We start from the raw sequence: 55946 nt of genomic DNA, 5'->3' as shown, positions 1-55946 counted from the left end.
TTTATGTCGTAGCCGTGCTCAAATTCCTGGTTTCTTAAGTTTCTCCAGTAGGCGGGCAACGCGGCTGCCTGAAATGAGACGAAGATCATCCCCCATCACCGCCTCGGGCTCGCCGTTCTCAGCTGGCAGTTAACCTCTCTAGCGTCAACATATAAAGTCGTGGAGAAGCTGGCACTACCAAGTGAAAGAGGACGACCCGGGCCATCAGACGAGTGCTTGGTCGTATTTATCGCGTCATACCCAAGGCCCATTTGCCGAACGTCTGGGATGAGGCGCCCGGGTTTATGTCGTAGCCGTGCTCAAATTCCTGGTTTCTTAAGTTTCTCCAGTAGGCGGGCAACGCGGCTGCCTGAAATGAGACGAAGATCATCCCCCATCACCGCCTCGGGCTCGCCGTTCTCAGCTGGCAGTTAACCTCTCTAGCGTCAACATATAAAGTCGTGGACAAGCTGGCAAGTCGAACAAAACAACCGATCCGTCTGACTGCCAACATCTAGCTATAATTGCAATGCCTGGCAACCACCACACACTTTCCATTGGTGACGGCAATACAACGTTGCGGTTAATCGCAAGAGGCCCATGTATCCCGTCAGCAAAAACGTCATAGCCACGGAGGAGGGTGCTTGCGTTCCGTGTTGTGGGGGCCACCAAGCAGAAGACGATTACGTTGGACCACAAAGTACGGCTCACATGTCATGTCTGCCAGCGCAAGTGTAGGAAACGATTCACACATAGAAAGCTGTTCATCGTTGCGGGTTATCCGAAGGCCTGCAACGTAGAGAAAGGTAATGCTTCGGCCTTCAGGCACGACTAGACACCTTGTGGCGTTGTGGGTGCGACTGGCAGGCGCCATCGCGCTCACAGCTGGCGATAGTTATGGTGACCATTGCCTGGCATTGCACAACACCGCTGACGTAGCGGGGGCCAGCAGCACAGCCCGCATAGTTGCTCCATCCTCTGGAGAATGCGCCTGGGACCACGTGTATGAACGCGCGTTTCTGGAGCGATTGTGGAGCGAACGTGGAGCGATTTGCCTCGCAAGATATTAGTTTCTCGGCACGAAGAGAGTTTCCAGAAAAAAAAATATATATAGGAGTTCTACAAATTTCATAGACCCTTTAAGAAAACGCTAAAAGACGGCACAGAAGAAAACGCGGGCAAGAGGCTTTGGAGTCTCTTTCCGTCCACCTCGCATACTATCTGCACGTGCCAAGCCAGGTCGGTTTACATTGTCTGAGATTTCTTGGGGATTTTTTTTTTTTTCATACATATGTAACCTTTCTTCGACAAGCACTTTTACCCACCCATATACTGCATTAGAACAAGTATTGCCAGCATTTTCTCGAAGTGTTGATAAGGCTCTTCACTGTAGGATTTCAACACTTCTTCACAAACATACTATTTTGTGTGATTTTCAGCATAGTTTCGGCAGCGGCCAGCCCCTGAGGCTGCATTGCTACAGCAGGAAGTCGCTGATGATGACAGTCCGAACACCTAGTACTCTCGTCATACGGACAGTCTTAAATGATAATTGACAACGACCACTGAACATGTGCCCGTATGCCTGCCAGGGACCATTGGATCTAATGCACTTGAAGGAGTTGACACATCACGCGCTCGGTGTCACTACGTACATTCTCAATTGTCATTGGTTCCAGTGATCTTGTGATATAGATAGCAGCGGAGCAGAGTAAAATAATGCAGCGCAGAAAAAGTAAGCTTACATTTCAGAATGTATCCCATTCCCTGCTTACCGTACGAAGTTCCGGTGGCGCACAAAGACGTGACGGACGAAAATCGAAAAAAAAAAAAAACTGAGTTAACGAAACTCCGGAGGATGAAAAGTTACCAACGCAAACTTTATTTTCCGTGCGTCCCGAATTGCCTACAGAGAAGGCAACATGGTGGCAGGTCACAGTTCCGTCCAGCTACCGCTAGATGTGCCAACTGGCACAATCTGTTGGACGCAGAGTGAACTTATAGGGCCTCCTTCGTTCGAGAGTGTTCGGTTAGAACGCTCTTGAAATATCGCAGTGGTTTCGCTTGCTTCTTGCCGTCCGTCTAGCTGTTTCTTTGGGTGTTTGTCCGCCAGATCGAGAAGAGTGAGAATTTCTGTCCATGATCGAGAAAGACGGCATCCCGTTTCCGTTCTTGATGTTCGCGTGGACAGTATTTTTTTAGCATGCTCTCATCCCAGAACTTCTCACAAAACGCAGCCCGGGAACCCTGGGGAATTCTATCTCGTACAAAAAGTATAGAAATGGCTACTGTGTCGTAGACAGTATCAGGGAGCTGAAGATCCGTCTAAGGAGGCTCCAGTTGTGAAGTGCAAAATGAATGTATATATTGTAACTTGTATTGCATACAGTGCAACAAACATTTCCCCCAGATGCGGTTCTCATAACTGAGTCATTTTTATTACTTTTTTTCATAATAAGGTCACTTCATAGATTACATTATGATAATACGATAATACATGTACAGTTGTTTAATACCTTCCCTGTGTCGTGTTAGGCCTCATTTAAGGCATTTGGAAATTACTAAGGTAGCAGCATACATAAAATATCTATCAAGCAATGTCCACCATGCTGATTGGAAAGGCCCGATCAAGAATGTGAAATTCTTTCACACGTCGGATCACACCTTCAACATGGACTCTTTCACTGGCAATTTCTCTTGTACTCTGAACACTTCTCTTGGATATCGGGGCTTCTCCTCTCACCCTCAATGGTGGATTGTACACTTCAGTTCCTTGGGGACACATGGAACATTGGAGCCCTTATCTACCATTAATCCATCACCCTCTTCGAGGCGATCTAACAATATCTCTAACTCTGCACCATGTCCACATCAGATACGGACCAACCCAAAAGCCGGGAAACAAACCTGATGTAACCGCCCGGCGTGCAGACTACAACTGCCTTCTAGGTGTTGTAATGTTTATAATGCGAAAAAGTTTGTCTCTGTGCATTTAGTGAGGGTGGCCTCCGGATTCTGACTTGAGTCGCATCGAGTACTAATCTTGTGTTGGGAAGCTTGCGAAAAGCTTTGGGCAAATTCGTTTGTGTTTCCTGGACGGTTAGAAATGTTGTCATGTCTCGCAATTCTTCTTGTCTTTTCACAGGCCAAAGCCACCGAACCCGTTTTTGAGGATATAACATATCACATGGAAACCTGAAAAAAGAAAAACGTAACTTCTTGCCCTGCACATAATAATTCGTACAGCCATAAGAGACGCATTTCACAGGCATGGCTTGCAGCAGCGGCGAGATGGCGTGTTTTTCAGCCAGTTCGAAACCCGGCGGGAAGCACTAGGGAGAGTGGGATGTGCGCCTGCGCCGTTTTTTTTTTTTCGCAAGTGGCGGATTAACATTGACCATGTGAGTTCATTTTATTTGAGATCCTCAGAGTAGCGAGTTGCAGACTAAACACAATTTTGTAAACGGTAATGATTGGTGCCACTAATATAATAAGCGATAATTATACTTGATTACCATTCTCGTGTAGAAAGATATTCTCTAGAGAGACGACAATGAGTGGGGATGACGATGTACAGAGTGCGGCTCGTACTCGGGAAGGTATTCGCACTAGGCCCTGTGTGGCTGGTGGCCACTGTTCCTAGTGGTGGAAGAAGAAGAAGGTAATTTGCACTAGTCACTGACAGCATCGCCTTAGTAAATCTATTGAATGTATAGTCAAGTACCGTTACACGGACATTACCTATATATGCACCCCTCCTGCTACCATGAGCCACCATCCGAATCAAGATATAACACACATTTCCTCGTAACTGCGTTCTTGTAATTCGATTGAACAGTTACTCACCTGAAAGTGAAATGCCGAACCACCGTATCACCATAGAAGATGAGAAGTAGATACCGTTTTGTGTTTCGCATACCCCGATTTATCCCTTTACCTTGTCTGGCTGGAATCCCTGCTCGACGATGAAGCGTCTCTTCTCTCTGCCATCATCTTCGGGCGCCTGCCAACGCCCGACGCAGTGCCAATCTTGTTATTGGTACTGCACTACCGGCGCATCTTGTCGCGCCTCCCGGGGCCTTTAACAGCCTCCAGAAAGAACTGGTGACCTGCCACCGCGTTCACGAATACCTGACGGGGGCCATAAACCTCGTCTGCGATGTCCTGCAGGGCGAAGACCTCGACTTTGTGAGGTTTCTCGTCAGCCACTACCACAGGCACATGACGACTGGCGACGCCACATGCCTTATCCGCACCATCACCCTCGTCCTCCACACGCCCACCAATTCTTCCGTCGCCCAAAGATCTCGTGGTGTGCGTGAAATGCCACATATTCTCCTGGTGATGATGAGGAGGAAGGAAGCTTTCCAGCAATAAATGTATGTCATGGTGTCTCGTATTGCAACAGCATTCAGACACTCTTTCGAATGACAGATCCATAGATGTGAGAATCATCATTTACCATGATGCTGATGACACATCCTTAGTTACATAAGAACTTTGTGACCGTACTATGCCCATATTCTATTCAACCTCCACTCACTGCTCTACAGTTAGGGCTAGAGTGCGAGTCAAGGCAGAGGAGAGCTGGTGTGAAATGAGAGTACCTGTTCTGCGTAGGTACAGGACATGTCACAAAGAAAAAAAAAAAACGTGGATGCTTAGCATGCATCTGAGCGTGTGTAAGGAGCCGTGGTAAGGAGAACAAGTTGTAATACAATTGAAAGTGCACTGAAGTACTATGCTTATGTATATTAGAAGTGGTGACTCGTTTGGTTTACTACCATTTTTGAACTCAGCTATTCAGAAGACGTTCAAGACAGGCACAACACAGCCGAAGTAGAGGCATTCTGGCATTCGCCATAAATAGGGGCATAATTGCAATGTGGATGCAGGTGGATATGATAAATCATGTGGCATGACTCCACAGGGGTGTGTTTTTCCATTCTTAAGGTTTACCGATACAGCATATGAAGCCATACAATAAAGAGTGCAGAGATCACATCAGTGTAAAGCTGCAGTGTCGTCGAGTAATTTTTAACACTCCTACTCACAAAAGGATGCAGAACAGCATGCATACATTTTTGTTTGAAAGAAAAGCCTTGAGCTTCAGGAGACACAAAAAGGACACTTTTTTGTTGTTGTTTAGCGCTATATTCACACTGAACACATGAGCACATGAACAAACTCTGTGGCCATATGACAGCTATCAACAAACACGCTATCAGCTATCAACGGGTGCTTGTTTAGCTAGTTTACTACTGTTGTCTATATCCACACTAAATAAATGAGCACAGAAAAGCAATGCAGTCACACGGCAGCTGTCAATAACGCAAAAGCACGATAGCTACTGCTAACATATGGGTGCATGTTCTTCCACGTGCTTGTGTGCTCAGTGCACTGTAAACAGTGCACTGTAAAATATGTGCATCGCTACCGATAATCGAGCACGTGTCTACAATACTGTTCAACAATGTTGAGACATTGCAAGACTGAATTTTTGGAAAACACGCAACATTTGAGTAAAGAAAATTAGTGCGAAACCGTGCTCCATTATGATCTTACCAAAATTACACCGAAAAAGGTATACGCACTGCACGTTATTACACCTTTCAAGACATGAAAACAGTTACAGTGTGTATATAAACTGCTGCACTGTCTGGACAAATCCGTACTCATGTTAACGTAAGTTGACTTTCTTTTAAGTAGTTGACATGGTCATGTGGCCATGTACAATTTGTTCACGAGCTCATGCTACAGTATGGCAGAACCACACTTCCGTTTTGATGTTGCATGCACCAGCTGACTTCTATTATATTCAGGGTGTCGAACCGAACCCGAACCGAAAACCGTACCCGAACCGTTCTTTTTGCCGGAACCGAACCCGAACCGCAATTTTCGTGACACTGTTGAACCCGAACCGGAGCAGAACCGGAAAAAATAATAGAGGTAACCGGTTCGCAACAAAACGGTTCGGACATAAAATAAATCAGCATAAGTGTTCAAGTGCCTCTCAATCCCTGAACGAGGACACATTGGTGTCCTCGTTGGACATTGGGACGAATCATGGATTTAGCAAATTTTCAGCTAGCAGTCAAACGAGGACGTATATTAAGTATGCTTTCAGAGTCGTTTTTAACACGTTGAAACGCAGTTGTCCCTGTGAGCGCCGCGGCTAGCGCCCCACGCACGCGCTGTGGCGTCGGCTCTTCACAGAGGAGGCGCCACGCGGACGAATGAAGCATGAATGGAGTAGGCCAGTTGTGTAGCTCTATAGGACGAATATGTGATTAAGCAAGCGCCCAACATTTCCCTTTACACGTGAGCACCAAAAATTAAACAAGTCAGAAACATGAGAAGTGGAGAAGGAGCGTACGCAGAACGGTGCCTGTTTGATTGGTCGTGGTTTGAACAGTAAATGTGGTTCTGCTTACTGGTAGTGCAGTCGTGTCGTGACACATTGCGTTTGCGTTGTGGATTAACTGGTACACGGCTGTGAGCTCGGACAGAGCAAGGCTGGCAGACTTATTTTCCACATGCTTCAGTACGGTTTCAGATCGATTCACGCTGCGAATGCAGTGTGCCGGCAGGTACCGTCGTCTATGTAAAATGCTGCCAGGGATGGGCAGTATTTAAATACATTGTAATTAAAATACTATTTAAAATATAAATACATGTATTTATATTTTGTATTTAAATACACACTAGAAAAATGTATTTATAATTATATTTAAATGCCAAGTTTTGGGTACTTATTCTTGTAAATAATTTATAAATACTCCTATATACAGAATGTACTGACTCATATCCAAAAATTGCCCTGCATTTGACCTTTCAGGAAGACGGGCGAGTTTCGGGCGCAGTTATGCCGTGTTTGCGCCAGCATGCGCATGCGACAACCATTCTAGATGACGAGTTTTTCACTGCTGTTGCGGATAACGGTCGCGACTACCCAATTACCTTGTTGTACGAAGCATCCTCGTCAAATTTAGTACAAGCCTTTGTTCATCGGCACCTGTGGAGATGCTGTTCTCCATTGCGAATCTGATTGTCCGGCCGAACAGAGACGCCTAAAAGATGCAGTCTTCGAGAAATTTATAATGTTAAAATCGCCATGATAATCTAACAAATAAATGTTATTGTTACTTGCTGATTTGTTGTTATAATCATCATTATTTCTGTAATTCCAGATGCCATCCAGACGCCATCTTACAGCATTTATGGTACTAGTAGTTACAGTATTTAAATACTGTATTAATATTTTGTATTTAAACACTCACACTGAAAATTATTTATGAAGAGTATTTAAATACCCCTTTCAACAAAGTATTTTGTATTTATATTTAAATAAAAAAATGTATTTATGCGCATCCGTGAATGCTGTCCATCTTATTAGGCTTCATTTAAGTGTATCTTGCTGGCACTGTGCGTGTGAGGTTTAGGAACAGAAAGTAGCAGGACTACAGCACTTCATCAGCGTGGACGCTATGTGCAAGTGTTGATACATTTCTCCTTCCTCTCGCTAAAGGGAGTACCTGACCACTAACAACGTCAATGCAGACAACAGCAGTAAGCTATTAGCCACGCATTACCTGATAAAAGCAGTTTTATGGGAGATATAAAATGGAAGCGTTGAACCGGTTCGCGAACCGGTTTGTGAACCGGTTCGATTTTTGGCGTGGCCGAACCGGAACTGAACCGGAACGAAATCCAAGCAACGCGAACCCTAACCGAACCCGTATCTTTTGCGGTTCGACACCCTGATTATATTTGTCAATACGATCTATTGATGAGTCTAGCCTATGTTTTGTTATATTTGGACATTTCCACCATCACGATCACATTCAGCATCGCCACCGCAGCTCCGATCATTCCAGTCACCTCTCATCGTCACCACTTATCATTGTCACCACTCATATTAGACACCCTAGCTATGGAAAACCTCCCCACTTCATCATCAGAATATGTATATATGTTGTTTGTTATCTTCATCTGTTCTTTAATAAACACATCCCCCTTGGAAGGTACTATACGCAGTAATTGATTCCATTCAACTTTAAGCGTGGTGCAATGGGAGCAAGGGATCTTCAAAGTTTCTGTGCAATTCAACTCTATTGCGGCACGACATTTCACATATATTAGTGGAGTCAGCATGCGGAATGCTATGCCAAGTTTGTAGAACAGAGAATACTTCTGTATAGTTTCACATATCTGTCTGTCTGTCTACTTGTGATGCCACAGGCCCACGCTGTGGCTGAACTCTGCAAGACGCACATCCCACTTGTAGGGATCCTCTGTCATATGTGTCTGCTTGTGACATCGCAATTCGTTCTGTGGGTGACCCTGCAGGTCAGAACTCGCACCTGTATGGCTTCTGGCCCGTGTGTGCGCATTTATAATTGTTCAGATTTGTGTTCTGGCTGGACTCTGCACGGTAGACATGGCACTTGTGTATGGCTTCTCCCCTGCACATAGTGCCGCAAGATCATTGCCATGGCTGAACTTTGCAAGAGAGGGGACTGCACTCGTACAGCTTCTTACACGTGCGTTTTCCCTCATAAAAAGACGTACTTGTGTTCTGGCTGAAGTCTGCACGAGAGACATCGCGCTTGTATGGCTTCTCGCCCTCGTGCCTGCACTTGTGGTTCCACAGCTCCGTGCTCTTGCTCAACTCGGCAGGATAAACATCGCACTGGTACGGCTCCTCGCCCGTCCGTGTGTGTGTGTCCACTTGTGCTGGTGTAGGTTCCCGCTCTGGCTGAACTCTGCAGGGCAGACATCGCACTTGTATGGCTTTTCGCCCGTATGTGTACGCTTGTGCTGCTGTAGGTTCCCGCTCCTGCTGAACTCTGCAGGGCAGACATCGCACTTGTATGGCTTCTCGCCCGTGTGTATCTGCTTGTGCTGGTGTAGGTTCCCGCTCTGGCTGAACTCTGCAGGGCAGACATCACACTTGTATGGCTTTTCGCCCGTATGTGTACGCTTGTGCTGCTGTAGGTGGACACTCGTGTTGAACTGTGCAGGGCAGACATCGCACTTGTACGGCTTCTCACCCGTGTGTGTCCACTTGTGCTGGTGTAGGTTCCCGCTCTGGCTGAACTCTGCAGGGCAGACATCGCACTTGTATGGCTTCGCACCCGTGTGTGTCCGCCTGTGATACCGTAGCTGGAGACTCGTGCTGAACTGTGCAGCGCAGACATCGCACTTGTACGGCTTCTCGCCCGTGTGTGTCAGCTTGTGCTGGTGTAGGTTCCCGCTCTGTCTGAACTCTGCAGGGCAGACATCGCACTTGTATGGCTTCTCACCCGTGTGTGTCCGCCTGTGATACTGTAGGCTCCCACTCCGGCTGAACCCTGCTGCGCAGACAACGCACTTGTATGGCTTCTCGCCCGTGTGTGTCCTCTTGTGCTGGTGTAGGTTCCCACTCTGGCTGAACTCTGCAGGGCAGACATCGCACTTGTATGGCTTCTCACCCGTGTGTGTCCGGCTGTGACGCTGTAGGATCCCACTCCGGCTGAACCCTGCTGCGCAGACATCGCACTTGTATGGCTTCTCGCCCGTGTGTGTCCGCCTGTGATACTGTAGCTGGACACTCGTGCTGAACTGTGCAGGGCAGACATTGCACTTGTACGGCTTTTCGCCCGTATGTGTACGCTTGTGCTGGTGTAGGTTCCCGCTCCTGCTGAACGCTGCAGGGCAGACATCGCACTTGTATGGCTTCTCGCCCGTGTGTGTCCGCTTGTGCTGGTGTAGGTTCCCGCTCTGGCTGAACTCTGCAGGGCAGACATCGCACTTGTATGGCTTAGCACCCGTGTGTGTCCGCCTGTGATACTGTAGGTGGCGGCTCTGGCTGAACTGCGCAGGGTAGACATCACACTTGTATCGGTTTTTGTCTGTGTGTGCTCGTTTCCGCAGCTGCAGGTGCGCAATCTGGCTGAACTCCGCAAGGCGGAGATCACTCTTGTGCGGCTTCTTGCCCGTATGTGCTCGCTTGTGACACCATGGGCTCGTGCTCCGCCGGAACTGTGCAGAACAGAGATTGGACTTGCATGGCTTCTCGTCTGTATGCTTCGACACGTGGTTCTCGTCACTCCCAGACCATGAGAACCCAGGAACAGAGGAACAGATGTCGCACCCAATACCCGTCTCTCCCATCTGAGCATCCGATGGAGGAGTAGTGGGACTCTCTCTTGCTGCTGAAATTTCGGAAATGGGACATTCAGAGGCCTTATCATCACGGGCGCATCTCTAATTGACAAATATTGGAAAAACCCTACGGTATCACTTTTGCGGTCACACTATGCGTGTCCGCCACAGCAAATAATCCTCCTTGGGACTCCCTGCGGTATTTGCAGTGAGGTAAAGTGAGGTGAGGAAAAACATCTGGGACAAAAACTGAGGTGAAGGCAAATATTGTGAGGGCTTTGGCACACCTCTACCTGTGTTCACTGGGTGCCGACATTTTGGGGAAACTAGATTGGATTACATTGAATAGACCCTTCCGCCACGCCAGGGTGCGTCAACGCGCGACAGCTGGATGTGCGTCCCATTGGACTTGCGGTTACAGCTGCTTTTGCGAAGACGCTTTTGATAGCTCCACGCCACCAGGTAGCACCAGCGCACGTTAACCTGTTTTGTTCCACGTTGGTCTTCCAGTTTGCGTCGTTTGTTTGCGAATGGTGAAATGGTCTATAGGATATTCCCATACGACGTGCAAACATGACAGATTTTGCATCCGCCTCTATGGGCGACGTATGGATGTAGACGGGCATGTCGTGAAGATCCAGAACGGCAGAAGTGCTTGCTAGCAGAAATGATTGACCGCAGAACCGAGTGTTGAAACAGACTCCAGGTATCACGGAAATCCCTGTATTATATATATATATACAAGGTTCGCCAAGATAAACTTCGGGGTTTGTAACGAAGATAAAACAAATAAGAACAGTGTCGGGGAGCAAAAGTAGATGTTAGAGGATGTATAATGCCCCCAAATTTTATGTCGATACTGCCATTTGGTCCGTTCCTTTGCGGATAAATCGTGAAAATTACAAAACTGCCGCTGCCAAGTCCACTATACCTGTGTTTCAGCTCATTTCCGTCAGATGGCAAAACGGTCGAACGCGGCGTTGCAGACGACATCGAAATCTGAACAAGTGGAACTGAATGCAGAATCGTACTCTGCAACTCCGCGTTCGACCCTTTCGTCATCTGACGGAAAGAAGCTGAAACACAGGTATAGCCGTTTAGGGTAGCTATTTTTGAATTTTCACGATTTATCCGCAGAGAAACAGGCCAAGCGTCACTATCGACATAAAAGTTTGGGGCATAACACGTCCTCTACCATCTACTTTAGATTTCCGACACTGTTCCTATTTGTTTTATCTTCGTTACAAGCCCCAAAGTTTATCTTGGGGAACGTGTACGAGACATAACAAGGTTGAATCAAGAGCGGGCAAGAGTGTTCATGGGGAGGTGTGAGTACAACGTTCTGTTATAGCATGATAATTTTTGACCGTCCATTGCAGTTTTCTTGATATTTGCTCACGATCGCTGTCTTTCCTAGGCCTAACAAGGACGACAAAACATACTCTTTTCGCCTAAAAATCGACGCCGAAGTACAATTTAAATGTGGTTTGCAAGACAACTGCAAGAGAACGTATACTAAGAGGGACTGGATTGATGCCCCTATCATAAAGTGTATCACTGGACTGCCCTTTGTTCAAAATGGGATACTGCAAATTTACCCGGCAAAGCATGTCACAGCTATTAAATAACCGGATTAAAGTGATAAATATTGCAGAGCATGCCACAATCTGTATTTACAACAATGAGAATGGCTACGTCGCCCTGCGGGAAGGTCTGTGATAGGATGCAGAAATCGTCTGCTCTTGCGAGTGTTGATTTTCAGAAGCGACTGGGGACCGCGTCATCTCTCGTACATTTTCACTCGGCTCTCATACGAACAACGTTCTAAGAAATGGCTGACACGGTGGTTTAGAACAACCATATAAATCTTCAGAGACAAGTTAGAAGTCGCAAGACGACCTCCTCACCCCCATCACAAATCTGAAGTGCCAGCCATCGGCGCGCACAGTAGGATTACAGCTCAGACCAACAATTTCCATTACACTCCCCATTGCACACTGATCATGTTTCAAAATGAAGTGTCGCTGATGATGTACATCGAGAAGGAGTGAGTGTTTATTTAAAAACCGCATTAAATACTCCCAGAAAGAAGATGCACGATTTGACTTCCACGTATCCGATTATGCGCCACATTATCTGAGACCGCCCAGAGTCAATGCATGGACTACATTCTCCGATGCGGCGGGGATATATGTCCGAGTGTCCCCATTTCGAGAGCAAGGGGGATGACTCAATCCAAGGTCCTTCTACAGGTTCCAATTTCCATGACTAGTTGGTGACTATTTCTGGTTGACTGTAACGAAGCGTCAAAGGAACACGAACAGCAGATGTAAGCTGGCACGAGCGCTAGTGTTATCTTAGTTCTCTTGTCCATGTATCCTTTTGTGCTGCATTAGTCAACCACAATAAGCATTCATCACGAGAGGAGTAAAAAACAAAAGAGGAACAATATAAGAGCACGTTGCTTATGAAAATAAACCATGCATGGTTAGCAGTTCTGAGCCTGTCAAATGATGTTCCTTTCGTGTGCGTTTCCCAGACAGTGGTTTTTCTTACATTTCCCACGCATCCCAACCCAACCGACCTCCGATGCAACCCTTTTTGAGCCTCAGTCTCTTCCGCGATCTACTAGATTATAACCATGTCATAGGCACCCCTTCCCAGCGCCGCATTTTTTGGAAAGTAGTGGTGGCACTGCTCATCAGTCATTATCCCAGCTATTGCTTCCTCAACTTCCACAATACTTTGTACTTCGGCTTACCCCAGTATTTCTGTACAAGTGGTGGATATTCCACAGGTGTTTCATTCTCGGGTTAGTTATCATCATTATTCTACGCATTTTCACAGGAGCTATAGGGTTTATTTACGTGACGTCATCCATAGGAGACCGCAACTGTTGCTAGCAAGCAGGTGTTCTGCCGTCGGCCGCCCTATTGTAGGTCCTTTCCAAGTCATTACCCACATCGCAGTCACCGTATATTTGGAGTTTCAAAATTATTGTGCCATGTGATTTGTAGCATATCCAAGTAATTTCCATGTTTTCGACATTAACAGTCATCCACAAAGCATATGGCAGCGTACGAATGCGGGTAAATAACTTTGAGAGACCTACAGTATGCCGGCGAGGTGACTTCAGTGAATAAACCCTATTGCTGTCGTCTGCTACGGTAGTCGTACATACGCTTCTGCGTAGGGTTACCACCTTTCGTTGCGAAAAATACTGGCTGAGGGAGAGGGCGTGGAATAGAGGGAAAGGAGGAAAGGCTCATAGAAAAGGGAAAGTAGGTGAGGGGTGGACGAGACACACACACATAGAGAGAGAGCGCGTGCTCGCTCAATGAATAAGAATGAATAACTAAGAAAACGACTGGTGACTGCGGAGCTGGGTGTGTGTTCCAGATTTATTCAGGCTGTAGTGGAATGTTGAAGGGAAAATCCCGTAAAAGCCCTTATGAAAGGTCTTGAGCCACAAGTACCGGCAAAAGGCTGCCTGTATCACCTTCCTACCGGCAACCGGCACAGCACCCAAATACCCGGCCGTGCTGGTATAATACCGGCCTGGTGTATTCTACTAAGAGCGCTATGTCCTCGACCATCAGGACAATACAGAAGGCTCAAGAGTTCTGTTTTCTGCAGTGTTGCATGACAAATGAGAGACAGAAGAAATGGTCCGACAGAAAAGATATTTCATGTGATCGAAGCTCACTTGGTCAGTTCCTAGGAGGCTCTCAAGTCGCTGTCCCAGCGACTGTATAATACGCTACAGCACATTTTGCTATGTGTGTTTGAAGTGCCCGCACTATAGACCTCTCCCTGTTTGTAAAGAAATGACATCGTAGCATTCGGCAGAGCCACCAATTCGGTACACTTGAACTACCGTAATTTTACGCGTATTAGCCGTGGCTTAAGCACGATTTTTTTTTCTCACGGGCGCTCTGCAGCTTATCCACCACTGCGGCTTATCTCACGACTATTTTTCCCTGGTATTTTCCCCATACGCCGGTTTTAACGAAAGGGACGACAGTGTCTCTGGAACAGCACCGCCCTGCCAATGCACGAACAATGCGTAACAGGGGCGCGTTCACATTCGAGTTGACTGACCTTCCTGGTGCATTCCCTTAAGCGGCTTTAACGAAAACTGGTGACAGTAATTCACGTCTTCTGGAAGGCCACTGACCCATCAATCCATGAAAAACGCCCAACAAGGGCACAATCTGATTGTGGTAGAACTGTAGAGCTGACCCAGAGTATGGACAACTGGGTTTATGGCCTTCTCAATACATCCTTTGTCACTCAAATCAGTTGCGTCGTACTGCCCTCGGCTTATTTGCCCAAAAAAATTTTAAATGTTCGTAAAAACGGGCCCTGCGGCTTATCTGCCGTGTGGCTTATACGCGTGAAATTATGGTACATTCGAAGCTAGGGGTGAACAAGGTCGTGCCCGAAAGCAACGGTCTTGATGGGATTACGATGGTCCCTGCAAGGGACGAGACCTTCAGTCCTACTTTTCTTTCAATAGGAGGCAGCGAACAAGTGCCCATTCGTGGAGCCCAACCCTCCCCTTCCAATTTATTTTGGTTTCAGTCTGTTTACCAACATCATGATGACGTTTCTCAGGCAGAGATCTATTTTGCCAAGAAAAGAAATACAAGTTATTCATCTCGTTCATTTTTACAGCGAAAACTGTTCGTGCCTCCTCTCCAGATGTCACATCGCCTGTGTTGCCCGTAGAAGCTCTTCCCATACATAGCAACAAAAAGAGAGAGAGAGAGAGAAGGCTCGTCATCTTACACCACTTTTTCCTTTTCCTCAACGATGCTGGCTTTACATTTCCAACAGATCCTCCCTCCCAATAACGGAGTCAATTTATTCACCGGCCACCTCCAAGGAGAACACTAACTGGACCAGTCTTGGGTAAGTTACTCGTAAAACAAAAAGTAACGGGGCTATAGTTACAGTTGATGGGTCTGGGGTCGCTACGTCCAACGAGACGTTACATCCAACACGGCGTTACATCCATCTGCGGACGTATCGGCGCACTGGATGCAACGGCTCGTTGGCTATAACGGCACGGTATGGATGTGACCGCACGGTGTACTTGGTGGCCCTTTGGACGTAACTGCTCGTTGGATAAGCGGCTTCAGGATATGTCGTGTCCTAACTAATATGGCATCAATGCAGTTTTGGAATCGGCCTCTCCGTAACAGATATTTCGTGGCGTATCTTTGGAATGTTTTTGTTTCTTTGTTTGTTTGTTTGTTTGTTTGTTTCCGTGAGAGTCCGTCAAATTGCGCTGTTTTATGATTTGGTATGTTCACAAGTAACTGACAGAGTTGCCGTCGTAAGAGAATAAATTAGGTGAGGTTCTGAATTACAAGGTTGGTGCGCAAGTTGAAATCCTCAAATCTCAAAATATTCACGAAATAACATACCGTATTTTCACGCGTATTAGCCGCGGCTTATGCGCGATTTATTTTTTCGCGGACGCTCTGCGGCTTATCCGTGGGTGCGGCTTATCTGGTGACTATTTTCCCCTGGTACTTTCCCCATACCGCGGGTTAAACGAAAGGGCCGACAGTGCCTCATGTTTTTCAGAACAGGACCGCCCTGCCAGTGCACGAACAATACCGAACAGGGGCAGGTCCACTCCACATTTGAGTGGACTAACCCGTCAATCCACGAAAAACACACAACAAGGGCACAATCCGATCTTAGTAGAACACTAGAACTGACCCCCTTTGTTATACATCATGCCGACACCGGAATGTGGACAGGGTTTATGGCCTTCCCCACGGTCTCCTTTGTCGGCAGACCCACAGGAAGGGTTCAATACACCTGTCATTGGGATAAAACGTGGTCAGCTAAGCGTCAGTTCTCATTTGACGAGAGCAGCAGCATTCGTGGACACGGGCACGGCAGTTAGAGGTGAGGCATGGCTCCAACGCTGAGGCATAGCCACGACAGCGGCTTCAAACTAAAAGTCGTCGACTTCGCGGACAAGTACGGGAACAGGGCAGCTGGCAGGGAGTACGGCGCTGACGAGCGTTGAGCGTCTCTGTTGATTTTGTATGTGCATCACTGGTGTAGCGCACAAAGCAGTTGCGTCGTATTACCCGCGGCTTATCTGCAAAAACATTTTCAAAATGTATCTAAAAACGAGTCCTGCGGCTTATCTGCGGTGCGGCTAATACGCGTGAAATTACGGTAGTTGCGCATTAGGTAAAAAAGCTGCTGGTGTCATATTCTGCTTGCCGTAGTTGGCCTCGCTGAGGGTGGGCCGCTCGTCACGACCAACGCAATGCGCCATTTAATGGGAGCAGCGCGCGTCCTAGGCCGACTTCCAAGGAACTGTCGGGGGAAACCCAGGCAAAACCTCCTGGCAGCACGGCCGGATTGGGCATAAGTAAGAAAGCAACCAACACTGCTTTACGACAACGAATGGCGCGAAGACATAAGAATAAGGCGCGAAGACGATAAAGGTGACAGCAAAGCAGTGACAAAGATAACTTCCCGGAATGCAGACGCAGCATTGCGATTTTCTATATTTTCGAAGTGTCCTCCGTTGACAATACAAAAAGCCATCTGCTGTACACCTAACATTTTATTAATATGCACGTTGCGCCACAAATGCGCGTTGCTTAGACTCAGTAACCTGCCTCACAGTCTAACGACCTTGGTTTTGTGGTTGTACCAATATAGCAGCTGGCGATGAACTAATCAATGTCAATCCGTATTACAGGTCACTCTTTTTATTTAGTTAGTTAGCTTTTTTCCTATTCAAGAAGTACCCGTGATGTACCGAGTTAGCGTCTAGGTTTGACACAGGCGTCTATGTTCAGCTACACCCTGCGTTCTTTGCACTGGCATTGGAACCATAACCACTGTCCCACACTTTCCTATGTCTGTGGATGTAATGGCCCAATGGACTTAACAGCTCGTTGTGGTATGGTTTTCCATTGGATGTACGGCTCGTTGTATGCACTGACTTATGGATGTTATCGGCCAGAAATGGACGTAAAGTCTCTGTTGTATGTAACGGTCGTTTGTGTGTAAGAGCAGGGGTGTTTGGGATGTACAAACTCGTTTTCGGATGTAAAGAGCATGATGGACGTAACGGCGCGTTGGATGTAGTGGCACGGAATCCAGTTGATGTGCCAAAAATAGCAGCTAAGTTGCAGTTATAGGTTACTTTCTTGCTCAAGTTACACAGTTTGAGAGCAAGCAACTTAGTTACATTACGGCTACTCCTTATTTATGAAAAGTGACCGTGAGGATGATACAATTGTTGAAGACGTACATTAATTTTCATTACTTAAAGTATCGCAGAAGTATAATTTTAACACCTTCTTTTTCATCCTATAAAAACTGTTAAGTAGGCCAGTAAGATGCACTGTGCGAAGTTAATTTACGCCACAGAGTCATGATTATCGCAGAAATTGAATTTAAAGTACGCCGCAAAAAGCAACTGTGCGCAACAGCGGTGAAAAGCAGTAAGAGCCTGCGATCTGCCTAGAACCTCGTGCTGACGCTACCAGGAGAACGCTCGCTGATTGGTCTAGAGAAATGTCTGCTACTCCTCTGTCGTCTGCTACTCGGGGTTCCGAAAAAGCCTTTCTCCTGGCCTGGTAAACAAAAGAAAAAAGAAAGCTTCATTTTGGGGCAAACCTGAATGAAATGAAAACCTAAACAATACTACATGATCCGGAGGGAGACTGCAAACATATCTCAATTTTTTTTTGTTCAAAAGGAAAAGGAAGGTCCTTAGATCACTCTCCAGGTTCTTTGGCCCATTTCAGCCGCTGTGTTTTCATTTCTTTTTTTTTTTTCTTTTTTGTGGAGGAAGAAGTGGCATTCTTGAGGCTCAAAAGTCTTTCAGACTTAACTCCTACGACATCTTCTTCCTACTGAACTGTTACGTAGGCCAGTAAGATGAACCATGAGAAGTAATTCACGCCACACAGCCATAATTGTCATAAAAATTGATTTTAAAGTATGCCACAAAAGGCAACCGTAAAACACTGACCAAACATGCCATATACGTTTTTCACCCTAATCCCCAACACTTTGTCAAATAATAATGAATGTCAAATAATAAACATTTTAATAAATAAATCAAATAATTCTATGACATTTTTGGACAATTTATTCGCATCGAACGTGGACAAATTTTAGCAGTGTATTATTAATGCTCGTATTTAACTGACCATTGTATAGGAGAAAGAGTTTTGGTGTATTTACTTTGTCCCTACATTCAAGTGAATCTAAATTTGCTTCTTCCAACATACATAGGGTCGTCACGACCGTTCTGGGGCACCAATAAAACATTATTATTACTGTTATTATTATTATATGTTAGCAAAGATGTCCTTCGAAACCTAAACAATACAAGCTGAGGAGCAGATCTTTGTAGTGTCTCTTCTTTTCTTCTTTTTTGATACTATGCAGATGCATACTCTAAACAAGGTTGAACGAAGGTTTTATATGCCTGGTAATTCAATATCTTTCTTTGTACCATGGCGAAATTTCCTTCATAGCATCCACAGACTTTGGGTGGCTCTCGCGCGCATATGGCTATCCCATTCCCAGATTATTCCCTTTAAATATACCGCCAGCAATGAGAAGGGTGCCAGAAGAAAGCACGGATTATCGGCTGTGCGCCGAATTGTTCCGCACTGTTCTGTTCAACCGTGCTGTTTCTGAAAGACAGATATGCAAATAACCCGTGGTCTCCCCTCTTCAACTAAAAAAGCAAAGAAAAGAAAAAAGAAAGCAGGGGACACTGGTGGCCTGCTTTGTACGCTCAGAGAAAGTATATCGTCAAAAGTTACACAAAGATAGGTGCGGATAACACACTGAACTCCTTTTGAACTCCCTTAACGGTGTCGATCAACCGGCTTTTGGTCAAAAGGTTTTCGACCAAACGGAGTTCGATCAGATGTCTCCAATCACACGGCACTCGACCAAATGTGCAGACACCGTGTTTTCGACTCCTCCCGCTAGAGGCGCTTCTCTGTTCTGGAAAATGCCCATTCTCTGGGAGAACTGGCAAAACTGGATTACGGCCGCAGAGGGACAGAGCGCTGACACTCAATGACTAGCGAACAAGAATGCTTGGACTGTGTCGCGTCATCGGTGACGTGGCATCATACTTTCATACTTAGAGCCTGAAGTTTTAGGGTCTTACCTGATTCTTCCCCGAATTTGCACCCCGAATTGAAGGTTGCCTCTTTAGGGCGAAACCCGATTTTTGCCTGGCAAATTGCCCTCACTTGGATGTCTGCAGGAATGCGCTACCTTACTTGTTTAGCAGCAAATGCAGTTACATCACCGTTTGTACCAAACCACTACAGTTACTTTGTGTAACTGAGCCCGATTTCCCCCCCCCCCCCCCCGAATTTAGCCTACTGGAAGTTTTTTCGCCCGAATTCGCACAAATTTAGCGCACACGTTTATTTGCCCGATCTTTACCCCCCCGAATTTAGAAAAAAATATTTCCCGAAAACTTCAGGCTCTAATCACACTTCTCGTCACTATACACAGAGTGGCAGGTTAATGGGGAACACGCGGAGCCATGTTTATGCGCGTCTTTTTTTTTTTTTTTTTTTGGGAAGCAAATTGCACGCATCGAGACCTTTCGTGTTATTCGGTAAATTGACATATACTTTCATCAGACCTCTTAATCTGAAAATTTCTGGATGTCCCTCTGTACGCCTCGAAGTATTGACTCTACCCAACGCACTCGATGCACTCTGTCCCTCGTACTCAAGTGCTTCTACTAAACTGGTCTTTCAGAGACGCGCACCACGTGGGTGCGTGTATACGCCTCAGTGAAGTTTCCAGGGCATCTCAATGGTTTTTCGGCATCTCCTTCCTCCATACATCGAAGAGCAAGAACAGCACTTATGAGCTCCGACATGGAAGCTAGAGCACGAGATACAGCTAGGAGCCAGGCAGCCGTAGGATGTTTTCGTGTTTGTTTGTTTACATTGCTCTAAACTGAAAGAGTTGAGGCAGGAACTGTAACATTGCAAGTTTAAAAGTCTTACGGTCTTGTTTTTGATAGATAGTTAGTTTTACGGAAATAATTCAGACTCGAGAGTTTATGTGTACTGTAGAATAGAGCCCTGCGCGGATGAGGTTTTTGGCATCCGCATCCGCACCATACACAACAGTTTACATCCGCATCCGATCCGCTGAGCAAAACGCACCATCCGCATCCGATCCGCAAAAATCCGCACGTTTCGAAAGACGCGTAAGGACCGCCGGAAGCATGTTGGTATAATTTCAGATGCCTCCATGCTGTCACGGAAGGACTCAGTCATGACGACAAGCAAAGGTAAACCTTTCAACAAACGCGATATGGAGAGACTTCTGGAACGCGTGGAACGCTACCTCGTCGGCGCTCGCGCGGTTCGAGACGCCTAAATGCCTCCTCTCCCGTCTTGGCGCCGTGCATGGTCAAAGGTGAACCAGAGCATGCGCTCGCTGTCGGCGCGCAATACAAATAAATTGTGGGTGGAAAAATTACAGCACGCGGTATATCCGCATCCGATCCGCTACCGATCCGCTGCCTTCGTATCCGAATCCGATCCGCATCCGACCTCGAGCCATCCGCATCCGATCCGCACACCGCAGAAAGTGCTAAATTTTCATCCGAATCCGCAAGTATATTGCGGATATCCGCTTCCATCCGCGGATGGTGCAGGGCTCTACTGTAGAAGTGTTTTTTTTTTTTTGTGCGTGGAAAATATTTTCGCGTTTTCGAACAAAGCTGGTTTGAGGAGTAATTTGCGAGAACTTAAATTCGCGACACAGGTTTCCGGGAGGGCTTTGCTTTTGCATATCGTGCCGCAGTCAATACTCGGGCATGTTTCGGCACGTACCGAGACATCCATTGTTCACGAGGATGGTGGTGTTCTAGGCCAATCCTTTTCTTCTCCTCACAGACATGGGAGGAAAGGCCTTCTACAATGCCTTTATGGACCCTGCAGGAGGCCGTATCACTTGCCGTGTGCAGGTCAGCAAGTTCATTTCAGCAGTTCTCATTCATTATCACTCAGGGCACTGAACAGTTCGGTTGAGACGTCGTACTATCATACAAGCTAGTTTTAAGAAGACGGGGAAAGGCATGTTGCGGCTTCGTGGTATAATTGTATATAGTAGGTACAGTGCCGTGCGCTTGTAGGAGTAACAGAAGTGTGATCAATTTTCATTTCTTTACATCTTGCTCTGATGGGATGGCCAGAGCTATTCGTGGGAACTTGAAATCGCGATTTTGGAGGAATGCGCCAAAAACGCGAAAAAAATTCTGCAAAAAAAAAAAAAAAAACTGCTACAGCATATTGTAGTTGTTGAACAATGCGTTAAATAAATTACATTTAAGAAGAACAATAGGGGTATATTTTTCTCCTGAAACTGCACTATGATTTAATTTGTCTTTAATTAAACAAATGTATATCACATAAATCCATAACTTAAAAACCCGAGACTAGGGGACAAAAAAACGACAAACACAGACAAGGTCTCTCTTGAGACCTTGTCTGTGTTTGTCGTTCTTTTGTCCCCTAGTCCCGGGTTTTTAAGTTACGGATCTATACCAAAAGCTCTCTTGCTACCTCTCTATCCTCTCGTTGTATATCACATTCTGCTTCAAAGCACTTAGTATCAGTAGAAGTTTTTTTTTTGCTTGCTTTTTACACTCTTTTTAAAGAAAGGATTTGAAAGATTCGAGATTCGTAAGATTCATGGAATCGCAGAACCTTCCTTGGATTCGGATTCGGATTTGGATTCGTACAATTCTAGATTCGTCCCATCTCTAGTTAAAACCAATTTATTTTTCCCTTACTGTACTTTTGCGGAATGGAAACCAACTCTGTTTGGATAGGCTCGTGGATTGGATAGGCATTTGGATTGGATTCTTGGATAAGCTTGTGACCCGAGTTATAACGTCTCGCAGAAGCAGTAGATCTGTAAGCTATGAGTGAACACTGACTGAAGGCTGGATGAATCCATTTAGAAGCAATAAAACCTCAGTGCTGGGGTAAAAAAAGGACAAAGGACGAACAAGTATGATGATGACCACACTACCTAGCAATGGGGTTTTATCGCTTTTAAATGGATTACCAACCTGCCCAGATTTTAACGCCAATCAGTACGGGTAAGTGCAGTAGGATATCTTTCAAAACATTCCTAAAAACGGGCCCTGCAACTTATTTGAGGTGCAGCTTATACGCGTGAAATTACGGTACTCCTGAGCCATTTGAAACGTATAAATATGGCAGCCGTCGGGGATAGCAACCTGGTTCTGACGGTCAATGAGAACTGTCCATCTAAACTTCATGAGAGATAAGTTTCAAGCACAATTTTCCTCCCATCATCCAAGGAAGCAACGACTCCCAGTGAATCCTGCATATATACGTGACCTTTTTTAGACACCTGGAAGGATTCTGATGCACTTGCGACATCCCGTACTTCCCTGAGAATTCATTGTATACTCTATATAGATGTGGCTGTTTATGCAAACGTAGGCTTAACGGAAACCTCTTTTTTAACGTATTATTTCCATTGCACGCACAATTCCACATAAACGACAATGCATATTTGCACTCAGTTTAACAAAGTCCTTTCGTTCAATACGTTCTATTTAACGAAGCCCGTAGGTAACTGACACCTATTTACGGCATCCCATGCTGTTCCCACGTGCGTGTGAGAGAGGAGGAATCATGCTCCCCTGGAGAGGGAGGGAGAAGTCACTTTGCTGTAACACTAACGGTGTGATCGGTTATTGGTGTTGTCATATGAAATGATGTAATTGCTGGATCGCGCATGCATAACCGCTGCTGTGAGAACTTTGCAATTGCTCCTCAATTACATTCGTTCTCGACTGTTTTGCTGCGGTGTTTTGTGATTACTGTGGTCCAAAAAATCGAGCTTTCTTGAACAGATGACAAATTTGCCATAATCACTGCCGTGTCCAAAAAGACAAACGACATTTCGATCCGTAACCTACGAACATTCAGTGCTCGCCACATCGGAATGTACGCTTCGCACAAATATTAACTTTTTTCTTTTTTCGTGCTCCTCAATGGCAAGTACGGCAATGACGTTTGTACTCGAAGGTATCCCGACACTCGAGAGTAGGCACGACGTGAAATATGACAAAGAACATCCGCGTCTCTTTTGCCCCCTTTGAGAATCTCCCATGGAACAGAGTGTCTGCACTGGAAAGTTGATACGTGTCTGTCTGTCTGTCAGAAAACTAAAGTGCGTTTCTGTTACATCCCCATTTTTGTCCATATCCTGCTATTGACCTTAGTGTTGACTAAATCTCCTCGACCATTTTGTATTTACCTTCTGATCTTGAACCACAGTTGTGTCCCATCTGGTCCTGTTCTGTCAAGACGGCAACGTCATAAGGCTCTGTCTTGACTTCTATGATTGGATGTTCATTCGAAGTGTCCTCTTGACGGTCTTCTTTAACGTCACATATCCCAGCTGTCATGCCTGAAGTAAAACATATTGAAGTAAAACATTATTGAGGTAAAACATTATTGAAGTAAGCTACATTGCAAAGCTTTGAGTCACGTGATGACCACCTCTGTAGAGAGTGAGGGATTTCAGGAAACTAAATGGATTTAAATCGAATCCAAATCGAGTCCGGATTTAAATTTATTCGAGTAAATCAAATTATTCTAAATCCAGATTTATTTTCAGCAAGCCAAATGAAATTGCTTTTTAAATGCGGATCTTTCAAACGCATCACAAGGTCCGGAATAGGAACTAACGCAGCTGAACACCTCTGGAATGGCTTCAGAATCGACGGCAGTTTTCGAAGCTGGGATTTTTTTTTATACACAATACCTAATTAATAACAGGAATTCCTAACAGTTGTGTAACTAAGAAAAAGAGGCGAAACATACGGAAGACATCTATTATTGTGGAATCGCATGAGCACAAAAAAATGCAACTAGGTCATTATCTATTTCCTGATATACTGAGATTCAACAGTGACGCAAAATTTGATAAATAATCTCCACATCTATTTTCAGTAACTTTGAGAATCTTCCATTGAACGGAACGTGTGCATGAAAGCTGATACCTGTCTGTTGTATCCCTCTTTCTGTCAGGCTATTGAGTTTGGTGTCGACTAAATGTCCTCCAACATTTTGTACTTACCTTCTGATGTTGAATCACAGCTGTGTACTATATGGTCCGGTCCAGTCAAGATTGCAACGTTATAAGGCTCCGTTTTGACTTCCACTATTGCATGTTCCTTTGAAGATTCCTCTCGAGGTTCTTCTTTAACGTCACACGTCCCAGCTGTCACTCCTGAAGTAAAACAAAAAAGGAGAGAAGTAAGCCACATGGCAAGGCTTCGGGTCACATGACGACCACCTCCGTACCTTTTCTGACCCTAGTTTGACTATATATTGCACCTCGAGGTGTGCACTGTCGCCAGTAATGAAAAGTCGAGGCTACGCAACAGCCAATGCTGCACGAGTTGAAACTTGGAAAGGGTTGTTGGGTGAAGGGATTTGGGTCTCGGAAGGGTGAAGGGGCATATGCCCTGTGCAGCACCTAAAGGGGGCACCACAAGCAAATCCCCTAACCGGAGGTGCGGGAACTTTTCCCGGGACTCCTAGCACACTGCAGGGATGGGCAACTGCTTAGACACGTCGTTTCAGGACTTTGCATTTCACACGGCCGCAGCCATTTCACCGATGATGGCAGTGGCCTTTGTCCGTCCACACCTCCGTCCACGCTCCGTCACTTTTTGAGAACATCTTCCGGAACAGCGGTCGCACGTGGTCGCTTACGCTCCGCGGCTGGTTGCGCTGAACCAGAAGACCTGTGGAAAGCAACTTGGCACGTATGAGGAACATGGGCAGGTATTTCTCCAGTTTGGAGAATGCCATCGCGGAGGTGAAACTACTGTACAAGACTGAACTGATGATAGGACAACAGCGCGTCTTCTCGAGAAACACGGACAGAATGAAACACGCTATGTGCCACCACCTCCAGCCATGGATGGTCATGCCACGAAACACGTGTTACGGGCTCTCTGATTCTTCAGGAATACGTGCGCGCAGGCCCCAATTTTCCGGGAGATTGGAGCGCTTGTCCATGCAATCGGGAGACTGAACGAAATTCGGGGGTCTCCCGGATAATCTGTGAGAGTTGGCAGGCATGGTATTGAAATATAAATGCAAAATACTTGGTTGAAAGGGGTACGTATTTAAATCCTCTTCATAAATACTTTTCGATGCGAGTATTTAAATACAAAATAAAATGCAGTTCCATAACTTAAAAACCCCAGACTAGGGGATAAAAAAACGACGGCACAGAAAAGGTCTCAATTCGTCTCAAGGTCCTTGGTCACCATCTCTTGGTCATCTCAACGTCACCGCCAGCTCGCTCGCTACCTGTCTATCCTCTCATTATAAATGCAGCGTTTAAATAGCTGAACTACTACCATAAATATTGTGAGGAACATGGCATCTGAAATTACGGACATAAGGATGAACGCAACAGCAAGTCAGCGCACAACAGTAACATTTATTTCTTAAATTACCGGGACGATTCTAATATTATTCGAAATATTATACATAATTCAAATTCGAGTTATTCGATATATTCGAATCACGCATGGAACTCTCATAATAACTAGACACCGAGCCAGCCAAGGGGAGAATCTCAACTTGGTCATGATCGATACGTTAGGAATATTGTGTTACGAACGGTGTCTCCTACGAGGTCTGTTCTTTCATGTCACAGCAGAAGGTGGAAACCGTACGATACTCCTTCCATACAGAATCCAAGAGCACATATGATGGCAAGGAAAACAAACACCCTTTGCACACTGCATGGCAGAAGCGACGACTTGCATTGGATTGGATACCACTGCTCCGAACGCACCTGCGTCTTCACACGTGGAAAGGCTATTGCCGAATCTGGCTTTTCAAAAAAAAAAGGTAAAGAAAGAAATACTTGTCTCGCAATCAAATTCGAATGTGAATCGGACATTACTTACTGCAACCTCGCTGCGATACGTTCCCGCTGTGAACATACCGTAAAACACTCACCACCTTATATAATTTACAAAATAATTTACCGTAACTATCGCTTCTTAATGGAGACTCGCTGCAGTACTGTTCCTGTATCTGGCCCTGTTCGTGTAGACATGCAGCGTCAGGAGGTTCCAGTTTTACTCTCGAAAGCCGAACACTGCACTTTGGGGCCAGCAGCATCTCTTGCAGCTGCGGATCCATAGGGCTGGGACTCGACAACTCAAACACGCAGGTATCGCTTGGATCTTGTTTAATGAGAAGTAAACACCCCTGGTCCCTGAAATGACACAAAAAGAGACACGTGGGTGACAAAATATAAAAAAATGCGAGGTTGTTTCACCTAATACGGTAACAAAATGCAATGAAAAATCTACTCGTCCAAATATTATGAGCTCAATGCTATTTAGGGCGCATCACGAAAAATTAGCCAAAGTTTAAAAAAAATGGTTCATCGTGCACCAAAAAAAAATAATAATAAAGGCCGGACTGTATGGTGTTACCTTACCAGTGGTGTTAGGATACTCAAACCATTTTTGTAACTAATTAATGAAGTGAAAACAATTAGCCAGTTTTTTAATTGTAAGAAACAGAGCCAAAATGTCAATGGGAAAGTTGTAGTGGGTGATACAACAACAGGTAACCTGTTGATTGCAACTTTGTACCTGTAAGGGACCCTTCTTGTGCCGGCTCCAAAGACTAACTTGAGGTGAGCAAAAAACGAAGTCTGACCCATGGACGGAGAGTTTTCAATCTGCCAAAGGGGGCTGGGGCACAACGTCCACCCTGCCCCATTCATGCACAGAGGTCAGGCAGGGTGTCCGAATTCCTTGTTGCGACGTCGTGAGACAAATTTCTACAGGATTAGCATGATCACTCACACGGAACATGCGGTTCCTAGGAGATCCCTCGAAACTTTCATCTCAATTGTCACCTGGGTAGACTTTCTGGAAGGGGCCTTGCCCCAGGGAAAATTTCGGTGGGAGCTCAGGCCCCCAAGCCTTCCCCCCGCGGTCGGACCTGTCACAGTGCTCTCAAGCGTCCCCTTATTGAACAAGGACTACTCATAGTTTGCATTGACATTTTCGCTTGACTCCTCGCCCTCCCGCTACGGGTCCCACATTGGTGGTTTGAAAACCCGAAAGTAAGTCTTTGGAGACAGGAAAAGTTTCACGAAGGTCATGTTGCCGAAGCAAGGCCGCGTTCCTTTGCCACAGCAAGATTCTTCTTCAAATTTTTTTTCGGAGGATCTAGGTTCTTCCGTTCTGATAAGTTCTAAAAGTTTCTTTTTTATACTGAGTTCGAAAAAATAACTGCAAAAAAGGGGCACCATTATGAAATGGGCGGCAACCGTAAGGGCGAACTACAAGAAGGCCAAAAAGCCAGAACTACCAAAAGTAAAAAAAAAAAGATAGCTCTAAGCTCAATTAATCGCGATAAAATAAAGTTGTCTGTGTTTGCCAAAATAGATCGTTTAAAAAATGAAACGCCGAAAACAATTGCTGTGGAAATTCACTTTTCCGGATAACTTTTCGAAAATAAACTCTCTCTGTATCAACGGTGGCAAGATTGACGTTGAAATAAACTTCACTGCTGACACGGCCGGAAGAAAGTTGCCTGTGGGAGGGACAGGTTAGGGTTAGTTCATTATGACACGCTGCCAACTGATACGGGCGGGTTGCTATTGATTTACTTCATAAATTATTGAGGCGATGGGATGCTCACGATTCCTGTCTGCTGGTTTATTGAGGTCTCACCGTGTTCAATAAACGCATAACCCATAGTGCTTTAAAAAAAAAATATCTCTCCTTAGCACATTATTTCCCAAAGCCTGTCCCAAACTCTACTTTCTTGCTCTACTACTTTATGTAGCAGTTCGAACTTTTCAAAATACACTTTTCATTTCTCGATGGCTCGTGATTGTTCATTGGCCCTTTCGACTTTTCCGCCTTCTGAGTGTTTGGTATATATAAATTTTTTGGCCTTTTTTAATGGTCTTCTTTATGGAACACCAGAGTGGATAAGTGAAGAACGAATGAACATGTTTCACGAAGCACATCTTTTACACGTGGGGCCCTATCCTCGTCAAAAGTAATCGACCTCGATTACTTTACGTCACAAGCTGTAGGGCGGGGCTGCCACGAAATACTCCGCCCTTAAATCCCGCCCGTTTCAATCGAAATTTATACCTAGTTTTCCTTCGCAGCCTCTGGGCCCTAATCTCGGACCGTGACCCTACGTGATTTTGACGTAACAATGACGTAAAAGATTAGTTTCAAAGCTGAAAAGTAATGTAGCGAAAGAGGGTCGATTACTTTGAGCGGCGATGGGTTTCGTGATGGGTCCGCGTGTGCATTTCCGTTTATTGTGTTGTATAAAGTCTGTATGTGCTCATCACAACAAAAAATTTGTCTTTCTTCGTTTGTGTTTAATGATGAGAAAAAAGCACCGCGTAACACCGTTTCTCTGCGCCGATAGCGGCATCGTATGCGTGAAAGCGGCGGGCTTTTCGAAGCGTCGTCCGAGCCGTACGTCGTACAATCAATGTTATTGCAACGTAGCGGTGTGCACACAAAAAACTCATCGATCAAAGTTCACTGTTTCTTGAGTAAACTATCAATGCTCATTTGCGGCACCCCCACGGCTCAAGAGCAAAAGAAGCATATTGCAATGCAAATTATCATTTCGCATATCGAGCACACGAACACACAGAAAAATATAAAGAAAAGCTCATAAATAAAGCTCAGGATTTAAAGCACGAACCAATTTCTCATAAACGCGTTTACGGCTCGCGAAACACTGTCCGTTCGACACTTTGCAATGATCCTTCGCGCTTTTACCGTTTTGTCAGTTTTGTTGCCTGCTATCAGCGCCATCTCACAGGTACATACCGAATTATAAATGCCAAGTACAAGCACGGTGTCACACAAACACTGCCGTCTTGCACACCTGTGCATCAAGAAAAATGACAAACAGCAAAAAAGGAAATTACGAGCGTGCTTTTCCACGCATTTTCCACGAAATCAGTTTTACGCCGGTAGAGTTTTCTGTTTCCGACACCTAAGAACCGAAGCAACAAGGCAGGGCAGGCGAGGCAGGCAGATCACAGGTGTGGCCTTCGGATTCTCAGGAGGAAACACCGATAAGGCGGGTCGCTTTCCAAGATAATACGTGGGGCGATTGGTTGATAGAAGGTGTCAGCCACTTTTAATATTCACGCCTTTTTTGATTGTGCACCAATGACAGAAGAAATTTCAAGTAATCGAGGTAGGTTACTTTGACCAGGATAGGGCCCCAGAGAACATGTCACCATGTGCACCTTAATGTTGATGCAGTTGTTTCTGCTTGTATCCACATAAAGATAACCAGTTCTGATAGCTTTCCTTCCAAAGGAACATGTATTCAGGCTTCATTGTAGTTTTGAAAACTAGCAGAAAAGTTAGAACACCCGTTGCAACATCAGCAGGCCGATGTCACACGGCTAGATATAGAACTCACTGAACTGAAGCCTGGTTTTTCACACTTGCTTGTGCATGGGTGTCTCTGTCCTGTTCCTTGAGGTTCTTCTGTTCCGGGTGCTTCCCCGATTGTTGTTCGTCCCAGACGATCCTGGAGCAGTATGTTAGCACTGAAGGATCTCATAAATAATAATAACAAGGAGTACGTAAATTCACACTTTAAAAGCGATTTAAAAAAAAAAAACGTGCCGGGAAACAAACAAAGGACGACACAACACACAGCGCAGCACACATGTAGATTTACGCGCGTCATGTCAGTCAGTGAACAGTGAAGATCCCCATGCCATCTCCATTGACAGATACCCACGTTGCTTTTGCCTCGAAGTGAACAGTAAAGGCTACTTCTAAGTGACACTCGAAGCTACTTTGCCATTACTAGAAGCGTACTAGGAGCTTTAAAGTTTGTACCGATCTTATTTGCATGATTACTTACCGCCATTGAAGAAAGGAGGAAAGATTGGTGTCGATATCGTTGCATGAGTAAAAAAGGATGAAATATAATGATACGCCCGAGAACAATAAATTTCGGTTTCTGTAACGTATCTTGGAGAATTTAGTTTCTGATATCATTGAAACTCGTGTACGCAACAAAACAAAACAGTGTTGATCACGGCGGTAGACGTCGTCTGCTACGGCTACGGCGATGTGCTGGATCAAATAAATAACGCGAGTCAGTGATATCGAGGAATAAATTCAATATACGTGCTAGAAAAAGTATCATCATATTTTATTTCTTGTTCTTTATTCATGCAACGACTTCGGCACCATTCTTTCCTTCTTACCGCTGTGCCGCTGTGGTGGCGGTACATGTTTTTAGTAATGTCATTAATTAGAAACAGCCTTTAATTTTCGCTTCGAGGCATTAGAAATGTGGTGTTCTGTCAATGTAAACGATATTCGGATCTTCACCGTTTCCATACCATAGATCTAACCTAAATTATCACCAAACTAACCTAGGACACTACAAACAAGTGAGTTAGCGTACAAGGAACGGAGACAATCGCGCGCTCGGGGCAGCCCAACTGGCTGGGTTGGGAGGGCCGGGGGGCCCTCCCAACTTCATTATCGAAGTGGATTTAGGGGGACAGGCAAGCTCGCATGGCCCCATTAATCTGACCTTAGAGCACCATACATCATAAGCTCGAACGTCGTCCAAAGGGACAATGCAAGAAAAATTACAAGATGAGACGCAGACAAGAAACGAAAACGCATTCGCTCTCGCTTGTTCTCGGGCTTGTCGTTTACTTTTTATCGACACCGTTTAGAGAAGAATGTGGAACAGAAGTGGATCATTTCTGCACTGATTAGTTGGTTTCGGTTTACATATTTTTGTCGCGGCGAAGTGCAAAAGGACGTATTTCACTGGTGTGGTTCATTGAAGGGTAAGGGAGTGTAAGAGCGTCGTTTCGCGTTTCACCGCTGGCGTCAGTCAGAAGTTCAGAACTTTGACGTAGAAAATGAACTCGAGTGTGCTCCAGCAAACGGTCATAGCAGACGACGCGTGGACATGAAATGCTATCATCATCATGCTTTTTGTGTTGAGCGCATGAAACTAAATACATTCAGTTGTATCGATAATTAAATTCTAATCTGATAATGAAGTGCGTTCCACACACCGCGATTTTCTTACTTATAGGCTCGTAACCATATTTTTATTTAACCCATGCAACGACATCGCCATCATTCTTTCCTTCTTTCCTTCCTCTGTACATGGCGGCGCGCACAGCGAACGTAAATATTGCAGCGTTGAACATTGAAAAGTGGTGCTCTGTCCGCGGAGACAATATTGGGATCTCCACCATTTGACGGGACCCTTTGTTTCTTGCCGTTAGTGTCGATTCTCCAAGCCAATTGGAACCAAAGAACCCCGAGCAGAAGTTCTAGGAGGAAACCGAGACCCCCATGCTTAGGTAAGTGACAAAAACCAGGCTTTGTCTGCAAAACACTTCTTGTTTTGTCTAAACGTATTGGGCTGCATAACTCGCAGTGATAGCGACGCAAAAATATCAAGTTTCTAAAATTTCATTTTATAGTATACTATATCGAAGGATCACAGTACATTTTGCGGGCATGCTGACGAGCCTTCCACACATAATGTCATTGTCATTTCTAGTGTGCAAAAAATGTACTAGTTCATAGGCTGGCTATAGCCCTGCCCTTCGGTCACGAAACCTATCGTTCAGAGTTCACCACGGCCGCGTGACACTGTGACCCTGCCCGTTTTTCGTGCGTGAACAAGTACCACGCAGAACTCTTGCCCTACAGGACCAGAGAAAAGTTTACCGAACACCAGGGTGACATATTTCTCGATTGGGTCGACACGTTAGCAGGGAACGCAGGTGGGCCCAGAATACCGAATAGAATAGCGAGCCACCTGTCTGTAAGTGTGTGTGTGATCCTCTTTGCTGCAGGTGTAGCGATAATGGAAATGCATTCCATGGTCCTCCGTTGTTGGAAGCGAAAATTATGGTCCAGTACTGAATTCGGGTAATGACTGTTCCTGTTGTGCGATATCATTTCAGCGACTTTTCAGTTTATTTTTGTATTTCGACGGCTTTATTCTCTGTAATTCTCTAAATATACTAGAGGAGATCGTGGGAACAAAGAGAAATATTGGATCTCTAGAGTGCATCGCTCGCTTACCTACTCCTCCTAGTCCTCATAACTCCATGACATCAACACATATACGTTTACATATCTCTTTTTTACATTTTTTTTTTTCATTTTGCCGTGGTTATGGCAGTATGGTTTGCTACCGAAAGGGTCGGCCTATGAGTGTGACATTGGATGAAGGTTACGCCCATCTTGGGTTGCTGGACTCGGAGTGACCGAAGACATGTTCCTATGTTTCTTTGAAAAATCTTGCAAGATGTGCTTGTCCCAACAACGTAAAATTACTTGTGTACGCGTGGCAGCGAAGTAGCACTAGGGTAAAACAGGGTGTTTTCAGCAGCTGACAGCTGTGTAACAGCCGTTCCATTACCGGAAACATTAACGGAAACGAAATTCAAAAGCTGGTATCAGAAACGGATAATGGAAACGAAGATATAGCAGTAGCGAAAATGGAAACGGTAATGAAAATACGTCCGTTATCCTTCCCTGGGTGTCTCGCCAATATAGATTATTTATTTATTTATTTGCAGATACTACTAACGTCCTCTGGACGTCATTGTAGGAGTGGAAACATTAAGAAACAACATGTATCATCGAGAAAAAAAAACAGAAAGATAGAAAAATCATCAACAACAACACACGACATCAAAATATATACATTATACTTGGCTAAGATGGCCATTCACAGATTACGATTGAAGCTCTGAAACAAAAGCAGATGCCGTTTGGGACGTCACAATACTGTCCGGTAATTCGTTCCATTCATTAATAACCCGTACAAAGTAAGAGTATCTGAAGCAGTCATTGCGATAGCTTATGGGTGTAATATGCCAAGAATGTTTGTTTCTTTGAATTCTTCTTGAATGGTAAGATACATATTTGTGCGCTTCGAGCTTACTGTTTTCTCCCAACAACGCAAAAAAGAACTTTAATCTAGCAATTTGAGATCTCTCCGACAGAAGAGGAAGTTGCGAGCGCTCCAAAAGTTCAGCTGTACTTTGATCGCGGTTAGATATATGCCACACTGGTGTTGCATAAAGCTTACATCTCCACCATTCTGTGAGCGTGTGACAACTGTTTATGTTCTTTTTTCTTTTTTTGGAAAGGGTGGCAACAGTTTGGCTTCTCTTTAACAGAAACCCGAAGAGACAGAGATCTGCATGTTTGGGACGTCAAGTTCCAGCCCTCTGGATTTTCAACCCCGAGAGATGGAGCTCTCCCTAAAGTTCGGTGGTCAACTCACAAAAGTAAAATTGGAGCCTCTTGACGCTAGCCTACCAGAACTGGGCCAGCAACAGGAATGCAACGACTCTTCATCGGGAGACAACAACTATGGTAAAATTTTTGTAGACATTGTACTCGGTTGGTGAATGCTTTCTGGAATATTCCTGAGGAACATGGAATAGTGTAAACTATGTACAGTGCTGGACAAAAGTTTACGAAACACGCTTCAGCGCATTCCATCCCCAGAGCGACACGCTAGCAGTGAATGGGACCGTACGGAGTTTCGGAGATTTGCCCAGGTAACAGGGTCACCTGTTTGCAAGTCCGTACGGTTCCATCCTCTGCTGTATCACTTTGAAGAAGGAAGGCGACGGAGTGTTTTCCGTAAACTTTTGTCCAGCATTGTACTGCTCAGACTAAATGTTCTGGGGAATGTCTTGCATCTGGCTGTCTCGCATCATTTAAAGGGGCCGTCGCATCCGTCCCGGTTGATTCTAAAACCATAGTGCAGTTTTACTCCGCGTTTGTTGTTGATAATAACGGGAAAAATCAGACACAAATTGGTGGTGTCGTTCCTATGCAGTTGGACTGGCTGGAGTACTAGTGGAATGCGTCTGCTCTGTGATCGGCTCGCATGTGTATTGTTGTTTGTGTATGGTGTCGGACGTGTTCATAAAAGCCAGGAGCGTCACAGCTTGTTCCACACAGCAAAGTCACTTAAGGGGAAATCACTTCTTCAGAAGTCCGTTTGCACAAGACACGTGAACACTCTAAACTATCATCGTAAGGACTGGCGTGTTCTCTTAGCTTTTTTCTAGTCAATGATGTATTTTTTATTTGACAAGGTTGAGCCGTTGATTTTTAATAAATTAAAGTTTGGCGCGTCTCGAACATGTGCTGCCATCTCGGTAGAGTGTCCCGAACTAAAATATTTGCAAATTCGGGCTCGATACAAATCGACGGATAGTCCCGGAGTTGTACAAAATGCGTCATTGACAAGGGCAAAGCAAGGAGAACACGCTTCTGTTTTGGCGATATTTTACGTCGTTTCTGAGCGCTGTACGAACAAACGTTCTCTATTGTCTCGCGCAGAAGTGATACCCCTTAAGAACTCGCAGTGGTGAGCGAAAGTCGGCATATTTACTGACGTCTCTCCACTTAGTATTTGCGAAGCAAAAGCTGAGCAGATGACTTCAGAGATAATCGCCTGCTCCTATTTGTGTGCCTAGCTGCAGGGGGACACGTTTTTAAGACTCGTTTGTTTAATACTATTGAAGCTGTTTTCGGAAGAGAGACACGACCAAGTTGGCTGTTAAGCGGCGACAAGCATTACCGTATCGGGGTTTTGCGTACGTTCTCATATCCGATAGCCCCTTTAACAAAAGGATTCAAGGAAGGTTTTCCAGACTGGTGTTTTTGTGTGTGATGTGTACACATGAGTTGTAACAGAGCATAATGAGATTCAGAAAGGGGACAGAGATGACTACATATCACGTGGCTTGAAGCTTTGCTGCGTGACTTACTAATACCTTCTTTGTCTAACTTTAGGGGCAACTCGAGGGATGATCCAAATTAAAGAAGAACCTCGAGAGGAATCTTCGGACGAACATCAGATCATTGAAGTGAAGACAGAGCCTTACAACACTGCAATTTTGGACCAGGTGGGACACAGCCATGACTCAACGTCAGAAGGTGATACAAAACGATTAGTTAACTTAGTTACAAAAAAAAATCTACAAAAAGTGTGATGCAACAGATATGCTTTGAAGAGATTCCTCTCAAGCACGTATCATCTTTCCTGTCATGCTTGCTCATACTTGGGCAGTGAATTTTTCAGTAAAAATCTGGCGCTGTCTTCAATTTGGGGAGAAATCGGCATCACTTGGGCATCCGTGGGCTATCGGGTGTTTTTGTTTCTCATCTTGTGTTTTAAAGGTGCACTAAAATGCAAATGCAACTTGTTCTCAAATGAGAGCCAGTGTTTTAATTAGTATGGTGTAAGCAAAACTAGTTCACGCAACGCTACCGCTTAGAAGAAAGATGCAGTGAAAAGAACATGAGAGAACTGATGTTCTGAGGCTGGAACAACATAGAAGGAACACATACATACAAAGCCTTATTGAGGCTTTGTATGTATTTGTTCCTTCTATGTTGTTCCAGCCTCAGAACATCAGTTCTCTCATGTTCATCAGTTGCCGCCTGCGTCGATCCCGTCGTATGAATGTGTGTATGGGAGAGCAGAAATGTAAGAGTGAAAGGAGGATGAGTGAGAGAGAGTGGCTGGTTTGTCCCTTCAGATGACGCACCCTGGAAGTCGCTGAGAAGGCGTGTTAGCTTAGCTCAATTGGTAGAGCCCTGGACCGGCAATCCAGAAGATGTGGGTTCGACTCCTACAGCTGGCTAACCTTTTCAGTGACTTTCAACTTTCATCGCAGTGAAAAGAACTGTCTTTGGCGTCATCCAATGAGACTGTACGAGAAACACGTGTCTGTCTGTTGTGCACATATGGATTTGTAATGGGGCCTGTTGTACTGTTCCGTACTTGCGCCACATGCTTTAGTCTCACATTTTTCGATACGGATTTACGGAATCCTCACGACAGTTATCACAAATCTTCCACTGGCAACGTCTTTTGGACAGCGACGTAAGTCCGCTTTGTAACTCACGCCATGTTTTTCTCCGAAACTGCTCCACGGCGTGGCGCACTCAGCGTGGACTAAGAGCACCCGATGCGCGAGTTAAAGGAACGTTGACTGCTTAGCGGCGAAGCAAAAAATAATCTGGTAAAATTATTGTTGTTGGCTTCGTAACAGAATCCTTAGTAAGGAAATTGCTTGGAATCCAAGCTTCTATTTATGACAAGTATGAAGTTAACGTGGCATGTAACTTAATTTAAAATGAACTTGTTCTCACATTTTAGTGACCCTTCAGGTCCTTTTATAAGCTTTTTTTTGTGGCCTCCCAGCAGTCATGGCCACTAGCTACTTCTACAGTAGTTTAACTATAACTACAAACTACTTTGCAATGAAGTAGTTTAAGTAGTAGTCCAACTACTTTTCAGTGAGGTAGTTAAAACTACTGCTTTAACTACTACAATGTATTTTACAATGTAACATCTGTAACTACTTAACGTTGACCATCAACACCAATCCCATTCTGTAGTGTTCTTGGACACCCGAGTGTGAACGACAAGCAGTGATAAAAGTGAAGATTTAGTAACCATGCATGGCACAATTGCACTGCACCTCCGTTCTCATCAAACAAGTAGCTCGAGGTAAAAGTCGGAAGCACAATCGTGCCGTAAAGCTTGCGACAAAATCGGAAGTAGTTGGCGCCTGCACTAACCTAACTACTGTAGCTGTAGCTGTGTAACACTGTAGCTAACTACTCGAAATAGTAGTTTAACTAGTAGTTGCCACTACATTTCTGCAAGTAGTTGATAACAACTTTTTAACTACAATTGCCTCCCAGCGCTAATCCTCTTAGGCAGCGGCAGTGCTGACACACCTGGGTGTATTTCAGGGAACGCAAGTGACTCACTCTTACATGTGTTACGCGTGGCAACCTCTGCTCGTCTTCAGTGGAAATGTCACTTCAGGATTACGTGGCGACTGGAATTCGGGGAGAATTGGAGTTTAACCGGAATTGTTTGTTTGGGGGGGAGGGATAGCCGGGTTTAACCCGAAAAAGTCACTCCCTACTTATACTGAAGGCTGTCACAGAAGACAAAAGCGATAATGGCTCTCCTTGCTAGAGACAGTTTACATCTTTCGTGAACCCTTCCGCTGGCTTACCACGTCTAGCTTACTACGCTGGCTTACTACGCTTACTGCATTGTAGAAGATGGGGAATTTCGAGATAAGGGGGGACATTGAGATACAGTAAAAGCTAGTTAATTTGCACCTCATTAATTCGAATTGCTGGATAATTCGCAAAGTCATCATGGTCGACTTCAAAGTCTGCGAGGACTGCGAGGCAAAGTCGCAAATTGGAGGAGGCAAAGTTATCATGGTACCGCCATATACATCAATGTATATCACACTCAAATCACCTCCGCTACGGATAATTTGAACTGCGCGCCCACAATTGCATGCTGCCGCTGTCAGCTTTCCAGGTTCAACCTGTGCACCAAGCTACTATTTGTGCCAATCAGCAGACACCCAGGAATGCATCTTCTCCTCCTCTCCTTTTCTTTTTCGGAATCGTGCCTGCATTGCTGTCATCGTTCCACATGCACAGTGTCGCTTATTAGCTCACGAGTGGAGTATCGAGTGCGGAGACAGTGCTCATTGCGTTGCACATGCTGGTGTGTGCGCATGAGAGCAGGTCAGCCCGTGCATAATATAAAACCCCGAGATTAGGGCAAAAGGGGACATACACAACACGGAGTCTCAAAAAGTCAGTCCAGCAACGATTACGAACTCTTTTTCCCCATTGTGGATTTGTTGCCAAAGTGTGGATGAACACACCCAACAGGAGTCCGACATCAAGGCAGAAGGATAGTTGCTACAGCCATGCGCGACGTGTTCCAGGATGCTTGGGAACTGCCTGTTCTAAACTACCATAAGAAGTCCTAAACTGTCATGAGATGGACCCGCGGACAGCGCCACGGATGAGGAAAGGGAGGTGTTGCGAGTGCGGCCATTAAGAATGGAGTTGCACTGACCTTCATGTACTTTTTTTTTAGCTTTGAGGGAGGTCAAGACTAAGTACTACAGCACGTGCATGCAAACGAAGCTTGACTGTGCTTTGTTTTAACAGTCAAAGAAGAAACCCACTAACTGGTTTATTTCGCAAATAAAATTCTGGAATGTTCATCGTGCACTCCTGCTTTATCTAGCACATAAACTTCCGTTCTAGACAGTTGGCTGGTGCATGGTTGCCAAAACATGGTTGGTAGAAAATGTAGATGGTCCACCTATTTGTTTTGTTGTGCCTGCTTCTATCTTCCAGTTATTTGAAAGCCTCGGAAGCGGATTGCCTCTTCAATTTTGAGGTATTGACGTATTAATTAGTTCACCTTCACTCGAGCGATACCATCTTGACGGCACAAAAGACCGCATCAAAACCAGGCCTTCCCTAAAAGTACATTCGTGCGCGTTGTGCTTTCTCCAGTTCGTCAGCGTGCACTGAGTTTAAAAAAAACAAGCGCGGCTACGAAGCGTAGAAAGTTTACCAGGTGGTATTCAAAATGCGCAGATGATACATGATGTTTTTCGGACCTCATGCTGTTAGGAAAAAGAACAGCATGGAGAGAGGAAAGACAGATGAATGGAGAACATCTTCATGGAAAAGCGTGACAAATGCAGCGAAATGGTTCTTAATCTTGCAGCAAGAGCACGTGAGAAACAGCAGAGAAGGTTTTTCCTCGAGACTTTTCTTCCACCAAGGAGAGTGCAGGCGAGAGGGGTCACTGATTGCACCAAGGGATTGAATTCGAAGCAAGCAATCAGCAGTGCTGCCGTCCCCTGTCGGGAGTGGGCGGGATTCGGTCGAAGGACTGCCTTGAGGAATGCTTGAGCTCTGTGCGTGGCTGAACGAATTGGTAGATGACGGTTGGGTTTCAGTCATCCATAAATAACGCCACCTCCAACGCACGCGCCACATTTTTGTACGACGTTGCTGCGGCCTGAACTCGTTGATACAACGAAGTCCGTTCCCGCAGATTTTGGTCGCAGAGAGAATTGTCGCGCAAACGAGGAACAGCCGGAAAATGCTGTTCCCCTCCTCCCCCACCCCCCATGTTGCATGTGTTATCAACTGCATATTCTGTCCGTTTGCTCTTCGTTCCTGCCGTGCTCAGTCTGCTACCTGCGTCGATGATGACCACAATAGTCAAGTGTCCGACGGTCCTGCACTCTTAAAGGGGCATTAAAAGGCAAAAACTTGCTATCGAAAGAAAGTCCGTGTTTCAATTATATATAATGCCAGCAAGATTAGTTCACACGGCGCTACTGTTTAGAGAACACAACGAAGCACCGTCTTTGGTATCAGTGAATGGTATCCCCAGGAGGCAAGGATTGGCAGCGGGGCAGCAGGAAAAGCAGGCGCATACGTGTTGTAGTTGCGTGTATTTGGAACTGGTCCGGCCGAAGTGTTGTGTATATGAGTGGCATGGTGTGCACTGCTCATTTTTCAGTACCGATTCTCTGAATGGTACCCGCAACAGTTCTCGCAAATGTCCGACTGACGACATTTATCTTCGGACAGCGACGCCCATCTGCTTTTCAATGCGCACCACATTTTTCGACGGGACTGCTCCATTGTGTGGCAGACACTTGCACGTGCAGAATGGTCTGAAAACACTGATGCATGGGCTGAAACGAGGTTTGGCACTGAACCAGTAAAGAGTCCGGTGGAATTTAGTTTGTGGCTCCGTAGCGTAGTAACGTGCACGAAATCAGCGTAGCGTGCAACCTTGTTCTTGCATTTTAGTGTCCCTTTAATACACGCTGGTTTCCGTGCAAGAGCTGTGTCTCACAATGGGCTCACCTGAAAATGGGGTTGTGCTGTGGATGATGCTATCCACACACGCATTGCATAGGCCCCCCAACTGTACTCTGTGTTACACAGTGACTGGAAGGTCAGTGATCATTAGAGAAGCACAACGAGAGTGTTGCACCCTGATCGTCCTCAAGACTCTGTTCATAGCCAGTGAGATCGACACTCAGTGGTCAACATTTTGTTTAAAAAATTCCGCGTCAGCGCATCAAAGCAACTGTGGCCATGAGCGATGAAACAGACGTGGACAGATGGAGAGACGACAGCAGGGCAGAAAGGAGTGTGTGGGGGTTAGTGTGCATCCTGGGCCGACTTCGGGGGGAACTGTGCTGACATTCGTCTAGAAAGTCAGTCAGTGGTCGTAATGACGGGGACAGAATATACACGTTCAACCTGGTCCGTCCTCAAAAGTTTGGTCACAGTCAGTTAAAGGTTTTATTATGTTATATTACCTTTATTTTACGTGTATTTATTTGCAGGTCTGTGTTGTGGGCTTGACCTTTCAGTCTCAATGTAACTCTGAAAGAAAAAGGTAAAACATAGTAGGAGTTAAATTTATCTTATCTGACCTTTACAAGTTGTCATGATAACGAGGGAGAAATACACAGTGCGCCTGTGGGGAGGAAATCGTTCCCTAGAAAAGCAGTCACAAAGTGAGGACGTCACCTTCATTTCATTTTTCATTTCATTTCATTTATTCATCAGGTCTCACTTAGTACACAACATTATATTAACAGGCCCGCCTCAGTCTGTGGGGCTTGTGACACAGGGACCGACATCAGCAGCGCTTACCTGGAGCATGAAAACTATAATACGTGATATTGCTGTATGTTACATAAAATATATGAAACCGGCACGATTGACCTCATATGTTCCAGATGATCAGGAGCGAAACAAATTAAATGAAAGCAAATTGAAGCACCCAGCAACTGTCTTCAGACACGGGAAACAAACTTCACAAAGGCTACCTGAAATGGAGATTTCTTAAACGTGCTGTCAAGTCTTGCTTACGTTGGGTGACGAAAATTTCATTGGGCAGCTCGTTAAAAATCAATCCTAAAATCATACTAGCGAATGGCATAATAACGGCTGTGGACTGTATAAAACTGTCCGCGCTGTTAATGCCCGAATTCTGCAATTTCAGTAGCAAGAGAAAGGAGTGGTAAGCTCCATATTAAGGTCGAGCAATTTCGATCAAGCATCTTCTGGTTGCACTTCCTCGAATGCACAGTTGGAGATCAGCACAACCACAGTTGGATCACAACTCAAAAACGCTGTACCGATCACTACCAACGATCGACACACTGAGCAACCTTCACCAGAATGAAAGTCAAGAGTCAGGCAAATCATCAACATTAGACCACAAGAAAAACATGCTGTATAAGTGCAGCATTTGTTTCGCCACATGCGTGGACACTCGCCACATGGCATTTCATCACAAAACTCGTAAAACAAACAGATTTACTTGTGACGCGTGTTCCGTGAAATTCCGTCGTGCATCAACTCTGCGGGTGCATGCAAAGTGTTGAGCCGGAGAATGGTTGCACGATTCCACGTTATGTGTACTTGCATTCACATCTAGCACGCACAAGTGCAATCTCTGCCCTGCAGAATCCAGCCACAATATGCGCCTGCGGTATCACAGGCGCATGGGCAAGAAGTTGTTCAAGTGTGATCTCTGTCCTGCACAGTTCAACCAAAGCGTGGGCTTGTCACATCACAAGCGAAAACACACAGGCATGGGGCCATACAGACGTGATATCTGCCCTGCGGAGTTCAGCAAGAGCAGGAAACTGCGAGACCACAAGAGAACACATGCGAGTGAGAGGCCATACAAGTGCGATCTCAATCCTCAAGCACAATGCTCAAGTATAACAAGCGAAAACATACAGGGGAGAAACCCTTTAAGTGCGATCTCTGTCCCACAGAATTCAGTCATAGGACAGCTCTGACGTGTCACAAGCGAAAACACACGGGTGAGAAGCCCTACAAGTGCGATATCTGTATTGCAGAGTTCAGCTTCAGTGCGAGCCTGTTGTATCACAAGTGAAAAACATCGGCGAGAAGTCCTATAAGTGTGATCTCTGTACAGCGGAGTTCACCCAGAGTTTTAGCCTGTCGCGCCTCAAGTGAAAACACACTGGTGAGAAGCCCTTCAAGTGCGACTTCGTTCCTGCAGAGTTCAGCTGTAGCGCGAATTTCGCGTGCCACAGGCGGACACACACAGGCGAGAAGCCATACAAGTGCAATCTCTGCCCTGCACTGTTCAACCGCACGACGGCACTGTCACATCACAAGCACGCACACATGGGAGAAAAGCCGCACAAGTGCGACCTCTGTCCTGCAGAGTTCAGCACAAGGGCAGGCCTGCGGCGTGACAAGCGGACACACATGGACGAGAAGCCATACAAGTGCGACCTCTGTCTTGCTGAGTTCGGCCAGGGTGAGAGGCTGTTGTATCACAAGCGAAAACACACTGGCGAGAATCCCGGTAAGTGCGACCCCTGTGTCGCAGAGCTGAGCCAGAGCGCAAGCCTGTCATGTGACAAGCAAGAACGTGTGGGCGAGAAGCCCCACAAGTGCGATCTCTGCACCGCAGAGTTCACCCTGAAGGGCAGCCTGACTCGCTACAAGCGAAAACACACAGGTGAGAAGCCCTACAAGTGCGGTGTCTGTAGTTCAGAGTTCAGGTGTAGTGGGAAGATGTCACGCCACAGGCGCACACACACGGGCGAGGGGCGACACAAGTGCAATCTGTCCTGCACAGTTAGTCGATAGCAGGACGCTGTGGCGTCACAAGCAAAAACACGCAGGCGATAAGCCCTAACCTCTGTTCTGCAGAGTTCACGCACAGCATGAAATTGCAGTGTCACGAGCGACACACACGGACGAGAAGCCACACAAGTTCAATCTCAGTTCCTGCGAGCTTGACCCAGAGCTCAAACCTCCAGGGCTACCACAAGGGGGACCTACGTGGATGTTCAGTGGTGCAACCTCTGTCCTGCAGAGTTCAGCCATAGCATACATGTACGCGCAGCAGTGATTCAGTGATTCCTTTGATGAAAAATTTGGGAGTGACACTGCTGTTGTCCCGGGCAGCCTGCATCTCCGCAATTCTCTCCATTTCCCGCAACTCACTCTAGATAGTCATGCAAGTGAAGTCAATAAACCTATTGTTTTTCCTCAACACCCACTCAACCATCGTGACCCATTCCACATACATCAAGTGCCAGTGTGCAAATTTTTGTTTGTCCCTGGCGGAGGAAATGTCTCTGATGGAGAGGTGGACACGTTGATCAACGTGTTTTTATTAACATCTAAAACACAAGGTGCACCTTTTATGCTGAGAAATATTAGATGCTGCACTGCCTTCATGTTGACTGCCTTCCTTGAGCGTGTACATTGCTATAGGAGCGTTACTGATGTATAGCGGTAGGTAAATGCCCCTTGTGTGGCATGAGATATTGAATAAATTTTTAAAGGATCCCGAGGGAGCCCTGCCTTGGGCACTCTCGTGCGTATTGTTTGTTTGTTAAGGGTGGATGGCCTCGTCAGAATTTCTGTCGGCAAACGTTATTTTGCATGAGGCATAGCAGCAAGGTAACTACCACCACCACCTAGCATCAAACCTGCAAATAGGGGAAGTGAAACCCCATTTCAAACCATGCTCACAGGCAGCCTAACTGTTGCCGGCATACAGCAGCGATTGACCACCCACTCAAAAATCACACATTTGGGCTAAGTCTTGGTGCTCAGCTGACGGAGTGTAAAAACTGGGTCCCCACAATGCAAGAAAGACAAATTTTTGACGATGCTGCCGTTCGTTGCTGGGAGAGGGTGGGATGAATGGTAGATGACTGTTTGGTTTCGCTCTCTCGTAAATAATGTGGCCTCTGATATCGCTCTATATTTTTGTGCAATATTGTGCCTTAGTTCTGTGAGCAAACTCTATGCTTACGTCAGTCAACTACAAAAACTGTCCGCGCTCTCAAAGTCCACATTCTGAAATTTCAGGAGCGAAAGAAAGCAGTGGTGGGCTTCACATTAAGGACGAGCTCAGAAGCAGTTGCGATCACGCATCTTCAGGTTGGACCTCTTCCAGTGCACAGTTTGAGACCAGCACAACAACAGTTGAACCGCTGTTCGAAAACGTTGCACTAGTCACTCTTGACGGTCGACCCACAGAGCAATCTTCAGACCAGAGCGAGACCCAAGTGGCGGGCAAGTCATCGACGTTCGGACATGAGAAAGACAGGCTTTATAAGTGCAGTGTTGGTTTGGCTACATGCATTGACACTGGGCTCTTGGAAGATGATCTCAAACCTCACAAAACAAAGACATTTACCTCTGACATGTGCTCCGCGGCAATCAGTCATGCATCAACTCTGCAAGTCCATGCAAAACATTCCATGGGAGTAAGCTTGCACAAATCCAAGATATGTGCATTTGCATGCGCATCGAGCGCATCCAAGTGCAATCTCACCCCTGCAGAGTCCAGCCACACTATGTGCCTGCGGCATCACAAGCAGACACACATGGGCAAGAAGCGCTACAGGTGTGATCTCTGTCCTGCAGAGTTCGGCCATTACACGAGCCTGTGCCGTCACAAAAGAAAGCACACAAGCGTGAAACGTTACAAATGCAATCTGTGCCCTGCAGAGTTCAGCAACAGTGAGAAGCTGCATGATCACAAGAGAACACACACGAGTCAGAGGCCATACAAGTGCAACCTCTGTCCTGCACAGTTTGGGCATAGCACAATCCTGAAATGTCACAAGCAAAGACATACAGGCGAGAAGCCCTATAAGTGTGACCTCTGTTCTGCAGAATTCAGCCTTAGCTCTAGCCTCTATGACCACAGGGGGACGCACAGAGATGTGAAGCCCAATAAGTGCGATCTTTGTCCCGCAGAGTTTAAGAAGAGGGACACCCTGCAGTGTCACAGGAGATCACACACGGGAGAGAAGCCATATAAGTGTGACGTCTGCATTGCAGCGTTCAGCCGTAGCTCAAGCCTGTTGCGCCACAAGTGGACGCACATGGGCAACAAGCCCCATAAGTGCGACCTGTGTCCTGCAGTTCGGCAACAAGACGGGCCTACAGTGCCACAGGCGAACACACACGGGAGAGAAGCCATACAAGTGCAATGTCTGCCCTGCGGAGTTCAACCACATTACGAGTCTGTCATATCACAAGCGAAAACACACAGGCGAGAAGCCCTATAAGTGTGACATCTGTACAGCAGAGTTTAGCCGTAGCTCGATCCTATTGAGTCACAAGCGGACACACACGGGAGAGAAGCCCCATAGGTGCGATCTCTGTACTGCAGAGTTCAGCAGTAGCGGAAACCTATCACGCCACAGGCGGATACACATGGGCGAGAAGCCCTACAAGTGTGATCTCTGTCCTGCAGAGTTCATCGAGAGCACGAAGCTGCGGTATCACAAGCGAAAACACACTGGCGAGGAGCCCTATAAGTGCGACCTCTGTCCTGCAGAGTTCACCGGCAGCACGAAATTGCGGTGTCACAAGCAGACACATATTAGCGAGGTGCACTGCTAGTGCGATCGCTGTCCGACAGAATTTAGCCACAGTCCAGACCTGGGGCAATACAAGTGGACACACATGGTCGAGAAGCCATACAAGAGCATTCTGTCTTGCGAACTTGAACCAGAGCACAGACGCCCAGTGATACCATAGGTGGACTTATATGGGTGTGAAGAGGTGGAGCCTCTGTCCTGCAGAGTTCAACCACAGCACACACATACACACACAAGCCAGAGGACCAGCAGAGCATGGACGTGTGGCTTCATAAGTAGGCATGACACACTTGGATAGAAGCTGTACAACTGCAGTCAACACGACCACATGAAAGAGAGAAAGCATCCAAGTGTCTGTTCTGTTGCATGTCCTTAAACCTTTCGACCTAAAGGAGCACATGGCATGGCGCAGGGGGGAAAGGCTGTAGAGATTCTATCTGTATGCCCAGCGTATCTTATTTTCTTTTGTTTGCTTCTCCTGATTCTTCTCTTTGGATGTTTCACTTGAGACTCGAGCACATGAACAGACGGAGGTTGATGGGAGTTGAATTGGTGCTGGATTGGGTGGTGATGGATGTGAAATCTCAAACACCGTACCCAGTGCCAAGGAACAAACATGGAAAGGACATCACACAGGTGTGAAATGCCAACCCAGCTTTATATCCTTTATTTCCACGAGCAAAATTCCTGTTCCCTTTTCATTATCCCTGTGACAGACACACCTTTTTTACTTATTTTATGGCCTCACTTTGCTAAACCATTGAAATAAAAGAGTAATTTTGCAAAATGTAACAACTTTTAACTAAAATCCTGAGAATTACCTTTTCGGTCGCGATCATCTGTTCTGGAATGCATTACAATTTGTTAATGACATCACTATATAGTGATCATTGAGAGACGCTCGTGTAGGGGTACGAGAGATCAAAACTTGCGAAAGACGATGGCCCTGGGTGGCTATGCTTCACTACCTGACGGCATATCAGCACACTTCCCCTGTTGTTGACCTCGAAAGTGCATGATGTTTTTGTTGCCGATGGGGGTATAATTCATCATAGATGGGATTCAGCTACTTCAACATCTGGATCACTTGAGAGGGAAGGAGGAGAACTGTTTGTGCTGTGTGTGAAGCACTTTCGCATGCACACAATATTTAGTTGCAAGTTGTTGGATCGTATAGACAGGGTGTCTTTTTTCTTTTTTTTTCAATACAGTTTTCATTAAAAAAAACTAAAGGCTATAGACATCCTGTTTTCACTTCTGTCGTCTCTGGGCCGGTGGACGTTCTTAGCCATATGTTGCTCAGCCGTTGAATGACCAATTACCTAAAAATCGTTAACTTTTTAATTATGAAAGCTACGAAGTTGTCCCAATTTTCCAAAATTCGTAAAGGAACACCGTTTTTTTTTCTTTAATTTGTTCATTGCGCACCTTCTGAGACGCGTCTTTCCTTCACCCCCAGTGTGAGAAGGTGAAGGAGCACAGTGCCACCTCATGGGCGTCAAAGATGAGCTTTCTTGGCGGAAACAAACCAAAAACAAATATATCGGGTGACGCTATCGGAACTCCCTTATCTTGGGTTGCATTTTCTGTTTCCCTTTAATCTTTTTTTGAGGATGCAAGTGGCGATAGTGTGCCCTTTCACCCTCTCACATTGGGGGTGAAGGAAAGACGCGTATCCGAATATCCGCCAATGAACAAAGTAAAGAAAAAATGGTCTTCCTTCACGAATTTTTTTCGGAGAATCTATCGAACGGATTTCCGTTCGGGAAACGGCGGTGATATCAGGTGACCGAATGGAAGAGATGTTATCGTTGGGGCAGCTTCGTAGCCTTTGTAATTAAAAAGTTGACTAACGATTTTTAGGTAATTAGTATTTCGACGGTTGAACAACAGATGGCCAAGATCTTCTGCCTACCCAAAGATGATGGTAGTGAAATCTGGATGTCTATAGCCCTTAGTTTTTTTAATGAAAAATCTGAATCGAAAAAAAAAAACCTATAATAGCAGGTATGTCAGGGTGAGGTTGCGCTGCCACACGGCGGCGTCTGTACAGCCACCTGTGAGCATGCTGTTAGTTTGGTGTCCCGCATTAAATTGCTTCAATATGTCTACACCATCATGTTACCTGTCTTGTACTGTATATCCCAGTGCTGCAAGCATGCACCATCTGTGCGGACCGTGAAAAGAGTGAAACCGGGAATTTTTTTTTTGCTCACTTCCGCTCTTTGTATTTTTGATTATATGCAATGGTACTGGCATACTGTGTACAGGAGCAGTGTTTCTCGGTTCCAAGAATCGCATGTTCTACTCCACAAATTATGTCGACAAGAGCGAAATGGTGCTGACAAGATGGGGTGCCTGACGAAGTAAGATCTCAGACAAGGTGTACATACACATTCTCGTTTTCATGCAGCATCTGGTTTCTGGTTTGGTGCTTCAGAAGCAGATTTTTTCAACTCTTATTCTTTGTCGGTGACGGAGCCCGCAACTATGTTTGGGCGAGGCTGGGGTGTCACGACGTAAATGACCAATAGAATATAGAAGTGATTGACCAATGCGAATATGCAGAAAAATGTGCACAACGGACACTGGCTTGGCGTTCGTTAGGTTTTCCAGAACTGGAGATGTTCCGATCTGAGCTGTTCGGAGAATTCCCATGAGCGTACCACGAAGAAATAGTGCTAGGTTTCGAGGCAGATGAAACTCCCCAAGGCAACGTATACGTGTACTATATCCATCTCCAAAATAGATGTTCCACAGCTGTGTCAGTGTGGCACCAGCCTGCGAGCGGTCCGTTGATTCCAAGAAATTTGGGAAAGGATTCCTTGAAGGATCACTTTGGGAGTGTCGCTGCAGTTGCCCCGGGCAACCCGCATCTAGCCAGCGCCTTTTTCGCAACTCGCTGTTGATAGAGTCATGCAAGTAGAGTTTATAATCCTGTAGCCTCGTCAACACCCTCTTATTCTTCATGACCCATTCCACATACACCTAGCTATACCTTAACCAACGTTACTTGTGTTTTAATTTTTGCTTTTGTCTCTGGCGGAGAAAATCCAACATTAACATCTAAACACGATCTACATCTAAGTCATCAGCATCTAAAACACGAGGAGTACTTGTTGTACCGAGAGTTAGTACATACTGCACTGCCTTCATGCTGACCACCTCCCTCCAACATGTACTTTGCAGAGTGCGAGCCATGCCATTAATATAGTAACTGGGATTGAACTGGGAACATGCCATTAATATAGGAACCTAACCTAAATGTAACTGATATATGGTAGTACGTCCCCTGGGTGGCATGGGTGTGGTATAAATCTTTAAGGAACACTGAGCAGCCCTGCCTCGGGCACTGTCGTGGTTGTTGCTTGGTAAGGGTGGGTGGCCTCGTTAGAATTTCGGTTGGCAAACGTTGTTCGCGCGAAGCAAAAATAGAAGGGTTACCACCACATAGCGTGAAACCTGCAAATAGCGGAAGCGAAACGCCGTTTCATACCAACCCTGCTGGCTCTCGTAGACGGCTGAACATCCGCCAGCGTGCGGTAGAGACTGCCCACTCAGTGTCGAGTGATAGACCCGAGTCGTTGGGGCTCCGCTGACGGAGTGTAAAAACTGGGCCCTGCACAATGCAAGAAAAACAAATTTTTGACGATACTGCCGTTCTTTGCTGGGAGAGGGTGGGATGAATGGTAGATGACTGTTTGGTTTCGCTCTCTCGTAAATAATGTGGCCTCTAATATAACCCTACATTTTTTGGAGTGTATTGTGCCTTAGTTCCGTGAGCAAACATTATGCTTACGTCAGTCAACTACAAAAACTGTCTGTGCTCTCAATGTCCACATTCTGCAATTTCAGGAGCAAAAGAAAGCAGCGGTTGGCTTCACGTCAAGGACGAGCTCAGAGGCACCTGCGATCACGCATCTTCAGGTCTCTCCTCTTCAAGTGCACAGTTCGAGATCGACCGGCCTCGGTGGCTCAGTCGGTAGCGTGTTCGCCTTCTGATCCCGAGATCGCGGGTTCGAACCCGGCCAGGACGCCAGCAACTTGGTGGCAGGGTACAAGTTGCTTAGACACGCCGTCTTCCGCGAGGGACGTTAAATCGGGGTGCCGTGTAATGAGCTTTCATTGCACGTTAAAGAACCCTCAGGTGGGCAAAAGCAATCCACAGACCGACCGCTGTGGCGTCGCTCATGATCTCAGTTGTCTCGCGACGTAAACACCCAATTATAAAAAAAAATAAAAAAAAGTTCGAGATCGGCACAACAACAGTTGAACCACAGTGCACAAACTATGCACTAGTCATCACTGACGGTCGACCCACAGAGCAATCTTCAGACCAGAGCGAGACTCAAGTGGCAAGCAAGTCATCGACGTTCGGACATGAGGAAGACAGGCTTTATAAGTCCAACATTTGTTTAGCCGCATGCATCGACACTGGCCACTTGGAGGTTCATGCCAAAACTCACAAAACAAAGACACTTACCTGCGACAAGTGTTCAGTGACATTCCGTCATGCATCAACTCTGCGAGTGCACGCAAGACATTGCACGGGACCAGGCTCGCAGAAGTCGAACGTAAGTGCACCTGCATGCGCATTGAGCGCACACGAGTGCAATCTCAGCCCTGCAGAGTCCAGCCACAGTATGTGCCTGCAGCGTCGCAAGCGCACGCTCGTGGGCAAGAAGAGCTTCAGGTGTGATCTCTGTGGTTTTGAGTTCAACAAGAGGTACAAGCTGCGCAATCACAAGAAAGCACACATGAGTGAGGGGCTATACCAGTGCACCTTCTGTCCTGCACAGTTCAGGCAAAGCGCGATGCTGAAGTATCACAAGCAGAAACATACAGGCGAGAAGGCCTATAAGTGTGACCTCTGTCCTGCAGGGTTCAGTCATAGCTCTAGCCTGTATGTCCACAAGCGGACACACATGGGCGATAAGCCCCATAAGTGCGATATCTGTCCTGCAGAGTTCAACAGGAGGCACGACTTGCAGCGTCACAGGAGAACACACATGGGAGAGAAGCCATACAAGTGTGACGTCTGCCCTGCGGAGTTCAGCCGCAGCGAGATGCTGTTGCGCCACAAGGGGACGCACATGGGAGGCAAGCCCCATAAGTGTGATCTCTGTCCTGCAGAGTTCAGCGAGAGGGCGGGCCTGCGGTCTCACAGGCGAACACACACGGGAAAGAAGCCATACAAGTGCAATGTCTGCCCATTGGAGTTCACACATGAAGAGGCTGTCATATCACATGCGAAAACACACAGGCGAGAAGCCCTGTAACCCTGTATCCACACGAGTCAGTTTTCTGCCGGCTGCAAGTCGGGAAGGAGTGAGAGGATATCCGAGATAAACGAGGTCACTAGGCGTCTGAAGACGCCCGCTCATTCTCTAGCATTCACACGAGTCCTTTTCCCGGCGGCTGTCAGTTTTCCGATCCCTTCTGTATTCGCGATTGCATATCGTCTGTGTCTAGCGTAGGATGGACCGGATGGGACAGGATAGGGGACAAAGAATAGATTCCGAAGAAGCGCTACGGAATGTAAAACAGCATTAACCCAAATCTCCATGTGGACGACCCAAACGCCTGTTGGAGTATTTTGAGAATAGGCGCATCAATATAGGCGCGACAGCGTGCCGACAAGTGATGGATTGGCGATGAAGCTGTGGTGTCGAACTACAGGTAGTCAATAATTAATTAAATTAAATCAGATCAACTTTTCTTTTCCTTTCGGTAGGACGAGTAGCTTCCAATTATTATGTTTTTATACATGTATTGGAGACGTGCATGCGAACGATTATGTGTAGTCAACGCCTGTCCAGCGAAAGAAATATACGGGTTTATAAAATTCATGCTTGTATTCCGTGCCTGTTTCGTCTCACGTAGAGAAAAAGCTTACTATGCAACACTACATTGTAGGTATCTATCTATATATTGCATAATTGTTCCGAAGCTGCTGCGCCAGTGTGTCATTGCACCACTTTTGCGGTAAAGCCAAGCATCGTTGGCGTTTCAATTCAGAATTTGCCATAGTACAGTGAATGCCGTTGTATGGGACACACGCAGAACAATCCTGATGAAATAAAAAGCAAGCACGATAAGTATCCGTTGCGTCACCTTCTCCTTCTGCCGGCAGCAGACACAGTCGGTCGTCAGAATCTGTGCCGGGAGGACAAGATATCTGGCTGACTCCGATTGCCGCTCCGGAGATCAGAAAATGGTGACGTGGCGAAGAGCGCCGGTCACGTGGCACCAGAGAGCGGTGACGTTCCCTGACGCCCGAGCGTCAGCCGGCAGAAAACTGACTCGTGTGAGTAGAGAGTAAGTGTGATCTCTGTCCTGCAGAGTTCAGCTAGGGCACGAGACTATATCACAAGCGAAAACACATGGGCAAGAAGCCCAATAAGTGTGATCTCTGTACTGCAGAGTTCACCCAGGGGTCTCACCTGTCGTTCCACAAGCGAAGACACACAGGTGAGAAGCCCTATAAGTGCGATCTCTGTCCTGCAGAGTTCATCGAGAGCACGAAATTGCGGTCTCACAAGCAGACACAGAGTGAGGTGCCCTGCTAGTGCTACCTCTGTGACAGAATTTAGCCACAGTCCAGACCTGGGGCAGTACAAGTGGACACACACAGACGAGTGTCTCTGTGCTATAAACTTGAGGTAGAGCACAAACCTCCAGGGTTGCTGTAAGTGGACCTTCATGGGCATGAGGAAATGCGACCTCTCTCCTACAGAGTTCAGCCACAGCACAAACACACACCAGCCGGAGGACCAGCAGATCACGGACCTGTGGCCTAGTAAGTGAGCACGACACACTTGGGACAGGAGCTGTACAAGTGCTGCAGGTTCTTTTCTGTTGGGTGTCTTCAACTTCAACGCAGATAGAGAAAGGACAGCAAGAAGGAGTGAGGGGCAGAGGGTTATTATACGTCCTGGACAGAGTTCAGGGCCCAGTAGAGCACAGATGTCCTTTAGACGTACAAGGGATGATTTGATTAGGACATTTAGTGTGTCCATAAGATGTCCGGATATGTCCACTATATGCTGAAAAGACGTACGAATCAAATGCTTGTCAAGATCACGTTGCGGAGGTGGATGTTTTCCCCTCTACTGGGTGTATGTCTGAAACACATGTAGAGATGTCCGTCGGACGTTCTGTATACGTCTGCCTCAATACAGTGTAGATGCCATGCATTATGACACCACGCAGGCTCCAAACTGCCAACTAGGGTTTATTTCGATGAATAAATTGTTATTCCCCTTTCTTTCATTATTATCGTGACAAACACTGATCTATTTTTACTTATTCTTGCCCTACGTCTGCAAAACTGATGAAATAAATAAATCAACCCGACGAACTTAAAAATATATGTGTATATTCTGCAAGATGTAACAACTTACATAACCAACATGAGAGGACAGATGTTCTAAGGCTGGAAGAACATAGAAAGGACAAATACGAACAAAGCCTCAAATTGTGAAGATGTGGGTTCGAGTCCTACAGCTGGCTCACTTACTTTGTCAGTGACGTTCATCTTCCAACTTATAACGAAACTCCCGAAAATTACCTTTTGTGTCACGAGCGTCTGTCGTAGAATGCATTACAATTTGTTCAATACTGCTCCGGACTCTGGAAAACACAGTTAATCCTATTTAGTCCATGAAAAAAATCGGTGCCTCAAGGATTCTATAGGCACAATTTCAATCCTGTACGAATCCTGTGCATTTCCGTCAGCTTTTCAAGATCTGCTGAGCCTCCACAAGTTTCGATGACACGAGGAGCGGTGCAGTAATCATAAGCCCACAAATTGCAATGATGTCATGTTCTGGAGAGGGCACTCGTCTCCTAGCAACGACGCCGGCGTCTGGGGGAGGTTCACATGGTGAAGTCACGTGACGCTGATTGAAAGATGGAAGAGATGTCTTCTCCCTCCTTTGTGTTTTCACGATGGTCGGAGCGGTCGGAGGATATGTCACGTGGGCCTCCTGTGAGTGAAGAAACTGTGCCCCCCCGCGGAGTACGCGAAGTGCAACAACGTTGCCAGATGAGAGCAAGGCGCTCCGTTAGAGCCTAACATGACGTCAGAGTCCTTAATAATAACCATTTTCTCTAGCTTTCGGCTCACGTAGAGCCAAAACATTTTGCAGGAATGTAAAGTGTGACAAGAAGATTTCAGCAACATAACTGATAGGATTTTGAAGGCACGAGATTAGGTTCGTATAGTTGGTAGTGGCACTTTAATGACATCCCAGGAGTGGACATTGGAAGACACTCGATGGGCTCCCGATCCAAGATGACGACCCTACGCGGCACGCTGCAGCAGCTCGATGTAGAGTCACTAAACAGGGAGCAGAGTAGCGACACTCAGCCACGCCGACCAGCGAGTCCGCCATTTTGTATCGGCGCGGCTGCGTCGCCTAGCAATGAGACGCTGATCTCCCCCTTCTCAGGTGAAGAATGCGCAGTCGATCTAACTCGCAACCCAAGAAATCGGTTTTGCGTGGTGGTGACCCAACATGAACGGCGCGTTCTTGGAAGGAGAAACCACGTGACACGATCGGCCCAATCGCGGACACCGAACGGCGGCTCCGGCGAGGAAAAGGAATCCGATACTCTGTACCTCTATTTATAGTGACTCTAGCTCGATGCTGCATGATACTTTTGTTGCCGACGGGGTACGTCAGTGGGGTACAGTCAGTTCAGCATCTGGATCACTGGAAAGGGAAATATGAAAACCGTTTTTGCTGCATGCGCGCTATCAAAGCTCTTTCATGTAGTCACCCAATGTCTCTAAAACCTCTCGTAAACCAAGCTCTGGATCAGGGTTCTTACGAGAGCATGGTTACGCTCACATCGGAGGTCAAGGCGAACCTGGAGTGGGGAGCAAAAGTTCTTCTGACGCTCCAGGCCCGGCCGGATGGGGTTTGTACGAGAGTACAGTAGTACAAGATATTCAGATGGACAGGCCGCTCCAAGGTTTGGGAGGCCCTAGTCTCGGGTCTATGTAATCGAACACCATCTCAGGGCCCCTGAAGCTGTGCGTTATTCCATAACTCCAGTTAATGCGCAACCTGACCAAGGATCGCCACGAGCTTCCGTGCCAAGGCTAATCGTAAACTTTATTGGGAACCTTGGCCTACCAAACATCTTTCACATCGGTAGCTGCGGTTCCTCTCCGACTGGATAACAGAGAAAGAGAGAGAGCAGCCGCAGATACCATTCGAATGAGAGATGCAGTCAGTCCATTCGCCTGAATAAGGTAGAACTTCAGTGGTGGTCATGGTGTCCCGCAATGCGATCCCAGGCAATTGGTAGTGGAAGACCCCGGTAAACCATAGACATCCAGGAGATGTCCGCCTGATATCCCAAATTGGATGTTTGGATATCTATCCCATGGATCATTGCAGAGAGCCCGTAGACGTCGCATGTATGTCCTGGCGACTATGGTTTGTCCCACTTTTTCCACATTCCACGAACGTCCCAGAGACGCAACTTCGGGATATTTGGATATTCACAGGATGTTCTCAAACCTGCACATATTATTGCTATAAATCTATAAATGTGTTCTTTCAGAAATGTGATATGCTATGCAGTGGGGTGCCATAGATTCTCATAAGATATGTAACAATGTTTTATATCTCTATCGAATCTTTTAACGCTTCAAAAGAAATTCCTGCGCACTTTAGAGAATATACATTATACTCAACTAGGGACCTATTTGAAAAGCACGAAATAATTAAAATCCACAACTTGTACAACTACAGACTGTCGCTATGTTATACGAGAGCCGTAAAAAACAACCTCACATATTTTCTAACTATGATCGATCTACATTCTAAAAGCCACACGCACAATTATCGTCACCCAATATGTTATGTGGTACCACAATTTAGAACATCATATGGCCACCAAACATTACAATATAATGCAGTCAAGCTGTTCAATAGCATCTACGCGCTATGTTTATTACCGAAAGCGGAATTGTTTGACTACTAATGAACTGGTTTGGAGACTATACTAGGGTATATTTTAACTCGTCCGACAAGGCGCTAAGGGCACTTGAAGACTTTTTGCATGCAACCGGGCTTATGGACATCCTATGACACGGTGAATGTGTGATGTGTCCTGTGTGTGCCCCCGGTGATTCCGCCACTTTACTCTAACTTGGGCGCAGCTCTTGAACTTTTGACCTACATGTTGAACTCAATTATCATCTCTGTTCGTCTCTGGACATCTCATCATCAGATTGAACTTTCTGTATTAAGTGTACTGGGGTAGCCAGTTTGACTTCGTCGAAACTTACATCCCCATTTTTTTTCTTTACTCACATCACATCACACTAGGGTATATTGGTACAT

General features: G+C 46.0%; 4 protein-coding genes across 10 annotated transcripts; 3 read left to right on the top strand and 1 right to left on the bottom strand.

Moving 5' to 3' along the window:
• Nucleotides 1-4912: 4912 nt before the first annotated feature.
• Nucleotides 4913-30143, bottom strand: LOC135376248 (zinc finger protein 883-like). 5 transcript variants are annotated; one of them, XM_064608847.1, is made up of 6 exons: nt 30116-30143; nt 29688-29798; nt 26237-26469; nt 24301-24453; nt 23476-23628; nt 4913-10175 (listed from the first exon to the last, which is right to left on the bottom strand). In XM_064608847.1, exons 3-6 carry the CDS (start codon nt 26391-26393, stop codon nt 8647-8649), a joined length of 1992 nt encoding a protein of 663 aa, XP_064464917.1. In that variant the 5' UTR covers nt 26394-26469; nt 29688-29798; nt 30116-30143; the 3' UTR covers nt 4913-8646. The 5 variants fall into 5 exon arrangements, with proteins under 5 accessions (XP_064464917.1, XP_064464914.1, XP_064464919.1 ...); XM_064608844.1 differs by having other exon boundaries at nt 30011-30128; XM_064608849.1 differs by having other exon boundaries at nt 24301-24444; nt 30011-30128.
• A 1007-nt stretch (nt 30144-31150) lies between these two features.
• Nucleotides 31151-45388, top strand: LOC135376249 (zinc finger protein 62-like). 3 transcript variants are annotated; one of them, XM_064608851.1, is made up of 5 exons: nt 31420-31438; nt 31540-31617; nt 33457-33655; nt 35093-35236; nt 44060-45388. In XM_064608851.1, the coding sequence occupies exons 3-5, from the start codon at nt 33481-33483 to the stop codon at nt 45268-45270; spliced, it is 1530 nt and encodes a 509-aa protein (XP_064464921.1). In that variant the 5' UTR covers nt 31420-31438; nt 31540-31617; nt 33457-33480; the 3' UTR covers nt 45271-45388. The 3 variants fall into 3 exon arrangements, with proteins under 3 accessions (XP_064464920.1, XP_064464922.1, XP_064464921.1); XM_064608850.1 differs by having other exon boundaries at nt 31151-31617; XM_064608852.1 differs by having other exon boundaries at nt 31151-31617; nt 33427-33655.
• Nucleotides 45389-45418: 30 nt separating this feature from the next.
• Nucleotides 45419-49587, top strand: LOC135376243 (zinc finger protein 239-like). Its single transcript, XM_064608838.1, has 2 exons — nt 45419-45595; nt 49441-49587. Exons 1-2 carry the CDS (start codon nt 45419-45421, stop codon nt 49585-49587), a joined length of 324 nt encoding a protein of 107 aa, XP_064464908.1.
• Nucleotides 49588-49691: 104 nt separating this feature from the next.
• Nucleotides 49692-50864, top strand: LOC135376240 (zinc finger protein 62-like). Its single transcript, XM_064608837.1, has one exon. It carries the CDS (start codon nt 49776-49778, stop codon nt 50862-50864), a length of 1089 nt encoding a protein of 362 aa, XP_064464907.1. The 5' UTR covers nt 49692-49775.
• The last annotated feature ends 5082 nt before the right edge of the window (nt 50865-55946 follow it).

Source organism: Ornithodoros turicata, unplaced genomic scaffold (assembly GCF_037126465.1).
Source record: "Ornithodoros turicata isolate Travis unplaced genomic scaffold, ASM3712646v1 ctg00001066.1, whole genome shotgun sequence".
Classification (NCBI taxonomy): Eukaryota; Metazoa; Arthropoda; class Arachnida; order Ixodida; family Argasidae; genus Ornithodoros; species Ornithodoros turicata.
The sequence above is the reverse complement of the archived record's forward strand: the minus strand, read 5'-3'. Positions and strand labels throughout refer to the sequence as shown.

Excerpts from the sequence above, each read along its gene's own strand:
- LOC135376248 (XM_064608847.1), bottom strand. The coding sequence starts at position 26,393 with ATGGATCCGCAGCTGCAAGAGATGCTGCTGGCCCCAAAGTGCAGTGTT. Across the intron at positions 23,629-24,300 it reads CTGTGATTCAACATCAGAAG|GCATGACAGCTGGGATATGT; the intron begins GTAAGTACAAAA and ends GTTTTACTTCAG. Across the intron at positions 10,176-23,475 it reads CTGTGGTTCAAGATCAGAAG|CAGCAAGAGAGAGTCCCACT; the intron begins GTAAATACAAAA and ends CCGAAATTTCAG.
- LOC135376249 (XM_064608850.1), top strand. The coding sequence starts at position 33,481 with ATGTTTGGGACGTCAAGTTCCAGCCCTCTGGATTTTCAACCCCGAGAG. Across the intron at positions 33,656-35,092 it reads ATCGGGAGACAACAACTATG|GGGCAACTCGAGGGATGATC; the intron begins GTAAAATTTTTG and ends GTCTAACTTTAG. Across the intron at positions 35,237-44,059 it reads CCATGACTCAACGTCAGAAG|GAGCGAAAGAAAGCAGTGGT; the intron begins GTGATACAAAAC and ends CTGAAATTTCAG.
- LOC135376243 (XM_064608838.1), top strand. The coding sequence starts at position 45,419 with ATGGGCGAGAAGCCCTACAAGTGTGATCTCTGTCCTGCAGAGTTCATC. Across the intron at positions 45,596-49,440 it reads AGCAGACACATATTAGCGAG|GAGCAAAAGAAAGCAGCGGT; the intron begins GTGCACTGCTAG and ends CTGCAATTTCAG.
- LOC135376240 (XM_064608837.1), top strand. The coding sequence starts at position 49,776 with ATGATCTCAGTTGTCTCGCGACGTAAACACCCAATTATAAAAAAAAAT.